Raw genomic sequence first — 72,089 nt, 5'->3', positions numbered from 1 at the left:
TCATTATTATGTAAAGACACTGCTTCTACCCATTTGGAGACATAATCACAAGCCACCAAGATGTATTTCATGCCGCAAGAGCTTATAAAGGGACCCATAAAATCAATTCCCCAAACATCAAACACTTTAACCTCCATTACAAAGTTCATAGGCATCGCTTGCCTCCTACCAATATTATCTTGCCTTTGGCATTGATCACAAGAACGTACCATCAGATTGGCATCATGAAAAAGAGTAGGCCAATAATAACCACATTCGAGGACCTTTGCAGCAGTCCTCGTACCACCATGATGTCCCCCAACTGGAGAGTCGTGGCAAGCCTTCAGAATCTCCAATACCTCACTCTCTGGGACACAACGCCGAATAATGTAATCAGTGCAAGTTCTGAATAAGTATGGTTCATCCCAATAGTACTGACGAACATCCCGCAAAAACTTCTTTTTTCTAATACGATTTTATCTTGTCGGGAATAACACCAGTCACCAAGTAGTTAGCAAAATTGGCAAACCAAGGTTCCACTTGCATAGACACCGTCAAAACCTGTTCATCTGGAAACGCATCTTCAATGTCAAATTCTTCTGCTGGCACCCCAGTTTCTTCAAGCCTAGATAGATGATATGCGACTTGATTTTCGAATCCTTTTCGATCGTTTACTTCAAAATCAAACTTTTACTTCAAAATCAAACTCTTGTAACAAAAGGACCCAACGAATCAGTCGCGGATTAGCTTCTTTATTTGCCATCAAATACCTCAATGCAGTATGGTCAGTGTACACCACAACCTTGGACCCCAGCAAATAGGACTGAAACTTCTCAAAAGCATAAACTATTGCAAGCAGTTCTTGCTCGGTTACCGTATAGTTCATCTGCACCGCATTAAGTGTCCTACTAGTATAGTAGATCTAATGCATAATTTTATTGTGCCTCTGGCCAAGAACAGCACCTATAGCAAACCCACTAGCATCACATATCAGCTCAAACGGTAAGGACTAATCTGGAGTAACAATCACAGGAACAGTAGTGAGGCACTCCTTCAATTCATCAAACGCCTTTCAACACTTGTCATCAAACACAAACTTAGCCTCTTTTTGAAGAAGCTTGCACATCGGGTTAGCAATCTTGGAGAAATCCTTGATGAAGCGCCTGTAGAACCCAGCATGTCCTAAGAAATTTCGGACACCTTTTACTAAGATGGGTGGAGAAAGTTTCGCAATCATATTTATCTTCGCTTGATCGACCTCTATTCCCTTTTTAGAGATTTTGTGACCGAGGACGACCCCTTCCTTCACCATAATGTGACATTTTTCCCAATTTAGCACCAAATTTGTCTCCTCACATCTTTTTAGCACTTGACCCAGATGATCAAGACAATCATCAAACGAATCACCAACAACAGAGAAATAATCCATAAATACCTCCAAGAAGTCCTCTACCATGTCAAAAAAGATCGACATCATTCATCTCTGAAAAGTGGCTGGTGCATTACACAACCCAAAGGGCATTCGGCTGAATGCAAATGTCTCATACAGACAGATACAAGTCGTCTTCTCTTGATCTTCCAAGGAAATGTTGATCTGAATATAGCCCGAGTATCCATCCACAAATTACACCTATTAATGGTATAACGTGGACGTTGTCAAATATAGTAACCCAACAAGCTTGGGGTTGAATCCTACAGAGAATATGGTGTGAAAAGTTTACTAAACAAGTATTATACTAATCTTGCAGTCCTGGTATATTCCAAAAAAGGGTTTGATCAGTTGATTTGGTTTGTGGACTAATTTAAAGTGACTGGAAATTTAAAGTTATAAATATATGGGTAAAAAGAACCAAGGTTGCATCCCCGTCAGATAAAGTGTATGATCATGGGTCTCGATCTTGATATACTTCTAATGGACTGTTTTTATGGAAGCACTTAACTTCTATGTGAATCTAAACTATTTCCCAATAAGAAAAGATTATTTCTTTCTATGTTTTTTCCAAAGATAAGAAAGTATGCATAAAGAACGGTTAATTATGCCAAGTAAATTCCTCCTATTCCTAAGTGAATTTATTAAATAAGGTTTAAAGCCTTGAGTTCTTGTTATTTGTTCTTACCTAACCCTAGCTATTTTCCAAATAAACTAAAGTTTATGGCGTGAGCTAATGTTTGCAGCCACTAACTATATGATGAATATGAAGAATAAATAAACCCTAACAATCCATTATGCGTATGTCTTTCACGATCCCCAATCACAAAACACCCATCCTTGGGTTCACAACCTTAGTAAAGGTGTTTAGCTATTCATGGCAACAAGAGAACAATAAAAGATTGAAGATTGCATAATTGAATTATTGTATTGAACTTACGAATAAAACTTGAAAGTAATGAATTTAATTGTCTGGAATTCTTCAAAAGCAATAACAACTCAAATGTAATTACTATAAGTCTCAAACTCCAGATGTCTAAAAAGTAAAATCTAAACAGGTATTTATATAAGTTAAAACCCGAAATAATCAATCTCAGTCCTATTCCATCTCAGCTAGCACTTCGACGGGTCGTCTTTTCACTTCGACGATCGTCGACATGCTCGATGACCAACTCGACGACCGTCGATTACGTCGACGATGCAACTCGATGATCTGAGTATGCTCTGATGTTTTTGTTACTTCGCAGAAAATTTTGGACGAGGCGATTTGACGGGTCGTCGAGCATGTTGACGGTCCGTCCTTATGCTTATCAGAACAGATTGCCTATTTTCTTCATTTTTTTGCTTTCCGGGCATTCTAACTTCAAAATACCTGCACAACACATAAAACACCTCAAACTACCACGAACTTGCTCGAAAACAAGTAAAACTTAGAGTTAAAGAGCATTAGATGTGCCAAAATCCCGGCACATCATAGGTAATGGGTCCAATAGCATCCATGCCCCAAGCAATGAAAGGCCATGGTGAACTCATGGCATTAAGCTCACTTGGAGGAACCTTGATTAAATCACCGTGGATTTGGTATTGATGTCACCTTTGCACATATTTGCAGCAATCACTTTCCATGGTCATCCAATAGTATCCAGCTCATAGAATCTTCTTTGCTAGTACAAATCCATTCATATGGGGTCCACATGTCCCAGCATGTACCTTTTCTAGAAGTTTGGAGGCTTCACTAGCATCTACAGATCGAAACAGACCCAAATCCAGCGTCCGTTTGTATAGTATTTCCTTATTTAGGAAGTAGCCATTTTCCATTCTTCTTATGGTCTTCTTTTGTCCATTTGTAATCCCTTCGGGATATTCCCTCTTTTATAGATACATTTGGATGTCATTGTACCATGGTATGCCCTCTGGCTCAGCTTCCATGTGGCAACAGTAGGCATGCTCTTCTTTCAAACTTATCCTTAGCGGGTCGATGTAACTGCTTTCAGGGTGCTGGATCATTGATGCTATTGTGGCTAGTGCATCTGTAAATTCTTTCTGAGTACTCGGCATATGTCGAAATTCAATCTTTCTGAATTTCTTACACAATCTTTGTGCCAAGTTCACATATGCTAAGATCTTTTCATTCTTGGTGGCCTATTCGCCTTGTACTTAATGAAGCATCGGGTTGGATGTCACACCCTAATCTTGATAGGGCATGATGGGCACCCGACCCCATACTCAGAGCCGAGCGAACCCCTATAACTCTCGTCATGTTCATAACCTCGCTGGACTCTTAAGTTACGAAATGAAATACATAATAAAAACTTATCAAAACCATTCTTTTCGTCGTTCTCAAATCAAGTAAAATCTATAATCATATGAAACTTGTAACATGATGCATAATGACACATCGACTGGTGGAGCCGCTTACAAGGCTGACATTCTATACACGTGACTTTGTCTACAAAGTCTCTAACATCAATCAGGATTCATAACATATGTACTCTGACTCGGCAATACTCCGAAAGAAGATGGAGCTCGCCAATCCCGCTGGAACATCTGCTAGCAATGTCTTCTACTCATCTGTGTGCACCTGCGTGGCATGAAACACAGCCCCCGAAGAAAGGGGGTCAGTACGGAATATGTACTGAGCATGTAAGGCATGAAATACAGTAAAGGGGATCATAACTAAAATGGAGATTTACCAGAAACAAGTATGACTGTAAAAAAAACATCAATACACTTGCCTTTTGAAATGAAAATCATGCATGTCAACATCATATATCATATATGCATATAACGTGTCCCGGCCCTCTAGTGAGGGACTCGGTGAATAGAATCATCATATGCCATCCTGGCCGCCACCCCCATATCATCATATCATCATCATATATATATATATATATATAACGTGTCCCGACCCTCTAGTGAGGGACTCGGTGAACAATGCAGTGGAGTACGCACGAGAACGTGTCCTGGCCCGGGACTCAGTGAAGGATATATTGAGGCATGCACGAGCAGAGTAGTGAGAAACCATATGCATATAAAATCAATTTTTAGGACTCGATGGATAAGTACACAAAACGACACTTGAAGGATCACAAGCACGTTTCGAGGCAATCCGAGTTAGCGTAAGAAAGTTATGGACATTATTCATTACGGAAACCTTTACGAACGTTTCAAAACAATCCGAGACCGCCTATGAAAGTTAGGGACTCTTTATACTTTGCTTGTTATTAAATCATGCAATAGACTCGACTATACTAAGTATGCTCATGTCAAGAAGTGAATAAGAATCGTAAACAAGCTCGGAATCAAAGAATAGAGTTACCCAAAGTGCATATCATACCTTATTTGGCTCTAGGACATGCCAAAAGAAAGAAAGGGTAAGCCTTACATACCTGTTCCACGTCCTATTCGCTACGCTTATTTGTCCAAGCTCGCTAGTCTACATTCAAGAGGATTTACAAAATCATTAGACCCATCGTCATACGCTTGTCTTAGTCTTTCAAATAAATTCACTTATAATCTGTCGAAATTTCAGCAACATTTCCCCTGTAAATCCAACCATCCCCGAGAAATCAACTCGGCCAAATCATCAACAACAATACCAACAACCACATTAACAACTTCAACAATTAATTCAAAATGCATTCTAACGTTAGTAGCTCCTTTTACATAATCCGACGACATTTCATTTACATTCAATTCAAACACATACAATCAAGCCAACATCAATGCTCACACATTCAAGTACTTGCCCAAGATCTTACAATTAAAACTCAAGAACACTTCAAACAATCCGCGCAATGATCAAAACGGCCCAACCATTATGCAACACCACCCGAAACTTCCCAACTCCATAAGAACAACAACAACACATTCTTTTCTTCCAAATTCATGAACTACACCAACAATCTACACATTAACAACATCATTCATACAAATATAAGAATTCATGCTAGTGTCACATTAACTCCTTCAACAATCCCACAACGATTACAACTTCTTTTCAAGCCATCAAACCTTCATTTTTATCATGGAATCCACAACATCAACAATCAAAATACTAAATAAAATCAATTCATCACATCCTACCAACACAGCCCTATTCGTCCATAGCCAACATACATATATTTCATGAATTTCATCCATTTCTACATACTACAACACTCACAAATCATCCATGATACATGAAAGAGAAGATTAAACCTTACCTTTCTCCACTTATCTTCTCACTCGACTAGGGTTGTAAATTGCATAAATGAATGGTTTGATTGCTCCAACAACTCCTTCATGTTAATGAGGACCTTCCAATTGGTTGAAATACTAGAAGAAAATATTTTTTTGATAAATTTTCCTTAGGGCCAAGTTCGGCTAGCCATGGCCGAATGCCTCTTATTTTTTTTCCTTCAAGTTTCTTGTGTTGTGGAAGAAAAGAGGAAATGTCTAGATGGTCCTCACTTGTTCATATATATATAGATGGATCCTACAAATCCAAGGGGAGCACATGCCCCCACTCTTGGCTTGAGTCAATTGGCCAAGCCTTGGGGTGGGGACCACACACATACCACACGGCCAAGGTGGCCCTTGTCTAGAACTTTCTTGAGTTTTCCCTTTTTGCCCCTAGCCTTCCTCAATATTACCATGAACCACCTTGTGAATTTCCCTTTTTACCCCTATCCTTTCTCAATATTTTCATACTAATAAACAACTTGTGTATTAAAATAATTCTGGAAAATAGTCTTGCCCTTAACTTACCACGACTATCTTGAAATATCCGAATGTACAAAATACGGGATATAACATTGGAATCTCCAATGACCAATCATTCATTGATGTCCATATACAGTTCCACTCGGAGACTCTGAATGTAGGCCTCGTATTCAGCCATGTTGTTGGTACAACGAAATTTAGGCTTTGCGGCCATGGGATAGTGTTTCCCATTTTCTGATAGCAAGACCGCTCAGATTTCAGAACCTTTGTAATTCACTGCTCTGTTAAAGAATAGTTTCCAGCTGGGGTAAGGTTCTGTTAGTCCTTCTTCTATGGCCAACACCTCTTCGTCCGAGAAATAGGTGTGAAGTGGTTCGAGCTCTTCATCGATCGGGCTTACAGCTAGTAAGTCAGATAAAGCATGTCCTTTTAATGGATTTTTAGGATATGCACATGATGTCAAATTCCCATTGGGCGTGGGCCGGCGAAATATGTACCTCAACGGATCCATCTTGGATATAAGGTGAATAGTGTAAGAAGACAAATAATGTCTCAGTTTCGGAGCCACCCAAGTTAGAGCACAACAGGTTTTCTCCACTAGCGTATACCTTGCCTCACAGGCTGTGAACTTCTTGCTCAGATAGTAAATGGTATGCTCTTTTTTGCCTTCTTCATCATGTTGCCCTAACAAGCAACTGAAAGCCTTTTTAGCAACTGACAAGTATAGCTGCAATGGGCTACCGGGCCTTAGTTGTACTAAGACCGGTGGGTTGGATAGGTATCTTTTGATAGTATCGAATGCCTCTTGACACTCTTCTGTCCATTTTGTAGGAGCATACTTTTTCAAAAGCTTGAGGATCGGCTCCACAATGAGGGTGGATTGAGCTATGAATCGCCCAATGTAATTCAGCCTTCCTAGAAAACTCATGACTTCATTCTTAGTTTGGGAAGGAGGTAACCTTGATTTTTGTGTGGGTCTAGCTCTATGGTCGTTCACCTAACTATGAACCCCAATAATTTTTCTGCTATTACTCTGAATGCATATTTAGCCAGGTTAAGTTTCAAGTAAAACTTTCGGAGCCTGACGAAGAATTTCCTCAAATGTGTGGTATGCTTCGAACATTCCCTTGACTTGATAATAACATCGTCCACATAGACTTCAATCTCTCTATGGTTCATGTCATGGAAAACAGTGGTCATCACTCTCATGTATGTTGCATCGACATTTTTTAGACCGAAGGGTGAGGGTTGTTTTCTTGGCATTCTCTTTATCCATTAGGATTTGATGTTAGCTGGCGAAACAATCCACAAATGATTGTAGCGCGTGCTTGGCACAATTATCTATGAGTATGTGGATGTTCGGGAGTGAAAATTTATCTTTTCGCCTAGCCTTGTTAAGATCTCGTTAATCCACATAGATTCTTATCTTACCGTCTTTCTTATGTGCTGGAACTATGTTGGCTGTTCATATATGGTAGGAGGTCACTTCCACCACTCCTGACTTAATCTATTTCTCCACCTTGTCTTTGATTCAGTTACTAAGGTCTGGTTTGAACTGTTGGGTTTGCTGATTTAGCGGAGTGAAACCCTCATTGATGGGTAAAATATGGGATACAACGCTAGTCCCTTAATAAACTTACCAATTCTTATTTTAAATGAGTCTTTAGGTGTGCACTTATCCTTGTTTCTTATTCTCTTCATCACCTAGATTTATGGCTTCTGTTTCTTCCAAGTTTAGCTTCTGCACATTCTCTAGTTAATCTACTTCTTACGCGAGACCCTTGAGTAGCATTGTAGTCTCATCGTATTCCTCATACTTTTTTCCTCTATGCTGCCTGACTCATTCGTTTTGCAATATGTCATGACATTTAAGGTTGCTTTATTATTATACCTAAAAGAAATTCAAGGCAAACTATATTAGTATAAAACATGCATGCAGCAAATAAATAAAAATTGTTTTGATAAACCGAGGCTTTCATTAGTTTAAAGATATTCAGAAGTACAACCGGTGGTCCTGGCTTGGATCAAACCATTTCCATTTTTGAAAACATTACGAGGTATGTAAGTGACAAAAAGATGAGCACTCGGGCCTCGACCGATTCTCCCCATCTTCAAAATAAATTCATTTTTCTCTACTAAAGATCCAGTAGTGGGATAGAGGTCCATATGGACAGCTGCTCGCCCTGTTCTGCCTTTCTGATAGTGGACGCTTCAGTACATTCTTCCATAATCACGGAGCAATCTTCTTCTTGGAAAATCATCCTTATCCCTTCTTCAATGTTAGCGTCTCCAGGCATAGGAATTCTATGGGGAAACGACTGGTACGGGTTTAGAATGGGTTTACAAAGATCTGTAACCTCTTGTTTCTTCTTGTTAGGTATCTCTTCCTCTGCTCGGACGTAATCAAGCGCAAAGCAAAAATTATCTTAGAGAATGGGAATAGGGTCGGTGATGCCCTTCAGGTTTTTCGCACACCTTTCCCGGGTTCAAACCCGTTCAGGATCATAGTGGCAGTAATCATTTTGTAAACTGTTGGCATGCGAGCTTTAGGGGAATCTATCCTGTGGCCCGCTCCCACTAACTCCATGACACGAAAATCTATTCCTTTAGGTACAGAATTAGCTGGGTAATTGTGCATGCTAGCTTTTTCGTGGATCACCACTTCTTCCCCTTCCCAGAAAATTTTATAAATTGATGGAGCAAGGATGGTACTATCCCTTCCATATGGATCCATGTTCTCCCCAGAAGCAAATTATAATTGGTGGATATTTCCATGACTTGGAATTCAGCGGTGAACTCAGCTAGTCCTATTTGGACATCCAAATCAACTACCCCAATGGCATTACAACATCCTCTATCAAATACTCTTATGTTAGTGTGGCTTTGACGAACCTTCCAAAGGTCATATCCCAGTTGAGTTAGGGTGGACTCGGGATAAATGTTAAGTCCTGCTCCGTTATCGATTAACATTCGAGTTACCGCTTTGTTACAGCACATGATAGTGATGTGCAGCGCTTTGTTATGATTTGTACCTTTCTTGGGTAACTCTTTCTCTATGAAGTCAATTTGATGCTCCTCCATAACATGAGTGACCATTCCGGTCAAGTTTTCACTGTTTATTCCAGCTGGGACGTGAGCTTCTTCCAACACCTTCACTAAAGCTAGGTGATATTGAGGTGAACTTTGCAGCAACGCCAGTATTGAGATTTAGGCTGGCATTTTCTTTAAATGCTTAATAATGGAGTATTTCTTTGGCTGCATTCGGCGCTAGAAATCTTTGGCCTCACCTTTGGTGATAGTCCTTTTCTTATTGCACTCCCTTCAGGGTGCCCCTTAGCCCAGGTCATCGGGAATGTAGCATCTCTCCGATCTTGTAATACCATGTGCGGCAGCAACTTAGACTATGAACTCTTTGCAAGGTGATGCTGGAGTCACCTAAGCAAAGTGCGTTGTTACCAGGGCAAGGATTAATACTTTGAATTGTGGGCATTCTTGCAAAGACAATGATGCTGCTGTATGATCAAGTTCTTTCACATAATAGCGGATTGTGGGCCTTCCTGTGACCTAGTCTTTCTCTTACTCAATCGTGTGAATCACATTGTTGCCATGGTTTGGCAAAGGGTTAGTGTTAACATTTGGAGGGGTTGTTTGAAGTACAATTTCCTTTCGGTCAATCAAGTCTTGTATTTTGTATCTGAGATTAATGCAATCTTCGGTACCATGTCCTATGTCATTGGAATGATAGGCACAAGTCTGGTCAGCTCAGTAAAATCGATTCTTTAGGTCAAATACCTTTGGGGGAAGCATTTGGATCATTCCAGTTGCACTTAATTGTTTAAATAAATCAGTCCAAGATTTCATCAGTGAAGTGAACACCCGAGGTGGTTTCTTTTCAAAATTTGGACGTGGCGCATTATAGGCATCTGGTGGTGTCTGATTCTGGTAGGTATTGGGTTGGTTATTTTGTGGAGTACGTTAGATGGGTGGGGGAGTTGGATAATTTGATTGTTGAGCTTGGTAATTTAGGAGTGGTGACTAGAAGGAATTTTGTAGAGCATAGTAATTTTGGGGTGGTGATTGGAAGGTTGGTTGCGCATAATATACGGGCACTGGGTTATAAAGGGTCGGAATGTAAGTATTTGGGGGAGGTAAAGTGTATGCTTCCATCGGGAAATCTTCCCTCATTTTTGGTTTGGAGCTTGGAGTGTGGGATATGCTAGCCACACCTTCCTTCTTTTTGCGTGCTAACTCGGCTGAGCTTGAACTGGTGGATAAGATCATACTTATGATTCAGTTATTCTTGAGACCATCTGCCTCGCCCATTTTGACCAGTTCAGAGAAAGGTCTTCCTGCCATTAAACGCATTCTATCATAGATATCTGTTTTTTGTGAACAGATGAAAACCGACACAAGTTCTTCTTCGCCCATAGGGGTTGTACTCGAGTAGCCTCTGCCCCCACCTACTCGCATATTCGGCGAATTTTTCGATGGACTTTTGTTTTACTTTCTCCAAATAGTATCTATCAGGTACCATCTCCATATTAAAGCAAAATCTTTCCATGAAAGCTGCAGCTATGTCTTCCCATGTGATCTAACGGCGTATGTCTTATGCCATGAACCATTAGGAGGCTTCTCCAGTCAAACTTCGACTAAACAACCTTATGATGAGCGCTTAGTTTCTTGGACACCGACCAATTGGTCACAGTAGGCCCGTAGATGAGCTTTAGGATTGTCTATCCAATTGAACAACTCGAAATGGCGTACTCGGAAGCACTTGGGTAAATCCAAGCCAAGAAGCATACACAAATCGTCATAGTTCAGGCCTGTGCCAGTGAGGGTAGTCCTCATGGAGCGTTCCAACATTGCGATCATCTTTCGCTCAAGCCTCTCTGCCTGTTTTTCTTGCTCAGCCTACCACGCTTTTTCCATCTCCTCATAATGGTTAATTTCTTGACCGGGTGAAAAGATGTCGGGTGTGATAAGTATGTAGAAAGAAATAGCAGGGCACGTTCGGGTAATATGGGTGCTTTTGTCGGTTGGTAGTGGGGTGATGTTTGGTTGTATAGTGATGCCGAGATGGGTATTTTGTGGCGCTGGGTAAGAAGGGATAGAATGAGCGGTCCAATGAATTTGGTTAGTGTCAAGTGGTAGTGGGTGTGGTTGGAGGCACCAATGTACCCTATTGATTGGGGTAAATAGCATGGTGGTCATAACGGATTTGGTGGGAAAGTGATCGGGTAAAGGTGAATTCAGTTTCACACTACTTTCTCTTGAATATGGGCGATTTTTCAAAACATCATTTTCATGACGTCTTCAGTAGGTGGTGACTCAGGCAGTTCACGCAGAGGCGATTCTCTGAGAGCAATGTCAGGAGGGGAAGTTTCGTTCTCTAAAGTGTCGGTCATTTTTTCTTTGGCTCTATCCTGTTGGGATAAGGATGCTAATGCAGCTTTGGATCTTGTGAAGTATGCCAGTGTGAACACGAATCAACTCCTCTTTCTATAAGAAAAGAATAACTCAAAGGCAACAGAGTTAGTCTGTCAGATAATGAAAAGAAAATCAAGATATCACATATAGATGATAGTTTAAAACACTTAGCACATAAATAATCATATGTTTTATTTAAATGCTCAATTGATCTCTCATACCGAGTTAGGGTACTTGATTTTTTGTCAAGTGAAGGGAATAAAATATTTATAATATCTAAGAATCGAGTCTTACGTAGACTTTCTAAGTATCCCTCCGCGGGAAGTTAGGCCCTTTCGTAGTTAGGTTTACAAAAGATAATACTCCCTATCTTAAAACCTACCCATGACTAGGCCCGATAGCGGCTTCCTGCTTATCTCTCCTTGGGACATCAGGTCGGTGCAGTTCTGTTTACATAAAATGAGGGGGGTGAGAATCCGTATTAAGTAAAAAAAATGGGATCCCCTAAAAACTACCTAAAAGGTGAACTTTCTTTTGAGGTCAACAAGTTGTTTGTCCATTCAACCTTTTTTGGCCCTAAAGGCCCTAGATCTTAATACTGAGATTGGACCGAAATTCTCCAATTCAAACTTGAATGCATCGCACTCTTCTATGTCATGCCTCAAAGCTCCAGAATGGTATAGGCACATTTTGCGGTGGCCAACTCCTTCGGTTTGAGCCTTTCTAGTTCTAATGGTGTTAATCTTCCCAATGCTGACCAGCTTCTAGAAGATGTTGGCCTAAGAGTTCCTGAATACTGTAAAGTCGCCAAATATGAGTGTTCAGGTTAATCTTTTCAGTTGGGATAATGTTGTCGTGAACCAAAAATGAATGCGGGCCGCACATCTTGGTGATGCTTTCCTCATCTATCAACTTGATGAGCCTTTTCGTAAAGGCTAAGAATTCATTGATGGTGTGCCCTAACTGATCCTAGTGATAAGGGTACCTCTAATATGCGAAGACCGGAGCAAATGGTAGCAACCTGTTGAAGCAAACACTGACTATTACTTTGCTTCGAAACTTGATCATCATTTCCTTGCTTGTAATGTACTTAGGCGAGACGCGGTAAGTTCAATCCAATGCCTTGATCGCAATGGCCCACCATTCAAGCAAAGCTGCTCGAACATACCCTATTTGCTCCACAGGCTCTTCCCTAAGGCTTCATGGCGCAGCAGAAGCCCAAACCCCTTTGGGGCTTAAAGGTGCAGCGGAGGTTTCCTCCCTTTCCTGTCTGGACAGTGCAGCAGAGGCAGCGCCCTTTGATAGCCATGTGGGCTCCTGAGGGTCCGACTCTATTTTCTTCTTCCTTGGACTCCTCTATTATCGAGATGTATTCGAGGAGAATCCTGTTTCCCTTGTCCAGGACATTCTGTCCTTGAGCTTTAGCTGGTTTCTCGAGCGAACTCTCTGCCAAATCCATTAATTCATCCGTCTCTTTGATCTTGGCTTTAACTGCTCGGATCTGCGTTTTGAGATCTTGAATCTTTCAGCAAAGAGAGACCTCATTCTTTCTCATGACCTCGAGCTTGGGTGCACTTTTGTTGTTCATCTTTGGATTCTGAGAAAGGTGTTAAACTTAGTACGGGTAGTTTTGCTCATTGTTTTTGTTTGGGTAAGTGGACAGACGAGATCAATTAAGCATTTAAGCAAAACATATGAAAGCAAATAAGTCACACTAAGTAGTTAATAAGATAATACTACGCGTGCTCCTAAGTATATTAATCGTTTGAAATATAAATGTGTCATTTCAACAAAACCATTACCCCATAATCATTAATAATAATAATATTCTTCCCCTCATGGGTACAATAGATAAAGTAAAGACAGTGCATAAAATAAATCAGCAAAAGTGTCCTCCAGTGGTGGATGATGAAGCCCGATCTCTATCAGTCTTGGCTTTCTTTGCTTTCTAGAGAGTAGTCTGGATATGAAGGTGGGCCGATGTCAAAATGGCCTCTATCAGAAATCCATTCTGTATGAAAGACAGTGGAGCGACATCATCTTAAGTCTTCTTCGTTCAATCATCTAGCTCAATCAAACAATCATTAGTAAGTTCCAACTTATGTCTCAGACTTTCTATGACAGCTTTGTCGTGCTCAATTTTCTCTAAATACTTGGCATCTTTTCCGTCAGGTCTCCTCTGAACCAAACGGGCTCGGATATCGACTTGCGAATCCTTGTCTTGGACACAGCTGTAGAGAATAGATCAACAAGGAAGTGTGCCTTGTAAGTCGGCCTCAACCAATCCTTATACTCCACAACACAACCCTGACGAAACCTATCTTCGGCTAAAGTATCGGGACCCTAAATCATGCGGCCCTTCCATTATCATATACAATCCGAAGATCTTGGAAGTCTATTGATATTGTAGTCAATGATGAAATCCCCCACGCCTCCAACCTCAGGTAAGACTTGGATTTTCCCAAATTGTCTCAAGACCCTGGCAGGTGCGTAAGGGCGAATCCCCCGAATTTTCATAAGTGGTAAGAATGGACACTTTCTTCCCTTAACTACAACTTCAGTAAATATGAAGTCATGGAACATCCATTGAATGCTTTCCTCCTTTAGTTTAGAAAAAATGAATGTCCAATTTTATTTGTTTTGCTCTTCGAAGTTTGGGCGAAATTCTTGAAGACCATCCCTTTCAGCCAGCTTAATCAGGTGTTGTTCGCCCCTAATCTTGACCATATGGTTAAGGATCCACCATTACAAGAACAAGTTACAGCCGTGGAAGTATTTGTAGTGATTCTAGCAGAAGCTCAGGGCTAAGTACAAATCGGCTAGTATGATTGGGGTTATGTCAAAGTATTTGGTTTATTCTTTGTGGGTTATCACGTAAAATATGGCATGAGTGACTGAAATGACTCGGCTACCTATGGCTAAGGACCAATCATCAGGAAAAATCATGGTTCCGGGGAAGCAAATGGCGAAAGCAAAAGGTCTGGTGGTTGTCATTCGGCATAAGTCTTGAATTCACTGGGATGTCCCACAAATACCTTCGAGCTTCCAAACCTTCAGTATATCTCTCTAAAGGGTAAGGTAGGTCCATGGACCCAATTGGAATAATTTTAAAGAAAGCCTTCTACAAATTTAGGAGAAGGTGGGCTTTTCCGGGATTAAAGCATTTTGGTCGGGTTTCTTTCTTCTTTTCAGCCCCGAGCCTACGCTAGTCAACACATCCCTAAACTCCTCTAGAGTTGGCGTCATTTCAATGTCATCCCCGAATCTGAAAACCATCCAGTCTCTATTCCAAAATTCTGTAATTACCTCTATTAATTCCTTGCAACCGGCTATAGCCATAATGGATGTCTAGTTTCCTAAATGACATGAAATTCCCTTTTTCTCTTCCGGAGGCATTTGGCCCCAAAAATTCTGCAGCAACTCAGGTATAGTTAGGACCATATCAAAACTTAAATTCATCGACATCTACAAAACAGAAACCAAAGTTAATCCCCCCCCCCCCCCCCCCCCCACACACACATACACGGTAATGAATTCATTCATAGGCACATTACATATTTCCAAATAGAACACGTAATATTAGATATGATGTTTTTCGGGTCATAGATAGTACTTGACATGGGATAGTCACCTATAGGGTTTGGATACGTCTAAAATATTCAAACCACCCAGTCTACTTCACATTTAAATTTGGCTTAGCTCTAACCTAGGCATATGCAAGAGTGGGTTTTTTGAATTGACCTTGGACCCGAGCGAACTACTGGGGGTGAACCATTGTCGGCCGTTGGGTGACCGCACACTAACTTAATGTTCAACGTGTTCCAAAGAAGGGGTGTTTCGATTTTTTAGTGAAGGCAAGACTACAATCCTGCATGTCCCCTTTGAAACCACGCTTTTTAACAGGAGTGGCGGAGTTTATGATATGAAATGAATGACAGTTATAATTACAGAATTTAAACAAATAAATAAATACAGTTAAAAATCACATTATATTGAAACTCTTATGGTTGGAACCAAGAGAAGCCCCAGCAAAGTCGCCATCTGTTATGGTTCGCTTTTACGCAAGTTAAGGTAGAAAAGTTACTACGAGGTTGTTGGTGCTCTAATTGGATTTTAGTAATTATAGAGTCTCCACCTAATTTATTATAACTAGAAAAATCGGGTTTAAAGTTTTTTCAAGCAAGAGAGAAATCTTTTGGTACACAAGTTTGAGGTAAGGTTTTTGGTGATCCCATTGGGAAGATATTACACACCCTAGTATCAAAGATCCGTAGAATACGGTTGAACTACAAGCTTCAATGTGTAATTTAACTGTATTTATTTGTTTAAAAGTGTTTTACCTTCCGCAAAAAAAAAAAGTGTCATTTTATTCATATCATAACTTCAAAAAAACAAATTGGCAAAAAATCCCCTTCATAAATCCGCGTAAGTGTTCAACTCATTTTGCTTAAGAAAATTCGCGTAAGTATTCAACTCATATTGTGGCCGGATGAGGACACACTTGGGATCTCTCCCGAGTAGAGCCAATACTATTCTAGTCCTAACAAAATGAGTTTAGTACATATGGGTTTTATTTATATAAGAAAATATGGAATATTCCCCTATACTTATACGTATATATAAAAAAATCGAGAGTGTTCAATTCCAATTTTATTTTGTTGAAGCTCAAACAGGGTCAAGTCATATTCCAACTTTCCAAATCCATCATTCCTCAAAACTTTGTCCAAAATCTCATTTTTTAAGTCTTGAAGATCTCCAAGTTTTTGTACCTCTTTTTGGTGATTAACCCAGATTTTTAAAGCTACCTCCTATTATTCTTTTCTACATATTTTGTTTGAAATAGATTTCTTGTGCTAACTCGGAAAACATTAGACAGTTTCATTTTAGTCATGTGCTTAAGGTCCAAAATAAAGCATTTATGAATTTTCAGCTAAAAGGGTGGAAGGCCCAAAAACTACTGCTCGGTCATTTTCATTGAAGATCATTCAACCTTGTCATTTAAAACAAATTGATCTTGAACACATTAAATTAAGTAAATCAATTCCCAAGGGTTTTCAAAAAAAATGATTAAGTTTAAAGATGTTTGAGGCGACATTCCAAAAATACTATGCGTTTCCTAAGTCCTATGCATGAGCATTTCATTATTTACATGTTTAGTACATATACAACATATATACATCCCAAGTACATATAAAATAGAGAGGAGAAAAACAAAAGCTAGCCCATTAATGTCATTTTCACCAATTGGCTAGGTCTTCTAACACGGATATTTGCTTCTCTTTCCATTCTTTAGCGGACTCAATCAAAGAGAGAAATGTTGGACCTTAGACACAACAATCTTGATGCAAGAGATGGCCAGAAGGGCCTAGAATTGGTTTCCACAGAGCACATAAGAAAGATAGGATTAGTATGCGTCTAAGAGTTGATATTAAGTCATAAACAATTTATGTTCAAGCTAAACAAGTACATAAGCTAAACAAATAAATCATTAAGTGGCAACATAGTATTTAGGAGAAACAGCCAAGACCCAAAAATAAGAAAAAATCCAAAGTCCACACGGGCCACGTAACTAGATCAAAAAGAAGAGAAAGACAAATATTCAGTCCAAGAGACCAAACTGACATAATGTTGGCCTATGTTTATAAATTTTAGGAGTGATATACTGGAGGTATATTGACTATACCCACTTCTATACACCTGTGAGGATATGGAAATGAATATGCTCTGTATACCTGGTATATCACTTGGTATATGGGGCAGAAAACTAATATATTGAGAAGACTATAGGAAAACATGTTGATTAAGGTTCTTATTTATCTTATGTAAGCTAGCAGTGACAAATTCAGAGCTCAAAACAAAAGGATAATCAAAAAGACACGTAATGTCATTCCCTTAAGCAAAAATGAACAATGCCAACAAATAGACATACACAACTATTAGCCAACATACCATGGATTTACACACCCACAGTGACACTAAAACAGCCCAAAGTAAAGTTGTCACCCTCTTGTTCATGATGCCGCACAAGATCCAAGGGGCTTCTAGGAACACCAAGCATGGCAGACAACAGGGAAGTCTTAAGCTTAGTCCCTAACTGCTATTTTGTCTCTCCACTTAACTGTTAAGCTCATAGTATTATAGGGGAGGAAGTGTATATCTAATGGTGACAACAAACAACCCTTAAAAGATATCTAGGTATATAAGACAAACAAAGTGATTAACCAATGAGATGCTTCAGTAATTCTGTCACACAGCCAAGACAAAGTAAAAGATAATCCATAGTTACATAAATACAGAAGAGTGTATCTAATCTATACATAGCATCAGCCCTTAGTTAATTTTAGGAAGGCATTCTCCAAGAAAATAACACAAGACAGGTAAATGAACTTAAATAATTAGTGATTAGACTTTAAAGACAAACAACTAGTAGCTATTAGGTGCTACACACCAGTTATCAAATACATTATCAAGCAGCAGTTTCCAGCATTAGCTTACATTCTAAAGAAGCCAAATTTCAAGCCAACTTACACTTGACAGCATGAGAATATAATAAGAATTCTATATTCACTTAACAAATCTCAATGGACTTAATGTACTTAGATGAACTGCACAAATATCCAATTTAAATTTTCTTTGTGGTGGATTTATGAAATATGATTTAAATCAATATTATCTTAAAGGGTAAGTGCGAATTTTAACATTAGTGAATAGTTGAATCCATTTAAGACAAACAAAGTGAGTAAGCAAGACACCTAGCAAGTTATCATTCACTAGATTAGACTAACTCATATATCAACACAGCAAACAAACTATACAAAAAAAGATTTGACAGTTTTGGAATAACTCAAAGTGTTCTAGTTTTACAATCCATTAACCAACTACAAATTAAACACCCAGCCAAACAAAGACTCCTACTTAAACAAAGAGGAGCAACTAGGAATCCAAGAGCAAATTCCGAATCCAAAAAGATCATCACTCAGCTAAGATGTGTCTAACCCCTTTTTTTAAGGAAAAATGTAAACCAGGCATAACATCCAAACAAAAGAACCGACCATGTAAATTAAGCCTGAATGCTTCGTTTTTTAGATAGTGTCTCAATAAAAAGGGAAGAGTGAAATGAACTTGGTTTAAAGCCAAGTTCTTTATTAGTTTTAAAATCATTTTGGGATAACTCAAAGTGTTCTAGTTTTACGATCCATAGACCGACTACAAATTAAACACCCAACCAACAGAAACTCCCACTTAAACAAAGAGAAGAAACTAGGAATCTAAGAGCAAATTCATAATCCAAACAGATCACCACTCAGCTAAGATGTGTCTAACCTTTTTTTAAGGAAAAAGTAAACCAGGCATAAGATCCAAACAAAAAAAAACTGACCATGTAAATTAAGCCTGAATGCTTCATTTTTTTAGATAGTGTCTCAATAAAAAAGGGAAGAGTGAAATAGATTTGGTTTAAAGCCTAGTTCTTTATTAGCTTTAAAATCCTGCTAAAACAAAACCCAACCAAAACAGGAGGCATTGCATATTCCACAAATATATAGACCAAGACTCAAACCAAACAGGACCTTTTCAGTTTCTTTTCATGATTAGAGACAATTCACAAATTAATTTAAACCTTCCTCACTCTAGATAGAGATTACGCAAAACACCTCTAACAATATAAGACATACATAATGTAACAGCTTCAAATTTAGACAGGTTTAACACATTATAACTTAGAGGATAATGGAGTCTAGGCCATTCAGTCACTTTTCTAAACACAATCTCTTAACGTTGCTTATAATAGATATGATTTTGAACAAGATTCTAAACAATCCAGACCACAACATTTAATCCCAGGCAGAACAAGTTAAAACAAGAACATCTCTACACTTAATCCACCATATTAAATCAAACAAACAAGCTAAACTATATTGAGTGAAATCTTATACCACTTATAACATTAAGCAGGACAGGTTGAATGACTAGATATGGTCTCATTCTAGATACATAGAAAATAAGCTTAGTAATCGAACAGAGTTTCATACAACTATAGCATCAAGCCAAGTAAGCTAGATAGCCAAAACAAGTTCATGTAGCTATAATATTAAGCATATAAACTAGACATCTAAACACAGTTTCATACCAACTATAATACTAAGCGAAATGAACTAAATAACTGAAAACACTTTCATGTAACTATAATACCACAAAAAATAAACTAAATGATTAAAGAAGCTCCATTTATCTACCATATTAGACCAATAAGTAAAATGACTAGGCCCATAACAACCAACTTATGATTACATAGAAACTAAGACCAGAAATAAAAAAGGATGGAATATTACCTCTTTTGAATGCATCCTTAGTAGAGTGTTAGACTTGGAGTTTTTATAATCCTTCCTCTCTTACTCAGCCACAAACCCCAAAGAACAAAGAAAGATACAAAAAAATTTAAAACTAACTTCACTCAGAAAAATTTAGAAGTCTCAATAGATGTTTGAAACCTTATGTTTTTTCGAGTTATAGGCAATACCAAGTAAAATCTCAGATTCACCTCCTCTTCCAAAAAATGCAAATAGGAGACTCATTAGATAGCAATCCCCAAACCCTAGATTCAAAGATATGGGATAAATCCCAAAAATGGGATTTTCTCCTCACAATTCGATATTGTAGTGTCGGCATTACATCGAATAAAACACCAAAGGCCAGATTTTGACAATAAGACTAATCCGTAGGGTTCGCGCAAGAACCAATCAAATTTCATGATTTCTAACCAATACAAACAAAACCCATTAAGGTTTGAATAGAGTTGACCATTTGAACAACACAAAAAAGCAAGAGAAAATCGTGATAATACTTTGTTTTGGTAGTGTATCGACGGGGAGAGAGTAATACATTAATTTTGTTACCTCAAAATGGTCGAACAACACTGTATAAGAGTAAAATCATACTGCGCCATTACCAAATTGGGACAATGACGTAGAGAGATTAAAACCACGGGGCCATGGCGGCTGGGGTATCAAAGGGAAGAGGGAAAGGGAAATGGACAGGGCTTGTTTGGGATGAGAAAATAAAAGGGAAAGGGGATTTTTCCCTTATTAACCAAGCATTGGGCCGAGTCAATCCTTTATGCATTAGGCCTGGCCGATTTTCTCTTTAAAAAATAACCTGGTCTGATATGCTCATGTATACACGATATAGATGTGTGTATATGTATACACATATGTATATTTGTGTATACATTTATACATGAAGGGTATACATGCAAATTTTAATTTAAAAAATGGTCAAAATTAAAGCAGTTCCCATTAATTGGATATTTTCAAAATAAACCCCCATTTAAACTAATTGGGCATATTAAAAAGAAAATGATGATAACAATAAAAAAGAAATAAAGAAAATTTGTCAAAAGACCTTAATTAAATTTGACTAGTTCAATTATTGCTCGAATTAGTTAATAACTAATTATTTCAATTACAACCGCTTAACGGCAATTTTCCAAATCGGTTACAATTAAAACTTAATTAATTATGATAAAAATCCAAATTTGATTAAATAAGAAATGAGGGGTAAAAATGGTTAACAACAACAAAATACCCAGTTGGATCCCACAACGTGAGGTCTGGGGAGGCTAAAGTGTACGCATACCTTACCCCCGCCTTGGAAGGTAGGGAGGTTGTTTCCGAAAGACCCTTAGCTCAAAATAAAATAAGGAAAACAAGGGAAAAAGGGAAAAGGAGTCAGATACGGACAAGCAAATTAAAACCATGTGAAAATGAGAAATAGCAAGAGCAACAAAGTCATGATAAAATAAAATAAAATAAAATAGACAAGACCAACACATACAAGAAGGATACAAATACTCCTAATACGAGAAAGGAAACCTCGCGGCCCCCCACTAGCCCTCTACCCTGATACTCGACCTCCACCCCCTCCTATCACCAGTCATGTCCTCGGTAAGCTGGAGTAACGTCATGTCCTGCCGAATCACCTCTCCACAGGCCTTCTTTGTCCTACCCCTCCCTCTCTTCAGGCCCACCACTACCATCCTCTCACACCTCCTCACTGGCGCATCAGCGCATCTCCTCTGCACATGGCCGAACCACCTGAACCTCCCTTCCCGCATCTTATCCACCACAGGAGCCACACCCACCTTAACCCGAATCACTTCATTCTGAATTCTATCTCTCTTGGTATGCCCGGACATCCATCTCAGCATCTGCATCTCAGCTACCTTCATTTTCTGGACATGCGCTTTCTTAATTGGCCAGCATTCCGTCCATACATCATAGCCGGTCTAACTACCACTTTGTAGAACTTTCCCTTTATAATAGGCGGAACCTTCTTATCACACAACACCCCCCAATGGTTAATTTACTTAATTAATCAATTTCCTTTAATTAAGTGGAGTAAAATATTTGTTAACTAATTTCTGATAAATTAAACAATTACATAAATAGTTATTTTTGAACTATTTTCTTGATTGAATTTAGCAAAATGCATCATAATTCTTGAAAATTAATTTTCAAAATGCATCATGTTATCTTGATGTATTCATGTAGTGATACTGATCATGCAGAACATCTCAAAATAGTGTTGCAGACACATCAGGATCGTGATCTTTATGCAAAATTTTCAAACAGTGAATTTTGGCTTAAGTCAAGGGCACTTTTAGGCAATTTAATTTTAGGTAATTATGTGAATATTGATTCTCATAAAATAGATGTCATAAAAAACTGGACCAGACCCCCCTCAATATCCGATATAAGAAGTTTCTTGGGTCAAGCAAGTCGTTATAGATGTTCTGTAGAGGGACTTTCCTCTATTTTAGCCCCGTTGACTAAGTTAACTCAAAAAAAAGTAAAATTTCAAGGGCTAGACGCTTGCATGAAATTTTTGAAAATTTGAAGAAGAGGTTGACTTCTGCTCCGGTTTTGACATTACTTGAGGGAATCGAAGGGTTTGTAGTTTATTGTGATGCTTCGAGAATTGGTCTCGGATGTATCTTAATGCAGCATGCTAAGGTTGTAGCTTATGCATCCTGACAACTTAAGGCTCATGAAAATAATTATTCGACTCGTGACTTGGAATTAGCAGTTGTGGTTTTTGCACTTAAGATATGGTGTCACTATTTATATGGGGTGATGTCGATATTTTCACCAATCATGAGATCCTGCAGTATATTTTCAAGCAAAGAGAGTTGAATCTTAGACAGAGGAGATAGCTCGAATTGCTACAGGATTATGATGTAGATATTATCTATCATCCAGAGAAGGCGAATGTTGTAGCTGATGCTCTTAGTCGGCGTTCTACGGGAATTTTAGCTCAGGTTGAGGAAGATAAGAGAATTATGACCAAGGAAGTTCACCGCTTATCTAACCTAGGAGTTCGACTCTTAGACTTCGAAAATGGTGGAGTTCTCATTCAGAACAGGCTTATTCCTCCCTAGTGAAGTGAAGCAGAAATAGTTTAATGATCCCTTTCTAGTGCAGCCAAAAAAGGGGATTCATAAGCATAAGACAACGGATTTTGAACAGGGGGGGGGGGGGGGGGGGATGATGGTACCTTGAGGTACCAAGGTAGATTATGTGTTCCTGATATTGATGAGCTTAAAGAGCGAATTATGTTAGAAGCTCACAATTCGAGGTATTCCATCCACCCAGGTTCCATGAAGATATATCATGACCATAAGGAAATTTATTAGTGGAATGATAAGAAAAAGAATGTAGCAGATTTAGTGGCCAAGTTTCCGAATTGTCAACAAGTGAAAAGCGAGCACCGAAGGCCTGATGGATTGGCTTAGAATATTGATATTCCTGTTTGGAAATGAGAGATGATAAATATTGACTTCATAACAGGTCTACCTCATTCATCTCGAAGACACGAATCTATTCGGGTGATTATGGACCAACTCACTAAGTCAACATATTTTTTGCCAGTTAAGACCACCGATTCAGCAAAAGATTATGCCAAGTTATTTATTCGTGAAATTGTCAGATTGCATAGGTCCTAATGTCCATTATTTCATATCATGGTGCTAATCTCACAATGAACTTTTGAAAATCCTTTCAGAATGGATTGGGTACAAAGGTTAACCACCGCACAGCTTTTCATCCTCAGACAAACGTCCAGGCAAAGCATACTATTTAGACTCTTGAGAATATGGCAAGAGCATGTGTCCTAGATTTTAAACGTAAATGATCACTTGCCTCTCACTGAGTTTTCTTATAATAACAGTTATTATGCTAGTATCAAGATGGCAGCGTTTGAAGTTTTGTATGGGCAGAGGTGTAGATCACCCATTGGTTTGTTTAAAGTCGGTGAAGCAAAGTTGTTGGCACCAGTTGGTCTATCAGGCCATGGATAAATTCAAGTTGATTCAGAAGTGTTTGACAACGGCTCAGAGTCACCAGAAGTCCATTCAGATGTGCAACGAAGAGACTTAGAGTTTCAAGTTGATGATTGGGTGTTCTTAAAGTTTTCACCTATGAAAGGTATGATCAGATTTGGCAAGTAAGGGAAATTAGCCCCAGATATATTTACAGATCCTGCGAAGGGTTGGTTAAGTAAATTATGAGCTTGAGTTGCTATAAGAGTTAGTTGCTGTTCACCAAGGGTTCTATGTATCCATATTGAAAAAGTCTGTGGGAGACTAGTCGTCAGTTGTTCCTGCTGGCACTATAACGATTAAGGACAGCCTAACCTATGAATAGGTTCGCAAGTTAAGAACTAAAGAAGTAGCCTCAGTGAAGTTCCCATGGAGGAGTCAGAAAGTTGAAGTGTATGCATGGGAAGCCGAAGAAGACATGAAACCCAGATACTCGCATTTGTTTGAGGAACAGGCAGAAAACGTTCAAGGTAAAATACCTTCCGAATCTATGTCATGTTTCTTACGTATTCATGCCGCACGATTCACGTTCACGTTCACGTATTCTCTATTCATGTCTTATGTCTCAATGTTTATGTTTTCAAAAAACCATGTCATATTATTTCGGTCTCCACGTTTCATGTTATGTTTTCCCACGATCACGTACTAAATCCATGTCCAATTGAATTTCTTAAAGGCTCTTAAATTCGCCTAGGTTTTGGTACGTCTGTCTTCTTGCTGTGTTGCGAATTTGGAAACCCTTCCTTGACAAAAGTTGTAGATCTTTGAAATAGATTTCCAATGGTAGGTCTCCCATCCCAAGCAAAGTTATGTACAAAAAGTTATGATAGTGTTAGTGAGCTAAGGTCAATTGTCAAAAATGAAAAACATGTGTTGGGCCCGCGTCGCGGACCCAGCACGAAAAAATTAGCTGCAGACCAAAATAAAAATGTTATCAGGTGCTGAACCCGCGACGCGGACTCAGCACGGATCGGGACTTATTTTCTAATTTCGAATTTCCTTTAAGTCCTAATTCATTGTGTTATTTCCCACTTCATTCCAAATTAATATTTCTGAGGAAAAGCACCATAAAAAAAAGCCTCTCTAACCCTAAGGTGAGTTCTCACTCGATATTGATCATTCCCACATCATATCCATCCCCTCTTGATAGAAAATCATCTCTCAAAAACCCTAAGTTCTTGTATATTCAAGAAGAGAAAGAAGAGAGGCGTGTGGGATTCCATCAAAAGATAATACTCTTGATTTTATGAGATTATTATTGCTGTTTGAACTAGTATAGAAAGAACAAAGAGGTTATGATCCACCAATGATTTCCATAAGCTTCAAGAACAAGATTTAAGGCTTGCGAAAAACCCTAGTTTTCGAAATTCCAAGAAAACTTCAAGAAACTATTCAAGTTCTAATATTTATCATCTAAAACCATTGTAGTGTGATTATTGAACCTTGGAAAGTGCGTTTGAGCAGGATTTGAGGTATGTCTAGATTTTCCCAAAAATCTTTCTTCAAGTATGTCTATATTCCAAAAATTATTTTTTTTCAATTATGTCTACTTGTGTAGCACGTTTAAATTGTAAAAGCATGAATTGTATTTGAGAACTCTTTCTTGATTGTTTGTATAAGTTATAACTCTTGTTTGGTGGAACTTATTCTGGAATTAAAGATGATTTCTTTTAGACAAGGTCATGCATGTGTAGGGTCAAGCTCACATCGAACCTTATACGAACCATACTAATTTGTGAAACTCGCTTTTCCCATTATTGGATGATTGAACTTATTCTTCTAAAGGGTGGACCTTAAACTTGTTTTATTGTTGAATGGATTTATTGAACTTGAAATTGAATAAGCGATTTGAATAAGATTCTAAATCGGTTATAACTTAAAATGCCTTTATTTTGAGATGATGACTTGAGAAGTGAGATTTGGATCTAAGCCATGATTGATGATTCGGTAATATGCCATGATTTGTATTTTGTTGGTATTTAGGCCTGTATGGGCAAGTTGTGATAATCAAGAGGACGATTAGCCGTTATGGATCCTAACGTATCGATACGAGTATTGATGTATTAGTCCAGAGGATGATTGACCTTCGTTGCTTCCTAGCCCGGAGTATCTATTGTTGTGCTAGTCCAGAGGACGATTAGCCTCCGTATCTTCCTAGACCGGAGTATCTATGGTTGTGCTAGTCAAAAGGACGATTAGCCTCCGTTTCTTCCTAGCCCGGAATATCTATTGTTGTGCTAGTCCAGAGGACGATTAGCCTCCGTGATTTCCTAACTCGGAGTATCGATTGACTGATCTGCCTGTGAGTGACTTGTTTCATACTTTGATTTGCCTGTGAGTGGCTTGTTTCGTATCTTGTTGCCTATGAGTGGCTTGTGGTGATATTAAATACGTAAGTGAAATACGTGGCATGGTAAATGGTAAAAAGTTAAGTTAATATGTCTTTCGTTGTTGGATTCTCTAATGACTCTTTAACGTTGCTGACTTACGTTATTCCTGGGTTTGAATTGAGATTTTCATTTATGTCATTTTATTGATTTTATTCATCATATCTTGTTTTGTTAACTATTGCCCTTAGACACTCACTGAGTACGAAGTACTCAGGCATACCAAGTCAGCAGCAACAGCAAATCCTTCTTAAGCGTTTTGAGTAGGTAAGTATCAAAACGCTTATCATATTTATTTACTATTCTAGTTTTTTGGGCTGCGTCCCGATGTGTCAGAAAAATTATTCCTTTACCTTAGAAGCTCCTTAGTATATATTCTTGTGGGTAGTTGTTGAGTTTTGTTTAACTATTGGGCGTTCCTCACATTTTGATTAAGTTTTGTGATATTAAAGTCTTCCACTAATTTAATTCATATATCATGATTTGATTGTATTTATTTTATAAACTGTTGGATGTGAATATTGAACCTGGCGGGTTCAAGTGTTGTTATTGTATCTTTTGGATACTTCCGATGTTGTTCATGGCGTCATATGGCGGTCAAGTCTAGGGTGGGTTTTAGAGCGTGGCACCATCATTCGAGAACGAATGATCCCAAAGGGCAGATATTGTAACACCTCGTACCTTCTAACTAAGTTATGTTCATGATTCAAGACTTAGGAGACCAAACGAGGAGTGTTAGAATTAAATTCGCTTCCGCTTAGTGAACTACTAGTTTTGCGCCCAGTTATACGGACCATATAAATAAATACGGGCCGTATAAGTAAATACGGATCGTACTTTTGGTTTATATCATGCATGGGGAAAAACCTTAGCTACTGAAATTTGACATGGGAAATACGGTCAATTTATACAGACCATCTATTTTTGTACGGACCGTATTTATGGTCATACATATAAATAAAAATCATACTTCATGTCCGTATATCTCAGGGGACAAATCTTAGTTTCTGGAACATTCAATCAATTGAAATACAACTAAGCTATATAGACCGTATAAATATATATGGGTCATACAAGTAGGTCGTATAATTTCGACGTAGTAAAAGTATAAATACGAGACTTCTGTCTTTTATTCTATTTATCATATTCTCAAGCACTAGCATAAAAGTTTTCTTCTTCCATCAATCCAATAAACCAAGGTAAGCCTATTCTAAGCCTTTCAAGTGAATTTTACCATGTATCCACGATCTCTGAATAAGAATAGAATTCATTGTTCCTAACCTAGGGTTGTGAAGAAAACCCATCTCAAGCATTCAAGGTTGAAACTTTTGGATTTCTTCTTCAAGTTCAGACCTTTTCGACAAGTTTTGGAGCGACTAAGGTATGTAGGTTTTCTATCCACATGCGGAACATCATTATTCTTCTCCATGCCACGTTCTTCCATGATTATACGAAATTTCACCAAAACTAGAGTTTCCAGCCATTTTCATGATAACCCTAAGCACATGCACCATGATATACCATGTTGTGTTATTAATTTCTTATTGTGTTCTTAATATTCCATTTTTTGGTTATTGGTAATTTGTATGTAATCCATGAAAACTCATACTTTGGATTCCATGAGCTCTTAAATGCAATATATGAACTTTTATTTTTATGTTTGTTTTTGTAACATCCCGTAAATTCATATGGAATATGAAAGTGTTATACGAGTCGTTTTGAACCTTATAAGTTAGGTTATGTTAACAATTCAAGACTTAGAAACAAAAACGGGGAGTGTTGGGATGCAAATCCTACTTCAACGGTAATTGGGGGATTTTACGACAAAAGTACAGCCCGTACTCCGTGGGCGCCCTTTGATCTTCAACAATCTGAACTTTCTAGAACTTTTAGGTAAAGTACGGCCCAAACTTCAAAGGATGGGATGTCCTTTCTGCCTGTCCTTTCCCCGTGTCTTACAAATTGTTCTCTAGAAATTCTTGGAAAGTACGGCCTGAAAGAACGGCCCGTAATTAGAAGTAAGTCCCTTCCTTCTTGTACGTACTTCTCCCACGTCAACCAGAAACTATAAAAACGTGGATTCAGTTACTTTTATCACTTTTCATCTATTCAAAAACCCTAAGCACAAAAATTACCCCTCTAAACCCCCATAATTCAAGGGAGTAGCAAGATAACCTAATTCAAGGAAATTCCAGCAAGGGTTTAGGTGATTTTCCTCTAGGAAAGTAATTTGTTGAACTACATTAAGGTCTGTCTCTTTTAAGAAACTTATTTTGGATATATGTCTTCTTTTCAAAAGTTCTTTATTGAATGAAAAGGAAAACTTCTCATACTTAAAAAACCCTAATTCATGTTTTGATTGTGGTTGGTGTGCGTGAGGGTACAAGCCCACATTAAACCTTTATTGTATTGTCCTCTATATACATATATGAAATCATAATTGTTTTCTTCTATAAGAGATGGTCAATAAGGATGGTTAAGGGTTGGTAATAATGTTTTCAAATTGAACTATGATGTTACCTTGGTTAAAGAAGTGTGAACGTTTTCATGACGTTCTATGAAATGATTTATCTTTACGATATGGCATATTTTGCTTTAAGGATAATTGATGGTCTGACTACATTGAGACAAATTGTGAATCGGCTTCTATGCTATGAACTTTATTGTTGTGTTTGGCCTAGCTACTCGGGAGCAAGGGTAGCCACTATGGATCCTAATGTGGTAATTTCCTAACTTGAGGTTCTAGACCGTCAAGTTAGAAGGTTGAAAACAAAAGATGTAGCTTTAGTTAAAGTGTTGCGGAGGAACCATGACACAGAAGAAGCAACTTGGGAAGCGGAGGAAGACATGAAGAAAAGATATCCTCACTTGTTCTCTATGGCAGGGATGAGCTAGCAATTTAATTATTCTTAGATGAATCATCTGTGTTTGTTTGAAAAAACTTGTGGTTTAGTGAATACCTTCCAACCTATGATTCTCATTCGACGACGAATGATCTTAAGGGGGGAATAATGTAACATCCCATAAATTCATATGGAATATGAAAGTGTTATACGAGTCGTTTTGAACCTTATAAGTGTAGGGATCTAGTAACTCAGTTGGTTGGCTACCTGAACTTCACCTTGTTGGTGAGAGATCGAATCCCCATGTTATAATCCCCTCCCATTTCCCTTTCTCCTACCCCTATGTAAAAAAAAAAAAGAACTTATAAGCTAGGTTATGTTCACAATTCGGGACCTAAGTTAGGTTAGGTTCACAATTTGGGACTTTGAAACCAAAACAAAGAGTGTTGGGATGAAAATCCCATTTCAACGATAATTGAGGGAATTTTACGACAAAATTACGGTCCGTACGTCAAAGTACGGCCCGTACTCTGTGGGCATCTTTTAAACATAAACAATCCGAACTTTCTGGAAATTTTAGGTAAAGTACGGCCTAGAAGTATGGTCCGTACTTCAAAGGACGAGACGTCTTTTCTGCCCGTCCTTTCCCTATGTCTTGCAAATTGTTCTCTGAAAATTATTAGAAAGCACGGCCTGAAAGAATGGCCCGTACTTAGAAGTATGTTCCGTCATTCCTGGACGTACTTCGCCCACGTCGACCAGAAACTATAAAAATATGGGTTCGGTTATTTTCATCACTTTTCGTCAGTTCAAAAACTCTAAGCACGAAAATTACCTCTCTAAATCCCCATAATTCAATGGAGTAGCAAGATAATCTAATTCAAGAGAATTCAAGCTAGGGTTTGGGTGATTCTCCTCTAGGAAAGTAATTTGTTGAACTACATTAAGGTGTGTCTCTTTTGAAAACCTTTTTTTGGATATATATCTTCTTTTCAAAAGTTATTTATTGAATAAAAAGGAGAACTTATCATACTTTAAAAACCCTAATCATTGTTTTGATTGTGGTTGGTATGCGTGAGGGGACAAGCCCACATTAAACCTTGATTGTATTATCTTCTATATATGTATATGACATCATAATCGTTTCCTTCAATAAGAGATGGTCAATAAGGGTGGATAAGGGTTGGTAATAATGTTGTCATATTGAAATATGACATTGAAACCTTGGTTAAAGAACTGTGAATGTTTTCAAGACGTTATTTGAAATGGTTTATCTTTACGACATGGCATAATGAATTTTAAGGCTAATTGATGATGTGACCACTTTGAGGCAAATTTTGAATCGTCTTCTATGCTATGAACTTTATTGTTGTGTTTGGCCTAGCTACTCAGGAGGAAGGATAGCCACTATGGATCCTAGTATGGCAGCAATTGCCTAGCCATTCAGGAGGAAGAGTGGCCACTACCGAGTTCGCTACGCGGAGTGCGATTTATGCCTAGCTATTTGGGAGGAAGTATAGCCACCGAGAATTACATATTCTGGTGTGGTGCGCTGTGATTAAAGAACCTGTACAGTCATCCCCTTCGATGTGATTGATTCTTGGGCCTGTATTGGCATGTATGATATTCTTGTTCCCTCATGGAACTGTTATTGACAATCATGATCAATTTTAAAGGCATAATTGAAAGTTGTACTTGATAAGAGGATTTATAATATGTTTTGATAATTCTTATTGAGATATACAAGTTGAATAACTGTTTTTACATTGATTTCACATGGGTTTTAGAACTGATTTCTTTAAATATTATTGTATCCTATCTTGATATTACTTGTTGTCCCCGAGGCACTTACTAAGTACGAAGTACTCAGACATACCATTGTTGTTTGATATGGTATGTTAGGTAACAGAGAAGAGAATATTCTTGATACTTTAGGCGCATAGGAAGGACTTGCTGTTGCTGCTGACTTGGCGAGCCCACGTGTTCATTCGCGGGACATCCTCATTATATTTATTCATTATTTTAGCATTTTAGCGGGTTGCGTCCCGATGTGTTAGAAAATCATTCTTAATCTTAGAAGCTCCATAGTATACATTCTTATGGGTAGTAGTCGACTTGTTTAACTCTTGGGCATATGATACATTTTTATTAAGTTTTTGTAACATTAAAGACTTTCGCTAAATTAATTCATATCTCATGATTAGTTTGAATTTATTTTATAAACTGTTGGAGGTGATTATTAAGCCTGGCGGGTTCAAGTGTTATTATTGCATCTTGTAGGTTCTTCCTATGTTGTTCATGACGTCGGATGTCGGTCACGTCTAGGGCGGGTTTTGAGGCGTGACAAGTTTAGTATCAGAGCCTAGGTTCAAATACATCCTAAGATTATTGTCGGTGTCTGTGGAGTTGTGTCTAGTAGAGTTTTCCTTATGCAGCTTGATCACCTGCATAACCGAGAAACTCTCAGGACATTCATTGGTGTTTTCTATTCTTCTTGATTCTTGATTGTGCTGTGAAGCTGTTCCTTTTAGAATCATTCTAATTCGCTCGTTAATCCTAGCCTTGCAGAAATAGCTCTGACGCGATCCAAAAAAAATGAGAACCGAGGACGACATGTGAGAGCTAACCGAAATCTTGGGGGCGCTAACACTGGTCACAAAAATGATGCTGGAAATCAATCACCACCTTAAGCACCGCCTGCTCCTGCTGTTCTTGTTGCGGGTGTGCTAGATATTAGTACAATGCAGACTGCTATTCAAATGTTGACTACATTAGTTGCGGCTCAACAACAACGTAGAGGTGTGGGACCTCAAGGTAAAGGCAAACTTAAGCAATTGCTCGACTTAAAGTCACCAGAGTTCTTCAAGTCACAAGAGGTGGATGACCCCTAGCACTTTTTAAATGAGACTTTCAAGGCATTGAGGGCAATGGATGTCTATGATTTCGAAGTTGCGTGGCTTGCTTCTTATAAGTTAAAGGATGTTTCTCACACATGATTTGAGATGTGGGAGTCTGAGAGGGGTGACGCTGCTTTAGCTCCGATGTGGGATGAATTTGAAGAGGCGTTCAGGAAAATATTTTTGTCTGATGAGGAGAGATTTGCCATGGCTACGAAGTTTGAAAAGCTTGAACAGGGTAACAAGTCAGTTCTTGAATATAGTTTGGAATTCACCCGTCTGTCAAAGTATGCTTTATACATGATTCCGACTAAAAAGCATAAGTTGACTCATTTTGTCAAAGGCTTGGTACCACGTATCAAGTCTGCATGTGTTGTTGTTGCTATGTCTCATACTTGCACTTTCTCATCTCTGGTTGGGTTTATTGAATAACAAAAGAGTTGGAAATATGAGGAGAGGGTGGATCGAGATCAGAACAAAAAGGCCCGATTGGCGGGTGGCTTCAGTGTTAATAACTATAAAGGAGGTCAAAGCAAAGGGTATTCTGCACCTGCTCAATCTGGCGCATATTTGAATGTCAGTATGCCTTCTGGTAAGCAAGGTAAAAAGAATAATAATGGAGCAGGTTCTCCCAGGGTAGTAGTCGGCCTGCTATATGGGAAGATCGTATCTGTCATCACTGCGGTATTAAGGGGTACCATAAGAGGGAATGCAGAAAGTGGCTATGCGAGATGGCTGCTATGTCTAACCAAAAGAATGATTCTCCTGCTTCTGTATCTGCTAAAAATTTGCCTGCTAATAATGCTAATAATAATAATCAGAATGCTCGTAATAATGGCAAAGGAAAGGAAGTTGCTCATACTTCTGGTGGAGGGACAGCTCGCCTTTATAAGCTGACTTGTAGGGAAGCGGCTGAGTCTTCTGAAGCGGTGGTTACAGGTATCCTTACCATCTGTTCTCATGATGCTTATTCATTGATTGATCCGGGTTCAAATTTATCCTATGCGAACCCTTATTTTGCTCTTGGTATGAGTATGAAACCTAAACCTTTGTTGGAGCCCTTTGTTGTTGATACGCCTTCTGGTGTTCCTGTTATTGCTTATAGAGTGTATAAAAATTGTGTTGTTGTGATTAAGGGACGTGAGACCTTGGTTGATTTGTATGAACTTGAGATGGTGGATTTTGATATAATTATGGGAATGGACTAGTTGTCCGCGTGTTATGCTAATGTGGATTGTCTCCATAAGTTAGTTCGTTTCGAGTTTCCTGATGAGTCTGTGATTGTGTCGGAGGATGAAATTTCTAAGCCAAGGGGTAGATTTATTTCCTATCTGAAGGCTCATAAAATGATTACTAAGGGGTGTATTTACCATTTGGTTACTGTTAATGATACAAAAATCGTAATACCTGAATTTGCAACTTTTTCTATAGTTAGTGATTATCCCAAAGTATTTCCCAAAGATCTTATTGGTATTCCTCATGATAGAGTTATTGATTTTGGGATTGATGTTATCCCCGACACCCAACCTATTTCTATTCCACCTTATCTCATGGCTACACCGGAGCTAAGGGAACTAAAGATCAGTTAAAGGACTTGTTGGATAAATGTTTCATCCGATCAAGTTTGTCAGCTTGAGGTGCCCTAGTATTGTTTGTTAGGAAGGAGGATGGTTCCCTTAGAATGTGTGTTGATTACAATCAGCTTAATAAAGTAACCATTAAGAATAAGTATCCTTTACCTAGGATAGATGATCTATTGACCAACTTCAGGGTGCTAAATTCTTTCCAAAGATTAACATGAGGTTTGGTTATCACCAATTGAAGATAAAGGATAAGGATATCCCGAAAACTGCTTTCCGTACTCGTTATGGGCAGTTTGAGTTTCTAGTCATGTCTTTTGGGTTGATTAATGCGCCTACTGCATTCATGGATCTGATGAATCATGTATTTAAGCCTTATCTAGACCGCTTAATTATTGGGTTTATTGATGATATTTTTGGTAGACTCTAAAAGTCGTGATAATCATGCTAACCATTTGAAAATAACTTTTACAACACTTGAGGAGAACTAGCTTTATGTAAAATTCTCAAAGTGTGAATTCTGGCTTGAGTCTGTGGCTTTCTTGGGTCATGGGGTGACTGGTGACGGCATTAGAGTAGACCCTCAGAAAATTTCAGTGGATAAGGATTGGCCAACCAACTAGTGCGACTGAAATTCGTAGTTTCTTAGGTTTGGCAAATTATTACAGAAAGTTTGTGGGAAGTCTTTCTTCTATAGCCTCTCCATTTACTAAATTCACACAGAAGGCTGCTAAGTTTCATTGGTCCAAAGCTTGTGAAAAGAGTTTCCAAGAGCTTCAGACAAGGTTGACTTCAGATCCAATTTTGACTTTACCTTCTGGGTCTGGTGGATATGTGGTGTATTGTGATGCTTTCAGAATTGGTTTGGGTTGTGTATTGATGCAGAACAGTAAGGTGATTTCTTATGGTTCGTGACAGTTGAAAAAGCATGAGAAGAATTACCCGACTCATGGCTTAGAGTTGGCTGCCGAGGTATGTGCCTTGAAAATTTGGCGTCATTATTTGTATAGTGAGCATTTCCATGTTTTTACTGACCATAAAAGCTTGCAATGCATCTTTAAACAGCGAGAGTTGAATTTCAAACAAAGGAGGTAGTTGGAGTCGTTAAAAAATTATAACTTGAATATTTTGCATCATCCTGGTAAGGCTATTGCAGTTGCTGATGCTTAGACTGGAAAATCAATGGGCACGTTGGCTTATTTGCACGTTCATGACATACCAATGGGGAAGGAAATTCGAAGACTTTCTAGTCTTGGGGTCAGACTTGATGAATCTAAAGATGGAGAGTTTGTGGGAATCACGCCATCATGCTATCACGCCATCACGATCTGACATTGTGGAAACGATTAAATCCAAGAAATATGATGAAGAACTTTTGGCAAAGTTGAAAGATAGAGTGGAAAGGGGTGAGTACACTTCATTAATTGATGTGACTGGCAATAGAGCTATACGGTTGCAAGGACGATTATGTGTTCCTGATGTTGATAGTATTCGACAAGAATTAATGATGGAAGCTCATAGTTCCAAATATTCGGTTCATCCGGGATCTACCAAGACGTATGAGGATTTGAAGCAACACTATTGGTAGAAGAGCACGAAGGTTAATATTTCTAACGTTATGGATAAGTGTTTGAATTGTCTACAGATGAAGGCTGAACATCAGAGACTTAGTGATTAGGCTCAGAATATCGAGATACCGCACTGGAAGTGGGAGGAGATCAATACGGATTTTGTTATGGGTTTACCTCGCACAAAGGCCAAGTTTGATTCGATTTGGGTGATAGCGGATAGACTCACAAAGTCTGCCCATTTTCTCCTTATGAAGACGTCATATACTGCAGCGAAGTGTGCCAAGCTATATCTAAAGGAGATAGCTAGATTGTATGGATTTTCGACATCCATCATATCTGATAGAGGTATGCAATTCACTGCTCATTATTGAACATCCTTTCAGGAAGGTTTGGGGACTAGAGTGAAATTAAACACGGCCTTCATCCTTAAACTGACGGGCAGGCAGAGAGAACTATTCAGACTTTGGAATATATGCTGCAAGCCTAAGCTACAGATTTCGAAGGGAATTGGGATGAACATTTACCTCTTGTGGTATTCGCGTACAACAATAGTTACCAAGTGAGTAGTCAAATGGCTCCTTATGAAGCTCTTTATGAGAGGCGTTATCGGTCTCCAATTGGTTGGTTTGAACCAACTGAGGTAGAATTATTGGGTCTTGACTCAGTTCATGAAGCAATCGAGAAAGTTAATCTTATTGTGCAATAACTCAAGACAGCTCAGAGAAGACAGAAGTCTTATACGGATATGAGACGACGTGAGCTAGAATTTTCTATTACTGACAAGATGTTATTGAAAGTGTGGTCGATGAAGCGAGTAATGCGGTTTACTAAGAAAGGGAAGCTCAGTCCTCATTTCATTGGCCCTTATGAGATTGTTAGGAAAGTTGGGACGGTGGCTTATGAATTGAAATTGCCATCTGATATGGCCACGGTGCATCGTGTGTTTCGCATTTTGATTTTGCGGTTGTACAAAACTGATCCTTCTCATGTATTGAACCATGAAGAGATCGAAATTAATGAAGGGTCATCTTATGAGGAGGAACCAGTTCAGATTCTAGACCATCAAGTTAGAAGATTGAGAACAAAAGATGTAGCTTCAGTTAAAGTGCTGTGGAGGAACCATGACACAGAAGAAGTAACTTGGGAAGTGGAGGAGGACATGAAGAAAAGATATGATCACTTGTTCTCTATGGCAGGTATGAGCTAGCATTTTAATTATTCTTAGATGAATTGTTTGTGTTTGTTTGATACCTTCTAGGCTATGACTCTCATTCGAGGAAGAATAATCTTAAGGAGGGATAATGTAACATCACATAAATTCGTATAGAATATGAAAGCATTATACGAGTCATTTTGAACCTTATAAGTTAGGTTATGTTCACAATTCGAGACTTAGAACCCAAATCAAGGAGTGTTGGGATGAAAATCCCACTTCAACAGTAATTGGGGGAATTTTACAACAAAGTACAACCCGTACTCTATGATCGTCCTTTGATCTTCAACAATCTAAATTTTCAGGAAATTTTAGGTAAAGTATGGCCCATACTTCAAAGGACGGGACGTCCTCTCTGCCCATCCTTTCCCCGCGATTGTTCTCTGGAAATTCTTGGAAAGTACGGCCCGTACTTAGAAGTACGTCATGTCCTTCCTGGACGTACTTCTCCCGGTCGACCAGAAACTATAAAAATATGTGTTCAGTTATTTTTATCACTTTTCATCTGTTCAAAAACCCTAAGCACGAAAATTACTTCTCTAACCCCCCCCCCCCCTCTAATACTAGAGAGTAGCAAGATAATCTAATTCAAGGGAATTCAGGGGATCCTTTGGTCCACTATAGCGGGAACTTGGCCGCTACAGCGAGACAGCTGTAGTGGCGGTCAAACAGGAAACACTAGCCGTGTTTCAAAACATTTAGTCAGAATTATTTATTCTCTTAAATCCAATACAGTTCCTACGAAACAATTAGGGTAACTTAGAAAGTTCTTGAATTTGTTTCATTTAGGGTTGAGTTTCCTTGACTTATCTTATGATTATCTATCATCTTAGGCTTGAATTAATGGTGCAAATGCACGGGGACTAGTTGGAGAAGATAAGTTTCTACCTTAGCATTGAGAATTGAATAATAGGATTTAAATATTAGTTTAATTGGTGAGTCTTGCCAATAGTGAGATGGGATTTCATGAAGTAGTAAACCATAAGCTTGAATTTCTAATCTAGACTAAGATTGATTAAAGATAAAAAAAACAAAAGGGATCGTTCGAAACAAGAGCTAATAACTTGAGAGTTAGGTTGAGGTTGTACAATGTGAAGTCAACTCGAGGGTATGTATGAATTGGTAACTTCCAGTATGTCATAGGCTATAAGGGACATTGGTTGGGTAACAAAAACGAAGACTCTAGTGGTTGTTGTGCTACTTAGGCTGGTGAGAGATGATATTATTTATTGTCCTATATTTTCGTATTTACTTATGTGGTTATTGAGCGTACATATATATTTTTTGGTTGGTGTTCCTGAGTTGTACGACATCTTGCTAAGGCAAGGCTTATTTCCAAAATTTCTAGATTCTGTCGTATTAAAGTAATGGGATCTATGTTAAATTAGTTGTCTGAGTCAGAAAAAGGTTAAGTATGAACTTCTTGAAGCAGGTGTCTGAGTCCCGGTTTGTTGAGATAGATATGAATAATTAATAAATTGATGGTAGTTGAGATTGTCTAAGAGTTGATATATAGTTGTGACTTCTTGATAAATAGTAAATTTGTCATAATGTGAGAAACATAGGGATGTTAAACAGTTCCGATAGGACGAGATATTATGAAAAGTATGGTAATGAATTAGTCTCGAGGAAAAAGGGTAAATGATTTGGTGGGATAGATAAGGTTGTTAGGTTTCACGTGGTCCTTTTGTAGTATAAAGTAAGTCATAGAAACAGAGAGGTTCGGGTAAGTCCGTGATTAACTGTTACTTGGCTTGAATGGTTGATAGGTAAAAGGTTGACATAGTAGCATTAAACAAAACGTGTTGAGATGTGAAATCTTAGTTTACTGATCTAAGAAAGATTTGTTATTTGCATTGGTGATCATAAGGGTCTAGAGAAGTTATAATCGTTAGAAGTATAAATTGGGATTAGTATGATCAAAGTCTAATATATTAGATGACGCCTATGTGTTGTAGCAATTCCTGTGGTAGGTTCGAGTACAGAAATATAGAAACTGGGTCTTTTAGCTAAGCTATAAGAAGCTCTGACTGATAAGATGAATGGATAGTGATTAGTGCGCACTTCGTTCCGTTGAGTTTTCCGTGTGGTTATAATGCATGTCTTTAGATTATCGTCAACCTTCATACTCTCCTTCTTTGTTCAAGGACGAACAATGGGTAAATTGGTATCTGACGTAATGATCCGTTTGGTTGTTATAGTGTTTTGACCCATTTAACCTTATTGACCCTTTTATCGAGTCCTATTAGTACGACCTATGACTTCATGAAGCCATTGGTTTGGGTCCCAACACATCCGGGGATGTTTTGAGTCTCAAGTGAAGGCTTAATTTCATAGTGTTGGGGTTGACTTGGTTAACACCGAGCAAAAATGATCTCATTTAGGAATTTTGAGGTCACAATTGCGTTCGTAACGTGGTTTACAATCAAAACACATATATGATATGTGGTCGGGAGGTTCCGGATGAGTTTCGGGGGCTAAACGGAGTTTTGAACAAATCAGAAAGTTGGGCACCCGCTATAGCAAAGGGTGCACCCGCTATAGCGAGCGGGTCCACTGGGCAGAAATTCGTTTTTAAATGGCTGTTTTCATGTCTTTCCTCTCATAAACCCAAAAACACTTCCTTAGAATGTGAGAGGCTATTTTCCTAGGGCCAGGGTGAAGTTCCTCCTTCAAGGTAAGTGCAAACCCTCATGTGATTCATTATCATTCCTTCTTCAAATCCCATGGCAAGCTTAAGCTCTATTAATGGTGGGTCCAAGATTAGAACCCAAGAATTGATGAAACCTTGAATAGCTAAAGGGTTGGGAGATAACAATGGAAAAGCATTCACAAGCACTTTGGGGAAAGATTCTAACCTAGTATTCATTATTTATTTGTCAATTATCATCATCTCATAGTCATCCTATACGCTAATTATAAAGAACTAATGGGTTAAGAACCCTATGGCTAAAAATTGAAAACATGAATTTGGATATCTTGTGATGAATAGAATTTCATGAAATTAAGATTGAAGATTAACTAGATGATGGGTAACATAATTGTGCACTAAATGTTCCATTTTACCCTCATGAACCCAGATTCACAATGTAGGGCTATTTTGGGTGTTTTTCTAAAACTATGGCAATATGGGTATCCTTAGATTCGTATTCTAACATGAAATTCATAATTGGTAGACGTTAATCATTTTGAGGTTCTCCAAAGAGGAAGGAAAGGTTAAGGTTTGGCGATTCGAGACTGTTGCTCGGCATTCCAGGTAGGTTACGGCTTACTTTAGTTAGACTTTGCTTAGCGAAACGTGTGTATCATGTAGAATTGATGGAAGAAAGCATGATTAGGGCTTCGGACGTGGTGTTTTGGTTGGATATTAGCTAGGTTGGTATGACTTATGATTTGTTCGGCTCGTCGCCATTACTTTATGTACTGAAATATGATGTGCAGTTGTATTCATACTGTGGTGATTCGGGATGGATTTCTATTAGATTGATTGTTGTTGATGGTGGCTTGTTGCCCTGTTATTGTGATTAGACTTATTGCCTAAATTGTCATGTTGTACTCGGTTCTCTTTTATTGTGACACATATTATCGGAGAAAGGAAGGATAATGAGTTTAGGCTTGAATTGTGATATAAACTTGTGACAGTACATAGATGAAAATTTGATGTATGATTTACTGTTGATGATAATATATATAGAAAGGTGGAGGTTCTTGGTGATACAAGACTTAGTTGTGAGGCGTACTTGCTACAGGTGGAAGTAAAGAGGGACATAACATAGACTAATATGTTGGTTGAGACGGCTTGTATGATTCATTTCATAGCTAAGTTGATCCAAGTCTTGATATGACTTATGGCTTTGTGACTTGTACCTTCACTGTTGCTTTATTTGTTTGGATTGAGTTACCATGTTTACACTCATGCATGCATTCATACACTAGTACATGATGGAAATGGCTTGGAAAACTTGTGGCATGATGTCTTGTGTTTGACATTGATATTGCTAATTGTTCATAGTCCATACATACTAGTGAACTAAAATACGTTGAGGCATATATTGTCATGTGAAATTAGTGAATAAATTAATATAGTCCTCTTGTTGAACCTGTGATACTATTTGATACATGGTACTTGATGAATTGATCATTGAGAGTGATGTCACAGCGTCACTATACATATAAAAAGCCACATTTGACGGGGGGTGAGGATGTGGCCTAGTTGTGAGCTCGTCGTCCGAGATTCGTTCCGAAAAAAAGAGGTACATTGAAATGGCTCGTGTTCGAGGTTCGTTCCGGAGCGGAGGTTTATGCTCAGGTCTGAGGAGTGAATTCGAAACAAGTGGCACATGGACACCATGGGTCCCCTGTAGGTCATGACTACTCAGCAATGACATCAGTTCGCATGTGTGTACAGTTTGAATGCATGGCATTGCATTGCATTGCACGTCATCATATTTTGCATTGCATATCATTATAATTTATTATGCATAATTATATACTCGTTGTTTCTGATTTTGGTATGGATGTTGAATGCCTATTGTGATATAAATATCACCGTTGACTGAGTTAAATTGGAGATTAGTGATTCTACTTAAGGAAGGAATTTGGATTTGTGATTATCAGGTGAGATTATTGAAACTTGACAGACTTGTGGTTTAGAAACTTTATCTTAGGTTGTGACTCCGTTATGGGATATTCTGTGACTTGAATTTGGGTGTTAAGTGCCTACCTATTTATCTTATTGATTTTATACTTATATGTGTGAACTAATTTTAGTCGGCCTATGATGCTTACGGGTACATAGTGTTTGTATTGATACTACCTTACTGCACCCTCTTTGGGTGCAGATTGTGTTCCAGAGATTTCATCCAGACTACATCTCTAGCTTGAAGCTAGTTTGGTTTAACAGATCCGAGGGTGAGCTTCTATCCATGCCGTGCCACCTGAAGATCTCTCTTTCCAGATGTCTACTTCATTCCAGACATTATTTATTGTATTTGAGATATACTTCATTCTAGACATAGTTGGTTGGAGTCCATGTACGATGACGTTCAAATTTTGGGGGTGTAATAGTTAGACTTCCGCACTTATAGTATCTATTAATTATGACTTGTTTTATTTATTCATTCACTCACTTATCTATTGACTGTTAATAAATGGTTAAAGAAGTTGAAATTGGCTAATGACTAATGGGTTAACGGGTAAGAGTTCACCTACTAGTGATAATAAGGTAGGTTCCCGTACGATCGGTAATTAGGGTCACGACATTGATACTTCAGGCGCTTACGAAGGACTTGTTGCTGCTGACTTGGTGAGCCCAAATGTTCATTCGTGGGACACCCTCATTATATTTATTCATTATTTTAGCATTTTAGCGGGTCGCGTCCCGATGTGTTAGACAATCATTCTTTATCTTCGAAGCTCCATAGTATACATTCTTATGGGTAGTTGTTGAGTTGTTTAACTCTTGGGCATGTGATACGTTTTGATTAAGTTTTTGTAACATTAAAGACTTCTGCTAAATTAATTCATATCTCATGATTCGTTTGAATTTATTTTATAAACTGTTGGAGGTGATTATTGAAGTTGGCGGGCTCAAGTGTTATCATTGCATATTGTAGGTTCTTCCGATGTTGCTCATGACGTCGAATGCCGGTCACACCTAGGGTAGGCTTTAGGGCGTGACAGTTTTCATGAAATTCTACATGCTTTCCATGTTTCCATCCAAGTTATACTATATATCCATATTCATGCTACATTACACTCATGAATCTAGTTTTAAATCATTTTTATATAATTCATGGACTACTAAGCCAATCATATCCATGTTTATGTTTTGGAACTTGCACGAATCACCGAGAAGACTCAGACAGCCTAAAACTATGTATGTCAACGTAGGATAAGGATCGCTCCACCCAATTAGGATGATTTCTTCATGTTTACCCATTGCGATATTGGATCCATTTATGTCTTGTACCCCGGCAAGGTACAAGAGGACTTAGCTGATCGGGCAGATATCAAATTCTATGTGCTCACGTGGTGGTTACATGTCGGTTATACTAAGGCTCTCCGGCATTTCACGATAGAGATTTACAGGACGTCGAATCGGCTCGTAAGGACTTTGCTCGTATCAGCTATTGGTGAGCCCCATTTCATTTTGGGTGTTATCTACTTTGCTATCATGTTAGTTATGCAGTTAAGGTATGATGGGAGACTTATTCGGCTAAAACGTTTAGCAGCCATACTCATGTCAGAGATTTCATAGACTAGACTAGTTCAGTCATGTCAAGTCTGATCTTCATAGTCGTATAGCCGGATTTGGCTCAGTATTTTCATTAATATTTGTGATGGCTCATGTTATTCAGAATATTCATTTTTTAACATATATTCCACATCAGTTCATGCCCCATGTTATTTCAGCAAGTTATGTGGTTCGCTCGGTCACATGCAGCAAGGCACCAAGTGTCGTGTTACACCCAGGCCATGGTTCGGGGTGTGACAGGTTCAATAGCTTACTGTTTGAAGTTGTCGGCCGACTCTCTTCCACCCTGTTTTCCACGTTTCTCAACTTAAGAAACGTGTGCTCCCAACCATCAAGGTTCAGACTCAACCTTCTTCATGTGTTAGTGATGGTCATGTGCTGATTCAACCCCATGCAATTTTGCAGCGGCACATTGAGAAACATAAAAAATGCAATTGTGGTTCGTGTATTGGTGCATTGGACAGATTTGAGTCCACCTGAGGATTCGTGGGTGGAGTGGGATTATATTCAGGGTCAATTCCCTGATTTTATCGCTCAACTACAGCCTTGAAGACAAGGCCAATTTAATCAAAGCGGCATTTATTATGTACCGGACTGGAGGAATTCATAGTCAATTTGGGGACTAAGGGTTGCAGTTGATGGATATAGTGAAGTCACTTCCGACGTGTGCCAAATTGAATGCGTATGTCACGACCCGACTACGAGGCCATGGCAGGTACCCATAGCTGACTACCGAGCACCACATATCATTCTAGCTTTCATACTCATCTCAAACAAACTAATCTCTCAAAGTAAACTTACCATGAAATGATCACCAACATCTCCCAAATTATACATAGAAATACGCATAGGCCTACAAGGTTACAAAAATGAGATACAGAATATATACTAATAAGATCACATAATACCTACTACCCACACATATGTATCTACGAGACTCTTCTAGAATACTGAGATTATAAGGATGGGACAGGACCCCGCCATGCCTTAAATGTGCACACAAAAGAATATACCAATAAGCGCCAACTCCGGAGAAGTGGAGTGCTCCTGTACAGCTGCTGGTAGGGCTCCTAGATATTCGGGCCATCTCCCTGTCTACCTGTGATAAAAACACAGTATTCATAAAAGAAAGAATGTTAGTACGAACAATGTACTGAGTATGTAAGGCATATATGATAACATAATAAGTATAGAAAGCATGAGAAGAAAGGATAATTGTAGCTACTTGCCTCTTGAGGCAGAATCATGCATGCTTACTCTTAACTTTAAAGCATATCACACATACATATATAAACTGCCTGAATCAATAACATCATTAGCCCGCGTCCGGGCCTCCTACGTCTGGTTAATCATGTCACGTCGTCCACTAGTGGTGTTATGTCCGGCCAAATAGGCCCGGTGTTATCATTATCCATAAGCCGCCCACCGAAGTGGTGTCATGTCCGGCCGAATAGGCACGATAAATCATACATATATATACTTATCATGAAGCATACATAAGAGTTCAAATAAAAGTTGTACCCTATCGGAGTGATGTAAGGTCAGTAACCTCCGATTACATTATGGAACATCATGATCGTCATGTCTCACCTTGAACGAACTAGCACTATAAGGTGAGGCTATCAACAATGAATAGCATCAAGGAATCATGTAAAGATCATTAACCTCATAATAGCACTGTATCATTATCATGGAACATAGCTCATCTCTAGCTCATATGAAACTTTTAATACTCTTTAGCTTTCCTCATTTGGAATGTAAGAAGGTCATGGGAATTACCGGAAAGAAATCACAATATATAAGAATCATGCCTTTGAAAGAAGGGTTAGCCTTACAGACCTTTATGTCTCTTTAGCTCTATCGACTAAATGGTCTCCTTTCAAGCTCACAATTCTACATCCAAGAGAAGTCGTACCATGGCTAAGCCATTGAAAACATGCCTAAGTTAAAACTAAAGAGACTAAGAGCTAATGAAAATTTGGACAGTATTTCCTTTGTTTCTACAACTTTCTCCTTGTAATAAACAACTCCCAAAAATCATTAACAATACCCAAGACACCATAATCAATAAACTTCTTCAAGTTCCACATTATTCAATCCTTACAATGCCCTTCCAATGTCATATATATATATTCTCGTACAATACTTCTTTAACATCATTTATATTATTCATCACAAGATTGTACTCATAACATGTCAAGAACTATAATTCAAGTCAAGTTACCATTCAAGAATTCCACTATTTCCATATTTGAACTTCATACTCTACTTTCTTCCATAATCCAATTCTTTTCACCACTCAACAATCTTAATAACATGAATAAAATGTGAAACTCACCTTTGATCAAATACGAATGGGCTTTGGATGAAAATACTCTACTTGAGAGAAACCCTACTTCAATACCAAAGGGATTTTTGGTTTCCACACGCCCTAGTGAACATCCTTGCACTTGATTCTACTAATTTCTTGGTGCTTACTCCTTAATTCCTCTTGGATTTGTGATAATATGATATGGAGAGTATTCTAGAGTTTTTAGGACTTGGAGAGAAGTGTAATCTGAAAATTATGAACAAGGGTCGTCGATTTATAGCTGGAACCAGAAAATTCTAGAGAGACGGTTCAACGAGCGGGGGGACGATCCCGTCGTCGTGTCGACGGTCTGTCGACTTGCGCCTGCAGATCACCGATTGCAGAAACATATTAATGGTGCACAGTAACGGTCCGTCGACATGTTGATGGCCCGTCGACTCTGATTGGTGTTTGCAGAATTTCTTGAAGCAGTTCAGATTGCGTTGATTCGATCCGTCCAACTTTTAACCCCGCAAATTAATCGGAATACCTGCTGGTACATTTGCACACGGGATAAGTCACTTTCTGCCTTAACTTTCTCTAACGAACTTTCTTCTCTCGCCACAAATGTCTTTAGAATCTTAACTGGAATCATTAAGTATCCCTTCTCACTCGTAGGGGCATCATGTACACCTTAACTCGCATTAGCCTATTCACCGCATAACACCCGAAATTCCGAGGTGTAATAGCACAGGATTAATTCATTAAAAAGCAATACAGCGGTTCAGAGGAAGTGGGCCACGTAGGAGTTAGGCCAGCCGTATCCAGTTGGACCACTTAGTCGGTTAGCAATAAAGGCCCAAGTTAAATACACCAGCCCAACAGTGATTAAGGCAATCAGTGTGCAGTTTCAGAACTGACCCCAGAGCAGGGCACTGGCAAAAGGTCCCGGGGCTTAGGTGCAGGGCTTAGTTCCTGCAAAGCTCACGCCCTAAGCGGCCGACCGTACGCCCTAAACATGTCTAATGACCATGTCTTGGAGCTCGCCTAATAGTTCTTAACAAATTATATGTTAAATTCGTTAATTAAAATCATTGACCTTCCTAATCCTTTAACAAATGAACGACACTTAATAGTTTTTCAATCTATATAAATAAGAAGATTGGGTGTAACTCAAATAACAAGTCGTAGTATTGTATGGGTGTAACTCAAATAACAAGTCGTAGTATTGCATTTTACGATTTGAGAACATCATGAGGGTCAATATCACTTAATATTTTTTTTAAAAATACATAGTCGAATTGTATATTTCACTTGTCATTGGTCTTTTGTCCTATGTATCAAAATTATCATATGTTATTATTTCGCTATTTGAAAATAATTTTATTTTTATTCATGATGGAGTTACGTTTTAAGCATAATACTGATAAAGTTTATTGATTATTTGCTTATAAGTAGATAAAATGAATAGTATGATAGTAATATTGTTTTAAGAAATTGTGATTTTCTTTTTCTTTCTTTTTTTTAATGTAATTTTATCTATTTAAAAATATTTATTGTAATTATATTATTTTATCAAATACAAAAAATTAAATACCCATGGGGCTTACGCCTCCACGAACCATATATAAAATGCTCCGCCTTACACCCCTACACTTTGAAACATTGGAGGTAATTAAAAATCTAGTAAAAATATCTTCTCTCACAAATCTCTCTCTCTCTATTCTTTTGTTCTCTTTCTCACCTCATTTCTTATCTCATTTCAGGTAAATCTCCATTGTTGTCAAGCTTTCAGTTGGAATCCATTTTAGTAGCTATACATCTCATCATAGTTTGTAATTCGACAATTTCATCGATAAAATTCCCAAATTTGCCTCAGTTTCTCTATTTTTACCCTAAATACATTACATTGTTTCTATCTATTTGTTTTTGGTTATACATATATCATATGATGGTTTGTTTTTCCTTTTTATTCTCCTTCTCCTAACCCTGCATAATACATGACACAAGCTGTGATGGTTTCGCACACAATCAGAAAATGATGAGAAAAATTGCTCCCCAGAAGAGTGAACCGAATCCATAACATTATTTGATAAAGGTTAACCGTTAAGCCAACTTTGGCCTCACGGGACGAGCACATAAGATCATCATGGAAAGACTTGCCATTCTCTTAAATTTAATAATTTCAAATTTCTAATGAAAATGAAGGTTGATCGTTAAACCCACTCTGGCCTCGCGGACAAACCTTAAGAGAAGTCTAGCATCAGGACTTTGTTTCAATACCCTTTACAAATAGTTAAACATCAAGCATAATGAATACCAAGTTCGGGTAGGTGTTATAGCTTTCGAACAAGACACAACTCAACATTGATCAATCAACTATCCAAGTTATGTAAAAGACACATTTTGAAGTTTTTTCCGTCTCATGAGGGCACATTTTGAGTCCCAAAATTTCACTCTGGATCAAATGTTGGACATCTAAGATGGTGATTTGAAACATACAAGAGGACATATGATCCACGCCCATGTATTCAACATGGATACGACTCTTACTTTTTAAAGTTCATAAAAAGGGAGAACCTTACCATCATGAAACACCAGCCTGTCTTTCACACTCCATAGCTCTAGGTATAAAACGAGGATTTGGCTATTAACTTCAACCGCCACTGAAACTGGATCCTCATCACATGAAACACCAGCCTGTCTTTCACACTCTATAGCTCTAGGTATAAAATGAGGATTTGGATATTAACTTCTACCACCACTACAACTGGATCCTCAGCCATTGATCTCCAAATAAGTCTATACAATAGTCAAAAGAACCTTAACACCACAAAAAGTTGCTATAAAGAACTTAGATGAGATTTGCAATGGCACTTGCTTTACCAAATATTTTTACCATTAAAAATGGGCACAACAGATCTCTTTTGCACATTATCGTAAAAGAGACTACCAAGTAATTAATTTCTCCCGGACCCTTTGTACCAGTTGAATTATATTAGTAGTAAAAAAAAGATCACTTTATGGATTATATGAACACAAGATGAACGAACCCACAACCCAGTTGAAAGAACATACGACTTATGAAACGGTAATCCAACTCAGTTGTTTGAAGGTCCTTCCACAATTTCTGAGCTCCAGCAAGTGAGTTTCAAAGCCTCCTTTAGGGTATCTTTTTGGCATTTTGTCTAAGAAGCCTAAAAAACAAGATATATGGAAAGATGTAATGACCCATTTGGTCGTTATGGCTCTTTTTGCACTTTCGCCACTTCCGAGCATTGATTGACTCACTTTGATCCGAGGTTGACTTTTGGACGGACGGACTTTTTTCGGAGTTTCGTCGACTCCGAGAGGTCCAGATGATTTTTTAGAACTGGTATGTATGATTGGCTCGGTTCCCCATAAATTTTGGTGCATCTCGGGAATTTGAATGGGAAATGGGAAGTAGACACCGGTGGTTGACTCTGTCAATGAGACCTCTGTTGGGAATTTTGAGACCACGAGTGCGTTTGTAGAATATTTTTGTACGGGTTTAGGTAGTCGGATTGTGAGCAGATGGCCTCGGGATAACCGGAAAATCGGATTATAAACTTAGAGAAATTCAAAAATTCCGGTGTCTGGTGCCCGCATTGGCGGCACCAAAGCCGCCCCAGCGACGCCGCTGTGGCGGTGTGATGACCGCCCCAACATAGGCCATACCGCTGCGACGGTACCCCAGCCGCCGTAGCGGCACCGCTATAGCGGCACTCTCTCCGCCGTGGCGATCACGAGCAGAGGAATTTCATTAAATGTGTCTTAAAATAAGACTTGGACCCTCATTATGTCATAACTTGATATTGGAGCTTGGGAAGGCTACTCTTGGGGATAAATTGAGGAATTTCTTGGAGATAAATCTTGGTCTAATCACTTACTTCTCTTTAATCATTATTATCTTAGAATTATCCCTTTCCTTTTCAATCCCTTAGAAGTAGAATTTGAAGAAGGGTTCTGGGAGGCTTCTCCCGAGGGTTATAATTGATAAAATTGATGATGGAAATACTAAAATGTGACGAATCTAAGCTTACTGATCATATATCTTTCACTTTTAAGGTTGATTTTCGGATTTGGAGAATTAGGGTTCATATCCAATTTGGGGGTTTTTACTAGAATCAGATTTGGGGATAATTCTTGAGCTAAATCAACAATTAATGATGGGGTTATGATTACCTAGGATTCAATTTGGTATTTCACCCGTGAATTTCCTGTTTCGCCCTTGTGGGCCCGTTTTCCCAATTTCTAAGGTTAAAATGGACCTAATCGATATCACAACAATATTACTATCATTATTCATGATTTCTAACTTAGAATTCGATTATTCTTAGATTACTGTGGTTCTGAGCTTCAAAGAAAGGGCAAGGCGATAGAGTGACTTGTTGATGCTGCAGTTCGGCAGTCCAGGAAGGTTATGGTTTACCTTTGGTGAGACTTAGTATAATGAATCACATATTTAGATTATGATGTCGGAGACAGCATGTGAACCTTCGGTTGTGAAGTTGGGATGGACATTCATTTAGGTTGGGCCTAGCCATCCGTTATGTCTGTTTGATTATTTAATTGTGTTGGCTTAATGCCATTTTTAGTTGGTAGATAATGAAGGTCGCTAGTTGTCCTAATCTGGATAGGGTTGACATACCCGTTGGTGGTATTTCTACTTGATATATTATTGATGCATCCAATACTGGTTGTCACACCCTAGCAATGTTAGGGCATGACGGGCACCCGACTCTCATCAGAGTAGAGCGAACCCTTAGACATTCGCTCTATTAAAACCTGTCATTTCAAAAACTTTTAAGGACATATATTTTTCCAAATAGAAATCATTATCTCTATAATGATTATGAAAATTTCCAATCAATAAGTACTTTAGACCAATCTAAATCATCTTAAATACATACTCTTTTAAAATCCACAAAGGACTCAACTGACATCACTTTGTCGACACCTCGACAAACATACCACAAGACACTGTCTGCAGAAGTCTCTAAGAAGTAAACTGAACATTATGAGTCAGGACCGGGCCCTGACATACCCGTAATCATACGTATCTATACATGACTCAGCACAGCTCCAGAATGAGGTAGAACTTGCCAATCCCAGCTGACGTCCAAGCATCCTAGCTATACACTTAACCTGCCAAACAATCTGGGGCTGCGGGCATGAACGCAGCGTCCCCAGGCAAAAGGACGTCAGTACGGACAATGTACTGAGTATTTAAGGTGGTAACAAATCATAATCACAACTTGATTTAGGAGAGAAGAAATCACAATCTAACTCAATACCTGCAGCCTTCGCTGGAAGAAACATAAATGTATACACGAAGTCTCAAAACAATCTTTAAGTAAATAATGCAATCCAACACACATTCTTTAAGTAAATAATGCAATCCAACACACATTCTTTAAGTAAATAATGCAATCGAACACACATGCCGCTTCCGACATGTTAACAAAATGGTCCCTTCGGACAGCCGCTTCCGGCTAGTATCACAATAGTCCCTTCGGACGGCCGCTTCCGACATATTAATGATAGCCCCTTCGGGCAGCCGCTTCCGGCTTAATAATGATGGCCCCTTCGGGCAGCCGCTTCCGGCTTAATATCACAATCATGTCAACACAAACTTAATCCACAAATATCAATACAAAGAGATGATGCTATGGAATGTAAACATAAGTCGTAAATGAAATGAAATAATAAAACCTCGCACCCCCTTCGGAGTGGTTTTGAAAATCTAAATAGTAAAATCTCGCACCCCCTTCGGAGTGGTTTTGAAAGTTTAAATAGTAAAATCTCGCACCCCCTTCGGAGTGGTTTTGAAAGTCTAACTTTATGTTTCCTTTAGTATAAAACTAACTTCCTCGAAATCATTAGTAAAACCATATACACAACTCAACTGGCACCTTATGGGTGTTCCCTTCGGAACAGAATAGGAGTACAATATCAATAAACCATCACAAGGAACATTTAAACCTTACTCGTCTAGGAATGGAATCATATGGAGTACATATAGAATGAATAGCACAAGAATCATGAATCACATTCGGACCCTATGAATAGAGTTACCCCAAAGTTCATATCATTCATCACTTACATCTAAGACATGCCAAAAGAAAGAAGGGTTAGCCTTACATACCTGGTCTTAACCCACTGGCTCAAGAGTTTAACTTGTATCCACCTCACGACCACTCCCTTAAGCCTATCCATAGGAAAGGTAGCACAACAACACAACCAGCAACTCAATCAACAACCTAACGAGCAACAAGGTCGATCTAGAATTACTAAACAGATAAGTTCAACATCCATATTTTTTCAAAACTCAACGTTATCACTCTAACAATTCTATCAAGTCTTCCTCCTTCATAATCAGCCATAAATATCAATAATAAGATCTTCAACACAACTTCCAACAAGTTCTACACGAGCTATCAAACCCCCGCTGATCTCCCTACAATAAGAAAACAACCCACAACCTTCTTATATATAACTATTATGACTTGAACTCGCAACTTCCGAACAGTGTCCCGCGAGTTCTTATAAAATACATACCTTATATGCTCATACGAGCTCGTGGATGGGCATAGACAATAAATTGTACTTGGGTCTCCCTTTTTTTTTTAAATCTTTCCAGCATTTACTTCACCACGATTCCAACTGCTTGAGAGAATTTGATGGAATTCTCATAAAATAAACCTTATTTATTTGTTGCTACACTTCGCTGAATTGCAAAGGGAAAGAACGGTGTGCATAGTACTTTGGTTAATTGAAGAAGGATAAATTGTTTGCTGCTAACTCTTTTAAGCTTCAATGAAAAGAAAACGAAGATGGTGCTGCTAGCTAATGAACATAGGCGATGGAGAAAAATACAATGAATGCAAAGGAAACTTCTTATCTTTTTTTTTTTTTACAAAGTTGATCCATTAATATACTGTGTAAAATATCCAACTAGTAACCATTTCACGTGAGATCACATGGGGAAAAGTATGATAATTTTGTCTTTTACCAAAGATGGCCACTAATTGCTAATTTAATGAAAAGCTAACAATTTTCCACATAGTCATTTAGGAAATATTTTAAAATTAATAGATTATCCACTATATGGATAATCATAATTTATTTAAAAAGCTAAAACTTAGCTACTAAGCAATATGACAATTAATTTATAAAAACTGGGAACTACAATAAATGGTAGCAAAATATATATTTATCAAAATTCTAGTCTTCCCACCTAATATTAAGAGTATAGATTTTTCACATTATTAATTCTCAAAACGGAAAAATGATAATTTTCTTAAGAGAAAATAATTTCTATTCTTATAACAAATAAAATCACATTTATAAACTTCCTCATATCATGTGTATAATTTAAAGCATATCCGGAAGTAGTAATAATAGTAACTACCCGAAATCATACTTGTCAATCTTTTTACTAAAATGTTTCACTTAAAAGAAAGTACCATAAGGTTTCATTTGAAAGAAATTCCATACCAAGGTTGTATATATAACGGTTTTGAAATTCATGAAACTTATGAGGTCTTATATCTAAAACCTCGTGTATGACCTTATTCCTTCAAGCTCATGTGGATTTGCTACGACGCATCTTAACTTACGAAAATACAGGATGTAACACTGGTACTTGAGATTATTGATATATTATTGGAGTATCCGTTGTTGGTACTCGATTATATACGTTGGCATACCCATTGTTGGTATTGTGATGTGATGCATTGTTGGCATATCCCGTTGAGGTACTTATGATATTGAGCTTGTTTGTTAATGATTTACATATGCATTGCACTCATTCTCTTATAATTATCATGCATGGCCGATATCCCGTAATCGGGTATCGTTGATTGAGCGAAACTGATATTTGATAAACTCTTTTACTTGAGTGATTTAGAAAAAGGTTGATGTCCGAAGATCCGTTCTGGAATCGTTGTTCATATGAAACTGACACTTGATAAACTCTTTTACTTGAGTGATTGTGAGGAGGCCGATGTCCAAGGTTCAATTCCGGAATTGTTGATTTATGAAACTGATATTTGACAACTCTTTTGAGTGATTGTAAGGAAGCTGATGTCCGATGGTTATGTTCGGGCCTCGTTACTGCATGGTCGTTTCGATGTTATCCCGAATTCGATTGTAGTGCATGGGCTCCGCAGGTCCCTCAGAGTGGTGCCGGTGAGACCCCCCCCCCCCCCCCCCCCCCCGTGAGCAATTAGCCAGTGTCCCATCTATCTGTTTGGCAAAGATCCGAGAAGGGTGGTACTCAGACTTGCGAATCACATTGGGTTGTGCTGCCGAGACGTCGATATTTCCGTTCGAAGTACATGTGTACAGCTCATTTGCATGGCATGGCATCACATTCATGCCATTATTGCATTACATTATGACTTGAGTGAGATGACGTGATGATTGTATTGTGACGATTGTGGTGTTGATTCTATTGTGTTGATTGTCCCAGGATTGGATATACTCAGATTTACTATTTTGGGGCTAGACACTTACATAGGTGATTGATGGATACTCGGTTACGATTGTATTGTTCCATGCGTGATTGGTTTACTTGTTTATCTGTGTTATTTTTTTAATTGTGTTAACTATGCTTAGTCGACCTATGATGCCTACCAGTACTGTTGTTTGTACTGACCTGCACTTGCTGTATTCTTTTATGAATGCAGAGTATCAGGCCGGATCTACTTCTCTGACTCATGGTTGGATCAACTCCTCAACTTCTACTTGAGTTTTCCAGGGTGAGCATGGCATCCGCTGACCTCGAAGACTCTTCTTTTGCTTATGTCTTATTTTTCACTTAAGACATGATTTGAGACATTTATATATTATTATTCAGACCTTAGTATTCAAATTTAAATGCTAGTCAGATACTGGGGTGGATTCGTTTACTTCCGCACATATCTATATTATAATATATTGTGAGACTTACGTCATTTACTTCTTTCGCTGTTTTATTATATTTATTGATTGTGAACGTTGAACAAGCAGGACCACAACATGGACAATCCAAAAAAGCAGGAAACAAACAGATTCAAGGATACATGGAAAGTCAGCAATGGAAAAAATAGAGACTTCAATGAGATACCAACAGGAGTGAATCGCATTGAAACCAGCGAAAAACAACATGAAAAGAAGATGGAAATTCAACTGGAACAGGAGAATGCATTCCTCAGATCAAAGATAGCAGAAAATGAGAGGCTTCAGGAATTAAGCATGATGCCAGCTGGAGTTCTCGGCTGAAACAACAAGCTTTCGAGTGGATTCGGAGACTCGACAACGACAAATAGCCTCAATTCGCTCGGAGAAGTTGGCTGCTCCATTTTCCTGATTTATTTGGGCTAGGAGCTACTATACTCTTTGGCCATTATTTGGGCCACGGACTGCTGTGCTCGCTGGCCATTTTCCTGCTACATCGAGACATATTTGCTGCTGCTTTCTTGCCATTTACCGTTGCCCTTCAAGGGCAGAGCATTTTGAGACTGAAAGATGCCATCTTTGAGTCCAAATTGCTGCACTCTTGAGCTGCTACTTGGCTGTTACATTCGCTATAAACAGCTGCTGAAGCTTCTGAAATATTGCAGCTGGAATTGCTTATACAAAGTAGGCTCAGAAACATGCAACAGAGAAGGAGGCAGTGCACTGCTGCTGCTGATGCTTTACATATAGGAAATGAGCTTGGCTTTGAATGAACTGGTTTTTTGACTTGCAGGTCTTTACATGATAGCACACACATGATCCACTTGATGACTTTACCTCATTGGGTGGTATTAGCATCTAGTGCTCATTCCCTAGAGGGAGGGTCAACATATGGAAAATGTTGTGCTATATTACCATGTTGGATCTGCTGGATGTGCTATGTACATGCTGCAAAGGCAATCATGACCTATGACAATCATGACCTATGTATTGACTAGGTTCCAGTATGCTCACTTCACAAGACATTGGAGCACTTATAGTTGCTTTATTATTTGATTATTGGTTAGTTATCTGTAATATCAACTTAGGATATCTATAAATCCTAAGTTGATCATTAGGTTAATTCTTCATTTCATATTAGCCTTTGGCTACATTTGTAGACTTTTGGGATTTGTTTTTGAAAAAAAAAAAAAAAAAAGTTACCTGAAAAAAAAAAAATAGCCCACCACTTCCATATAGTGATAAGTAGATAAAATGCATCACTCGAATCAAATTGGCATACTGCAATTACTTATAAGTGCAGGAGGGGAGGATTGTCATGGCCAAAGAACTAACATAATCTAGAACATGTTTTGGGTTTGTTCCTTTCTGATGATCTTAGAAACAGCGTGCTCTATGTAAGAATAGACATCGCAAAGAGTGTATAGATTTTACACTTAACATGTCTGTTCATCCATGCTCGAAAAGAAACCACAGAAAGTACGGGAATTCCAGTTCATTTCAAACATCATAGTGCTATAATTTCATTTCACCAGAAGTCAATGCTATCAAGGCAAAGTCAACATCCAGAAAGTCCACGAAAATATAGCAAAAACAAAACAGTTACTTTTTCTTTATCCTAGTCTCTTCTGAGTCAAGGAACTAAGGTAAACAAGATTACACCAACAGATGTAGATCTAGTATAGAAAGATGAACCTTTGCACATCAAGATCAATGACGAAGCCTTGTCCCACTATTGGATTTTGCTTTGGCTACTGTTACAATGTTAAATGGAATGATAATTTTATTTTGGTTTTACAAGGTGAGTAAAACATCAAAGTCGCTCAGAGTCCATTCTGCCACTTCATCTTTGTTGCTAACAAAAATTTCTGTTCCCACATCCACAGATGTCCATATTCTTCTAGCAGGAGTTGTACCTGGATCCTGCAGTCAAAAAGAGCAAGGATGGAATCATACAGATGCATTAAGTGTTTGTGCACTTTTGTCTGATTCTAACATGGTTTTTGCACCATATTTATCCAAGTAAGTTAACAAGCCCACTTACTTGATAGAAGTAAAGTCTGCTAGAAAGGCCACCGACGTCAAGCTCCCATGTTCTTCCATCCCCAACCCAGCCGTCTCCTTGTTTAGTTGGATAGCCATAGTCTGCCCATATTGGATGAGGCAGCAACTGAAGTAGCTCCTGTGCCTGGGGATTACTGTAAGGATCACATGTGCTATATGGCTTTTCCAAGTGCTCAGCATTCCCAGGAGCACAATAATAGTGATAAGCCGAGTAAGGGAAGTTAGAGGTGTTATTCCTGTAGATTTTAGTATTGTTTGGTGTGATGTGGAAAGGGGGGCAGTTGCCAATATTTGAGGGGCTGCACCAAGCTGGAGTTTCTGGATTGATGATCATCTCGCTGTATCGGGTAACATCAGTGAGCACATCTCCATCACACGGAGCACCATTGTTCTTCCAGCAACTGCCAATATCTATCAAGTAAAACTGACTCTTGGATCCTCCCCCTCGCTTCACATCCAAGGTCAATTTGACCTTAAAATTAGGTGACTCCGGCAGCTGAAAGAAAAATAGTTGTGCTTATCAGGAATAGCATTGAAAGATAATGAAATTCTTCAAACGGTAGAAAAAATAAAATATCTTTTTCTTCTTTGTATTTTCATTTGTAACGTATGGTTAGAAAAGTCCTCATTATCCTGACACCAGATTTCCGCAAAAGCTGTATGTATATCATAGTATCCTCAATTTTAAGCTGATACTACCAGATCAGTTATATATATATATATATAACCAACACTCCCCCTGCCTTTTACCATCTCTCTATGGTAAATAGGGTTCCCCTGAATCATGATAAACTATTAGTACTGTCTATTAGACTCCCAAAAGCCATCGTATTAATTAACTTCCAAAAGTGACAGAAAAAATGCAACCCCAGAAATGGCATTAGTTCTTAAATGATAATAGAGGTTTTAACTGATGAATACCCCTCGGATATCTGGTGACTTACCAGGGAGGTTTACAATTAAATCATTTATAGTTATGCTTGAAATTTAGTGGTAGCATAAGACATGATTAATTGATCATGGTGTCAAACAACCATTCAGGGCAGGCCTATTTGATCTAATGCAGATCATGTGGGTGACTTCTACTGAATCAACATTTCGATCACTTATTTTTCCCTTTTTGCTTTATTAATTCACCTTTCATGCATGCCGTCAGAGTTGACATCACACCAAATTTATAGACAGTGAATAAAGAATCAGGATTAATTGTGCAAGTGGATTTTTATTGTCAAGGCACCAAACATCTCCCTGATGCATAAATGAAGAAACTTGCTATGCAGCCTCACGCTCAATAACAATGATACTAGCAAAGGCAAACATAAAAGCAATAGACATTTTAAAAGACCTTTATACAATTTTCACAATCTTAGTGGTGAAGTTATCACAGGAAGTAACAGTTAGTCAGTTTTGCAATTAATTTAAATGGATAGAATAAAGAGAAACTTTGAGGGCAGAAACAGTGAGCTAACTGAGCTTACAGTTTTTAACATTCCTCTGGTGTCATAGTGGTAGCCTCCGGAGAACCCTTTGGTTGCATCGGCTCTAAGATACAACATTAGCCATGGATACAATTTGGATGTCCTGAGTTTGTGCTTAAATACCCAACCCCCTATGCCAACTTTCTTTTCCCAAAGCACCTCAAAGAAGGAACTACTGCTGCTATCAGCTGTAGAACCCAAATCATACGTACCATTAAAACCTCCCTTCATAATATCATCATCAAATAAAGAAGTGAGTTCGTGAAAGAGGATAGGTTGATTCATACATCCCTTCCCAAAACAAGGAAATCTTCCAGGCTTAAAAGGGGGTACTTTTTTCCCATTCTCTGGGCAAAGACCAGATTTTGTGTCATAGTTGCCATTCTTCAACATTATCATCCAAAATTGCCAAGGCCTTGGGGTGTCATCAACTTCACACAATGAACCCAGATAGAGTTCCTTCTCAGCAGCATACAAGTCCGGATCATTCTTAGCCTTAGCTTTCAGGTCAGGGAATGCCTTGCCAATCCCAAGCTTATTATCCGACTCGGTTACCTTGTGACTCAAAGAACTACCTGCACATCACACAATCATTCCAAAACATAACAAAATTGATCAGATTATAGGGCAAAATCTGCAAAAAGACAATAAGTAACCACTTGGCCATGAGAATTATTCATTTTTTTTCCGGAAAATTTTTCACTTTATTTTAAAATCAACATTTGGTTATAAAATTTCCAAATTTAACTTGGAGCTGGATTCCAAAGTTGAAAAAGTGCTCCAAACCTATTTTCCAACTCCACCTTCATAAATTCCAAATAAAATGCTCTCTTCTCTCCTTTACAAAAGTATAACCAAACACAACTCGATCTTCGACTCTAATTTTAAAATTCCAAATGAAGTGAAAAATATTTAATTTTTATGGCCAAACTCCTACTTATGCTCCGTATCAAGTCAAAGCCAGACAAACAAATCGAAAACTAATCATAAAGAAAAAGGGGGAATGGGGGAAAAAGGTTTACCAGAAAGATCAAAGCAATCAGCAGCTCTTGGGCTACCCATTCCAGGTGCTTCTTCGCCAACTTCATTACAAAAATTCCAAGCTTCTAAGGCTACTCTCATTCCATCTCTTCTCATTCCTGGATCTCCAACAGCTGATGAATGCCCACTATCATCACAAATTACAGGCACTAGCCAAATAGTCGTTAACAACAAGATAAATATTAATGGAGACAATATTTCCATGGTGGCAGCAGACTGCGCTTGCATTTGCATGCACAAAAGCAAGGAAGTATATAGCAGAGACTTAAGGATTTTCTCCACTAGCCACTTACTAAAAATGTGCTTATGTACTATCGTACTTTGTTTATAGAGAAAGCAAGGAAAGAAAACGCGTATTGAGTGCTTTTTGTGTTTGGCAGCTGAAAGTGGCAGTGACCGGCGTCTACCGAAATGGCAATAGGGCCGGTGACAACTTTACTTTTGGCGCTTTTTTGGCCAAATTTACTTATTTTAGATATATGCATTTTCGTAAAAAACAAAACAAATGGATTTTTGTTAAGTGATTTATATTTTTCGTAAAAACAAAACAAAAGGATTCTTATGCAGGTAACTAAATGACCTTTTTTCGTTCCTATTTTTATTTTGCCGTGTATCACTATCTTAAATTTTTTTATGTTGAAATTAAGAGCTAAGGTTCAAATATATTCTTTTACTTTAGTTTATTGGCTAATTTTGCCCTTCATTAGCTAAAATAGTCAAATATATTCTTTCGTTAGCCATATTTTTATATTACACCCGCATAGCCATTTTTTCAAGTATACAACATTATACAACTTTATACATCTGGAGTAGACAATATATCAATCTTGTATAAAGATGTGTATATAATATTATACAATAGTATACAACTTTATACACTTACTGGAGACAATGTATTAATCTTGTATAAAAGTGTATAATAGTGTATAAGAGATGTTTATACAAACTTATACAAATGTTTCGGAACTCGTCAAATCTCAGAAAGACAGAGACGAAAGGCTGTACAGTGGTGGTTCGTGGTAGAGGTGTTGGTCGGGCTCAACGGAGCTTGGCGGAGGTCCACCGGAGAAGAAGAGGGAGAGGGGAGGATGAACAGTGGTGGGTCGTTGTTTGGTGTGTGAAGCTCAGAGAACAGGGGAGAGAGGAGCAGCGTCGTGGTGCTGTTTTGACCAGCTGCGTTAAGCTGGATTCCGGCTGTAGCTTGCTAGAGAAACTACGATTCAACGCCTATTAACTCCGGCGAAGTGCGCAGACAGTGATTGTAGATGGAGAGGAGCTAGAGATTTCACTGTTGCATTTGGGGTTCATTTTAGGCAACTTTACTCTTTTGTTTGCTAAAGGAAATCGCTGCAAGAAAGTTAAAAATTGGGCAGTTTCGAATAATTTAAAAAATATGGGCTAATTCGGGTAAATATTTTCTTCACATTATCATAAGCTTTATTTTCCCTTTTTAAAAGGCAATCCAATGTATTAAGCTTCTGCTATATAACTTTACTAGTTACTCTTATGAGGCTCCCTTTCATCTATCTTGTTTTTAAGAGTATATTATAAATATGGTATTAAAGAGTATATATAGAGAATAGAATAAAAATTACTCACCTCAAATATTTATTTTCATATCAAATATATTAATATATGATATTTGATTTGCATATAATCTTCTCTCATTTAATTGTAGTTAATTAATTACTATTTTTTCACTCTAACGGAGCGCTACTCTCTTCGGTCCAAAATGAGTGGATTTTTGAATGTGGCACATTCCTTAATAAGGTTAATTAATTACGTTAATGAAAAAAATAATTTATAATATTATTTTTTACTGTCCCCAATTTTTTTTTTAAAGTATAACTAGGTAGTGTTGGATTTGAAAAATATTAGACAGATCTAGGAGGATAATTCTGGGGAAAAAAAGTTAACAACCTCTTTGAACTTTGAAAAATTTATTATTTTGGACCAAATAAAAGTGCTAAAAGTTCACTTATTTTGGACCAATGAAGCATTAAATAAGTTAATATAATTTTAATTTTTATGTAAATACCTCTCCCCAAGACCCAATTTAAGTCCGCTGATTTCGGAAACCGAAACAATGTCCGTGTTCCCGCTAGCAACAAATTAGCTCCAACAACCCATGGAACTTTTACTCTACGGACAAACAAAAATGTCTCGTGAATCCTGCATACCCATTTTGTCGTGGGAACAAAGTGGATTCCTTTAATTGGTTACTGGAAACCGACAGACTGGAGGGAAACTTTACAGATATCATCGTCAATGTGAGCTGACATAGATATCATCATCAGACAAAATGTCTTAGATATTTTTAGTGCAAAAATCATCTTAGTAATCACGATCATTAACGATAAAATCGTTAGTATATGTCCTTAAACTTTCAATTTCACAAGTGGTGATGACGCGTCACCGTCGCCACATAAGTCATCGTCGGTGCTTGTTACTTTCACTATAGTTGTAGTTTTCTTAGCTCAGAGATCTCTGCACGATAAGAGATCGAGTTAATTAATGATTAGGTATGTGGTAACAAAGTTGGTAAGAGATTGTAAAATAAAAAGAAGTGGAAACAAAGCAGAAGAGTGAAAGGGTAAACATAGAAATTACAATATATAGTATTAAATAAGAAAATCTACTTCTTGCGAAAACAAAGACAAAAATAAATAGCAACACCGTAAGAACGGAAAAGGGCCAAATATACCCCTCCACTATTGAAAAATGGTCAAATATACCCCTACCGTTATACTATTATGCAAATAACTCCGTTAAGTTTATCGAAACTGAACATTCAACTAACATTTGATGAGGTGGATGTTACGAAACACGGCATGCCCTAACCCATTTTACCCCTCCCTCTTTTCTTTCACTCATAAGATTCTCTTGCCCTCCACTACCATTACCTCTGCCATCATCGGCTCACTGCCATCACGACCATCTCTATATCTAAAAAAGATATAGACTTCACAATGAGATAAAGTAGAATTTAGTGCTACCTCTCTACACTTTGCTCCATCTATTCACTATCCCGGCGATCGTCCTATTACCCGTGGCCTTTGGATCAGTCAGCTTTATCGTGAAGCAAAATCATGGTTCCCGATTTTAATTTGTTGTTTCTGTTTCCTCTTATGGTGGAATTATACCATTTGTTTCACCTGAAAAATGTTTTGATGTTGTTTCTTAATGCAATGGAAAGCTTGTTATTTGCTTGGACAGAAATTTTAGTAATATAACTTGTTTATACTTTGACATAGTTTCGCTAGATCCAAAAATTTTACTTACTTCTTTGATCGCGGCAATCTTCTTTGGTTCCTTACGATTTTTTTTTTTTTTTGGGTTCTTCCTACCCATCGATTTCTATGGGACCTTATTCCCAAGAGATGATCATGATGGCGAAAGTAATGGTGGTGGAGGGGAAGAAAATTTTAGGGGTGGAAGAATAGAGGGAGGGGTAAAATGGGTTATGGGCGGTGAGGTGGCGTGCTACGTGGCATTCACCTCATCAAATGTTAGTGCCACGTAGGACCGAATGTCGACATTGGACAAACTTAACGAATGAGGGGTATATTTGGACCCAAAATATAATGAGGGATATTTTTTTGGCCCTTTTCCAATAGTACATGGGTATATTTGACCCTTTTCTGCAGTAAGAAACTTCTCGAGCAATTTCTGTCGGGCCTGATGTTACCATTAGGCCGGCTTCAATTCAACAATTTTTTCATTGAGGTTTTATTAGCTGATTTTATTGCCAATCCTAACATATCCCAATTGTTATAATGTCACACAAAAAAAAACAGGAATTTTCTTAAGAAAAGTGGATTGATGCATTTCAGCAACTTTGACCAATTTGTTTTTGTCAAGTCTTAGGTATGCTACACATTGGTTAAGAAAGAGGCTGGGCAGAATTAGCAATTTCATATTCATTACATAAGAGATTGTGGATCTGTTCTTAGTCATCAAGACAACGGAATTGGGACAATTAGGTCGGTTGATCTGGCCAGCAGCATAGCAATACGTAGATTTCCATTTTTGTGTTGTTTGGGTATAGGTCAGGAGCAATCATAATTATTGATGAAGAGGAACGCTTAAAAGAGATTAAACATATGGCGGAAGAGCTTTCACAAAGGCTTATATAATAGCTCATAATTGATGTCTCTAGCCTTAACTTCTTCAATTAATTGAAAGCTGATGGGAGTACGGCTTTCTTCAAGAAAGTGTCGAATATGATATTATATTAGTGAAGAGCTCTTAATCCAAGATAAGCAAGCGTATATGTCTATGGCTGGAAATATAATAGCTCTATTCTCAACTTAATTTCTCAGAGGCCTAAGGCCAGGTCGAGACTCATTAGCTCCTTGTAAATGAAAGGATTCTAAATTCCATTATGTGATAATCAGGCAAACAAGTAAATTTTAAACCGAAAATACGTTCCTAAACGTAGAATAAATTTGAAATGATGTGTCAAGGACGAATTTAGGTCTGGTAACTAAGAAGGATTAAATAATAAACGCAACACGATCCCAAGGGTGATTTTTGTTAGAATATTATGTAAATATTTAGTTACCATCTTTATTGATCTAAATATATTAGAAGAATATTCTAGGCCACCATGTAAATATATTAGAAGAATATTTAGTTACCATTATTGTTAGGTGTATATTTAGTTACCTTCATTATAGCCTAGGATCTTTGTATATATACACATGTTGACAAAGATTAATGCAAGCAGATTATTACCTTCTTACATGATATCAGACTAGGGCACAATTCTGCTCCTCTCTCTTCCTCCATCTCTGCGTCAACTTCATCATCTTTCTCCTACAATCAGCCACCATGACTGATTCCTCCTCATCTGACTCCACCAAGTCCTTCTTCCACCTAGCTTTGGCTGTCTCCAACATCAAAAATCACATCTCCATTACTCTTGAGATGGAAAACGTCCAATATGGGACATGGGCGGAACTCTTCAAAATCCACGCCAAGTCCCACAGAGTCCTCCACCATATCATTCCACCGGAGTCCGGGAAAGAAAAGGTGCCCAAAACCGATGCTGAAAAAGAGTTATGGTCGACTCTTGATGCCACGGTTCTTCAATGGATTTATGCTACCATCTCTACTGACCTATTGCATACTATCCTTGAACCCGACTCCACGGCCATGGAAGCTTGGAATAGGCTGCGTGACATATTCCAAGACAACAAAAATTCTCGAGTCGTCACTCTTGAGCATGAATTTCTCACACTAATATGGAGGATTTTCCTAATGCTTCCGCGTGTTTCCAACGACTCAAGATTCTATCTGATCAACTCAAGAACGTCGGTGCTCCAGTCTCCAACAACTGTCTCGTCCTTCAAATGGTAGTCGGACTCACTAACGCCTATGAGGGGGTGGGTACACTCATCCGTCAAAGCAATCCTCTTCCTCTCTTCTATCAAGCCCGTTCCATGCTCATTCTTGAAGAAACAGGCTTCACCAAACAGCTTGCCACGGGATTCGCTAATGCCATGATTGCTCGAGATTACGACGATAATCCCTCTTCTGGAAATAACCACCCAAACCGTAAGAATAACAGTGGTAAAAAACATCAAAACCGCAACAACAATGGTGGAAAGAACCGTGGCAGAGGCGGTGGCAATAGGGGCAGCAATAACCGAAACATTGGTGGTTTCGGTGGTAGACGCGGCAGCTAGCAGCAGCACCACGACCAGCAGCAACAGTGGCAGCAGGCTTGGATGGGGAATGCACAGCAATGGCAGTGGCCCTATATGCCGTGGCCTGTTCCTCCTTGTCCGTATCCAACTACTCCACGGCCACGGACCAACACTCAACAAAGGCAGGCTGACAGACTTGGGCCATGTCCACCACAAGCTTACTGTACCGACGTTCAGCCCACTCTAACCGATATCAAGGCAGCGATGCACACACTTGGGCTCACTTCTCCGAATGCAAATTGGTACATGGATACCGCAGCCACTTCTCATATGACATCCGCGCAAGGTAACCTCTCGTCTTATTTTAATTTGAGCAATAATCGTGGTATAATTATCGGAAATGGTCATTCAATTCCAATTCGTGGTTATGGTCATACCAACTTAGCTCCCCCCAACCCACCTTTAGCCTTAAAAAATGTTCTTCATGCTCCTAATCTTATTAAGAACCTACTCTGAGTTCGAAAATTCACCATAGATAACTCAGTTTCTGTTGAATTTGATCCTTTTGGTTTTTCTGTGAAGGATTACCGGATGAGGATGCATCTAATGAGATGTGATAGTCGGGGCGAGCTTTATCCCATCACCACCACACCACCATCGTCTTTTGCAGCTTTAACTTCATCTATGTGGCATGATCGCTTGGGTCATCCGGGAGCACCTGTTTAGACTTGCTTAGGAAAAATAAATTTATTAAATGTAATAGACCGATTAAGTCTCATGTTTGTCATTCCTGCACTCTTGGAAAACAGATTAAATTGCCATTTGTTGCATCTCATTCATAAACATGTATGCCATTTGATATTATCCATAGTGATTTTTGGACATCTCCCGTTTTGAGCTCTTTGGGCCACAAATATTATGTTTTGTTCTTGGATGATTACTCTAATTTTTTGTGGACATTTCCCTTATCAACTAAGTCTCAAACGTTACCCACTTTCTTAGTCTTTCGAAATTGCATTCGCACTCAATTTGAACGAGAAATAAAGAACATTCAATGTGATAATGGTAAGGAATTTGATAACGGTCCATTCTGGGAGTTTTGTAAATCTAATGGCTTGTCTTTTCGCCTCTCCTGTCCTCATACCTCATCACAAAATGGAAAGACCGAAAGAAAAATTCGAACAACAAACAACATGGTTCGTACTTTACTCACTCATGCGTTTTTAGCTCCTTCTTTTTGGCATCATGCATTACAAATGGCCACCTACCTCCTTAACATTCTTCGTCATAAAGGATTAGCCTATCAATCTCCTCTCAAAGTACTCTATCACAAATGTCACGACCCAACCCCGTAGGCCGTGACTAGTGCCCGAGTTGGACACTCATATCACTTGTTAACTATAATCATCTACAACTAGCATATCGAGAACTTATTTGTATAAAAAGGCAAGACGTTATTTTAAAGCTGTCACATATATGCATGTCATAGCCACCTGTCTCCTGAGGAGTTACAATTTCCTACAACAAACATATATATATCTACGCAAGCCGACAAGGCTGCCACTACACGCAACATCCCAAACATATATATATATATATATATATATGCAAGCCGACAAGGCTGCCACTACGAATGGGTACGCCCCAAACATAAGTCATATCCATACAACGAAACAACAACTATATACAGACCCACACAAATGTCCACAGACCTCTAAGAGTAATGACAGAATCATATGACGGGACAGGGCCCCGCCGTACCCCGAACAAACACATACATATACAACAAAAAGGATCTATACCACAAGCTAGGCTCCGGAACAAAGGAGCAATCCCAAGTAGCTGAATAGATATCCTAGGCTGGCGGATCTCCGAAACGAGCGTCTGTACCTGCAGGCATGAATGCAGCCCCCCGAAGAAAGGGGGTCAGTACGGAATATGTACTGAGCATGTAAAGCGTGGAATATAGTAAATAGAATCATACTGAGACAAGGAGTGTAGGATCTAATGCAGCAAACAGAAATCCATAAAACTTACCTTTGAACATAATTCATATTTATCAACCTCATACCAATATCAATATAGAGTTTAGTAGTCAAAGCTGAATAATCATTCTGTACATAACATATATAACGTGTCCCGGCCCTCTAGTGAGGGGCTCGGTAATTAAAATCATAGCATTATAAACATGTACATATACGTGTCCCGGCCCTCTAGTGAGGGACGCGGTGAAATAATGATCATATGCCATCCTGGCCGCCATCCCCATATCATCATGTCATCATATCATCATGTATATATATAACGTGTCCCGACCCTCTAGTGAGGGACTCGGTGAGTAATATAGTAAATATGCGCACGAAAACGTGTCCTGGCCCGGGACTCAGTGAAGGATGTAACGGTAAGCACGAGCAGAATAATAAGCAACCACATACATGCAAATCATCTTTGGAGACTTAATAGATAATTAACTAATCAGCTTTCAAGTGTCAGGATAATAATCATATTCAGTTCTTTCTAAATCTTATTACAAACCATAGCAAGGAACGTTTCAGGATTCATATACATGTATCAATCTAACATGATATGGCTTTTGAAAGTCAAGTATGACTCTAATTATGCAATTCTTTAAGAGTAGGAATTTCCATACATCATTTGTTAGTCAATCATATAGTAGGCTCGTGACAATAACATTAAGGAATGAATAGAATCATAAGTCATGCTTGGAACTAGAGAGTAGAGTTTACCCCAAGGCTCATATCATTTCTTACCTACGTCTAGGACATGCCAAAAGAAGGAAGGATTAGGCTTTACATACCTTTAGCGTTTAGTCGTTACGCAATTTGTACAAGCTGCTCAGTAGTACTCTTATCCTATATTAAGATATCAAACTACGATTAGGTCACGAGGGAATTCCGGACAGCCTGTACATTACTCAAAAACAGCCCGACCAATATACTATTTTCCAATTTCACCCGACCAACAACAACACGTCTAGCAACAATGTTCATATAATCACAAGGAATCATATTGACGACATGTTAACTTCTACGACAGTCCACAACAACTTGAACTCCAATTTTAAACCATACAATATCCCTACTCCTATTTATAGAAATTATAACAATCACAATCAATATTCAAGATAAGTTAGTCCCTCCTTTTTACCAAAACAGTCCATGGTTTGGACTGTTTTCCCTTCATCAACACATACCAATTCTTTTTACATCTCAACCTCATGTTTAACTACATCCTAACACAACACAAGGACTTCAAGTAAATCAACATATCAATTCCATTCAACATACCTACACGGTCTCAACACAACCACACAAAAACTTCTTACAATCTTTGTTCCTTTTCATAGTTTGATACACATTCAACTCATCTACAATATATGCAAAATAAAACCAAGCATGGCTTCACCTAAGCTCACGGCTCATCTCAACTTCAACCACAACAACAATCCAACAACAACATGCACAAACTCTACATTCAAATCATCATACAATACATGAAAAATGACCATTCTTACCTTACAATTTACTCTTCAACCTTGGCCGAATTTCAACATTATTGCCATGCCACACCTCCTTGTTTCTTTCCAACAACTACTACACGTTCTTATGCACTTGGTAAGGAGTTGAATTGATGGAGAATTTTTTTTTTTATCAAACCTTGGAGTTCATTCTCGGCCAGCCATGGCCGAGAGCTTCTCTCTCTATCTCTTGATTTCTCTCAACTTGTGAAGGTGAAATGGTTAGCTAGTTGAACCATGAATCAGCATTTTCACTTATATATGCAGTCCACAAGTTGGACATGTGTCCCACCCAAGCTTTTAGCCAATAATATTTGGCCAACTCATGGGTGGGGCCCACACGACCACTTAGGCTTCCTTAATGATGTGATTAGGCTTTTAATCTCACTTAATCATCCAATCTTGGTTAATTTAATCCCAATTTTCCATTAATACTTCTATACCAAACGAAATTTTATGGGCAACTTGTGACTTGAAACGAAATCGGAAGTTAAAGTCTCTACTTCGTACCTTAAAATAGTCTTGTCTTTAACTTGTCGCGTTTAGCTTAAAATGTCCCAATGTATAAAAATACGGGATATAACAACAAAGACCCATCCTATTCTCATCTTCGGGTGTTCGGTTGCCTATGTTACCCCCTATTCCCATCTAATACCATTAACAAGCTTCAAGCCCGTTCCACCTCATGTGTGTTCTTAGGCTATCCATCCCGTGGTTACAAATGCTATGATTTATCATCCAAGAAAATCATCATAAGTCGTCATGTCGTGTTCGATGAAACCCAATTTCCTTTTGCTAAGCTACATACTCCCTTAGATCGTCACCATTATGATTTTCTGAATGATGGACCCTCTCCTTATGTAATCCACCATTTAGCCTCGCAAACCAACCCACCTTCCAGCGACCATGCTCTGCTGCCCACTGGTCCTAGCATCCCACCACCCATGGCCACATCTGCCTTACCCTCAGCTGCTACCACCAGCCTTACTGTCCAGCCCCCATCCGCCACAGTCCACTGTCCTCTCCCAGTCCAAAAATCGATCACTAGGAGTCAACATGGTATTGTCAAGCCTAAACCAAAATACAGCTGTTGACACGCAATTTTTCCCCCTTTTCCTTCAATTAATTTATCTACTTTTCTTGATCGTTAATAATTTGGACGAGTTATTTCAAATTTACTTAACAAAGCACTATATTAATACTTTCAAATATTTATTGCACGGTTATTTATTTTAATAAGAAGTTGTATTATATATTTGAAAATGGTTAATTCTAGTCCAAATTATTATGATGAAGATGTCCAAATAAATTAATTAAAGGAGGAAAAGGACCAAAATTTGGATCCCATCAGCCCACAAAACTCTTTCTAGACTAGTCCAATTGGCCCATTTTTGCCAAAATCCTCAACCCATTACCCATTTCATACGACCCGGCCCATTTTTTCTATAGAACCCGACGTTTTTTCAACCCTAATAAAAAACAAAGAGCAGTCGCACAACCATCTCTCTCACCTCTTTCCCTTTTCAACAAAGCTTCACTTGCCTCAACAGTGGCAGGTTTTAAAGCATCCCATTTTCATGCAATACGTTCTGCTCTCCTCTTCTATTTTAAACAAAAGCCAAGCTTCTTTCTCTCCAACGCAGATCGTGTCCCTCCAATTTAGAGTAAGCATCTCACTTTTTCACCTTTTCTATCCTCTTCTCTTTGTCACGAGACTTGGTCAACAAAGACATATCACAAGAAGCCAAGAGCGACTTTTCAGATATCTGAGCATAAGATTCATTCACGTGTTGATTCAAACGGCTTTTTTTAGCTTTTGTTTGGAGCCAAAAATCTCGAATTCGAAACTGAAACCCTAGTCACTTCGCCTATAAATATTGTCTTAAGAGCTCAGCCGCAGAGAGGGAGAACCACTAGTGATACCCATCCTTGCTCCCTACTTTTAGTGTCTCATTCGATTCATCAAAAAAAAAAAAGAATACGAAACTTTAGTTCGCTAAAACCCTCAGTACTTTCATTCGAAATCATTTGGCTCAAGGTTCGGATCTATTCATAACGAGAGAGTAGATTCGACACCGACGACGTTCCAGTTCACTGCACCCACAAGAAGTAAAATTCGATGCTATTCTGATTTATGGTTTTGTTAATATCCTGTTCATTTAGAAAAAAACATGGCCTGAGATTTCAGTTTCACTGTTATGTAAAAAGCATGAAATTTGTTTTTCTTTCCAGTGAAAATACTCCCCCGTAAGTGTTAGTTGCTACCCGTATTAGGATATAGATTATTGTTCTTTCTTTACTGGTTTAAGGAATATTTATAATTTGTGAAAATATGCTTGTATGTAGCATGTTGTTAACATTTTTTTTAAAAAAAACTGCTTCACCAATAAGGTATAATATATGCTATTTTATTGAGTGTGCTAGAGTGTATCGAATAGAGACTATGTCCTTTAGGATCCTCAAACGATGTGTTATTTGAACCAAAGCGATTTTCCCTATTCCCTCATTCCTTTTGGTTCTGTTTCAATCTAGTACTTAGTATTTTAACTTGTTTTCAGTTCTGTTTGCTTCTTAATATCTTCAATCAATTTCTTGGCTCTACGTTTCTGTTTTGTTTAGAGTTCAACATGGCTTAGTTGATTTTGTAAGCGTCTTAGCTCTACTTTATTTTGGTGTGTGAGTTGTGAAGTATGAATCGCTTACGATTTTTGGTACTCTTTATCTGCTCAAAATGATTTAGTATGGGCTGTTAGATTATGTGATTTAGCCTTCAAATGCATATGTGTTTAGTTTTACATTCTTGTTTTCATTTGAGTCTACTCTCGTCTTCAGTCGAATAGTCAGCCTCTGGTTTTTCTTTCGTAGTTTAAAAGGTATATTTCTCTGAAACTATAGTTATGTAGCTACTGGTCTGGTGTCTGTTTGTAGATCACCTAAGATAAAATCTTATTTGTGTATATGTTGAGACGATTGGGAAAAGAATGTTTTTCTTTAAAAAAAAAAAAAAAGTGAAGTATTAAGGGTAGGAATATGTTAAGGACAGTCCTATTAAGGTTCTATATCATGGCTTTAGTCATTATGATGCCTTACAATACATGGGCTTTAGATTGAACAAACTTTCTTTCTCTTCTAGGCATTGAAATTGTTATTTTCTAAACTGATATGCATTAGCTGAATCTGTTGTGGAAAATATGCTAGACATATTAGGATTGTTTCATTTGGATTAGTTGTGTTAAGGATCTAGTAGCTTAATGGTCTTACATGGTCAAATATGGGTTAGTTTGTTGCTTAACTTTGATGATTTAGTTTAAGGTATGACCTGTTTAGTGATGACACTTAGCCTTAATTGTTTTATCTCAAACTGATAATGTATCTATGACCATTTCAGCCAAGTAGAGTAAAATATGTTAATCCCCTAGCTAAAGCTTTCTAATTTGAAAACCTTAAGCCTGCCTGCTGATTTGAGTATGCTTGTCCATGATTTAGCATTTGCATAAAACTTGGACCAGGATAAACAAGGCCTTGTAATTGGCCTCAAACAAGCCTTGGAATAGATCAAGATGCCAAAATGTGGAGATAAGGCATTGGTTGTCCTTGGATATTGCTTAAATCTGTTGAATATGCTTGAAATATGATTTCAGTATCTGAAGAGGTTTGGGACACTAGACAAGCTAGAGTTATTTGAATCTATTTGGATATGAATGATTTGTTTACCTGAGTCTGCTTAAATGTACAATTTGGTCCAAAGATGAGAATATGCATGTGTTGAGTCTATCTTGATCAGAGGGATTCAGAGTAGTTGTTGTGATTGAGACCTTGAGTTAACTGTAACATAAAACGATGTGGTTGTGCTGTTACTATTTGTTTGAGTGTCTCGTATTCATCTTGTGCCATTAAGCAATATACGAAGGGCATGTTATTGAGATTAGCTAGGGAAACAGGTTTGAGACTGTAGCTAATTAAGTAGACTTAAGGAATACAAATCATGTTGGCAAATGGCTATCCCCATTTTAAATATTTGTTAAATGACAGTACACTTTAGATACATCAGAACCCGAGTATGAATATGTTAGTTTTGAATATTTGTTTGATTTCGGATTTGCTTGTGCTTATACTCACTGTTGGAATGCATAATATTCTAGTAAACCTTTATATAAATTTAGTTCGTCTTACACTTTATTTGCTTATTAGAAATGGACTGATTAATTTTTCTTTTCTTTTCTTTTCTTTTGCATGACACACCGGAGTCGAAGAGTCTTACTTTAAGACTCGGCGTCACCTCGCAAAGGCTTGAAATGTGCATCCACATCCTCCTTTATATCTCTCGCTCTTCCTCGAAACTCGTCCAAACAGAACTGAACTTTTCCTTTAGTTATCTATCCATAATATTATACCTGCTAGCCT

General features: G+C 38.2%; 2 protein-coding genes and 2 long non-coding RNA genes across 4 annotated transcripts; 1 reads left to right on the top strand and 3 right to left on the bottom strand.

Moving 5' to 3' along the window:
- Nucleotides 1-16,590: 16,590 nt before the first annotated feature.
- Nucleotides 16,591-20,580, bottom strand: LOC132599824 (uncharacterized). Its single transcript, XR_009567031.1, has 2 exons — nucleotides 19,870-20,580; nucleotides 16,591-16,904 (listed from the first exon to the last, which is right to left on the bottom strand). It is a non-coding gene; the product is annotated as an uncharacterized LOC132599824 (long non-coding RNA).
- A 29,227-nt stretch (nucleotides 20,581-49,807) lies between these two features.
- LOC132599823 (uncharacterized) lies at nucleotides 49,808-51,854 on the bottom strand. The gene is made up of 3 exons (XR_009567030.1): nucleotides 51,532-51,854; nucleotides 51,119-51,430; nucleotides 49,808-50,136 (listed from the first exon to the last, which is right to left on the bottom strand). It is a non-coding gene; the product is annotated as an uncharacterized LOC132599823 (long non-coding RNA).
- A 3,623-nt stretch (nucleotides 51,855-55,477) lies between these two features.
- LOC132644892 (uncharacterized) lies at nucleotides 55,478-58,939 on the bottom strand. Its single transcript, XM_060361556.1, has 4 exons — nucleotides 58,478-58,939; nucleotides 57,456-58,030; nucleotides 55,958-56,473; nucleotides 55,478-55,836 (listed from the first exon to the last, which is right to left on the bottom strand). The coding sequence occupies exons 1-4, from the start codon at nucleotides 58,728-58,730 to the stop codon at nucleotides 55,708-55,710; spliced, it is 1,473 nt and encodes a 490-aa protein (XP_060217539.1). The 5' UTR covers nucleotides 58,731-58,939; the 3' UTR covers nucleotides 55,478-55,707.
- A 4,803-nt stretch (nucleotides 58,940-63,742) lies between these two features.
- Nucleotides 63,743-64,186, top strand: LOC132644227 (uncharacterized). Its single transcript, XM_060360804.1, has one exon. It carries the CDS (start codon nucleotides 63,743-63,745, stop codon nucleotides 64,184-64,186), a length of 444 nt encoding a protein of 147 aa, XP_060216787.1.
- The last annotated feature ends 7,903 nt before the right edge of the window (nucleotides 64,187-72,089 follow it).

The sequence above is a fragment of the Lycium barbarum genome, chromosome 6, assembly GCF_019175385.1.
Source record: "Lycium barbarum isolate Lr01 chromosome 6, ASM1917538v2, whole genome shotgun sequence".
In the NCBI taxonomy this organism is placed as follows: domain Eukaryota; kingdom Viridiplantae; phylum Streptophyta; class Magnoliopsida; order Solanales; family Solanaceae; genus Lycium; species Lycium barbarum.
Note: the sequence above shows the minus strand (reverse complement) of the source record. Positions and strands in the feature narration are given on the sequence as shown.

Coding starts and splice junctions, on each gene's coding strand:
- LOC132644892 (XM_060361556.1), bottom strand. CDS start 58,730: ATGCAAATGCAAGCGCAGTCTGCTGCCACCATGGAAATATTGTCTCCA. Junction 56,474..57,455: donor CCAGAGGAATGTTAAAAACT/GTAAGCTCAGTT, acceptor TTTTTCTTTCAG/CTGCCGGAGTCACCTAATTT. Junction 55,837..55,957: donor GCAGACTTTACTTCTATCAA/GTAAGTGGGCTT, acceptor TTTTGACTGCAG/GATCCAGGTACAACTCCTGC.
- LOC132644227 (XM_060360804.1), top strand. CDS start 63,743: ATGGAGGATTTTCCTAATGCTTCCGCGTGTTTCCAACGACTCAAGATT.